This window comes from Miscanthus floridulus, chromosome 18 (assembly GCF_019320115.1).
Source record: "Miscanthus floridulus cultivar M001 chromosome 18, ASM1932011v1, whole genome shotgun sequence".
Lineage (NCBI taxonomy): Eukaryota > Viridiplantae > Streptophyta > Magnoliopsida > Poales > Poaceae > Miscanthus > Miscanthus floridulus.
In genome coordinates, this window is record NC_089597.1 from 133,443,208 (window position 1) to 133,515,296 (window position 72,089).

The 72,089-nt window shown below is 47.5% G+C and overlaps 1 protein-coding gene and 3 pseudogenes across 2 annotated transcripts; 2 read left to right on the forward strand and 2 right to left on the reverse strand.

Annotated features, from left to right (window-relative positions):
• Positions 1 to 14,984: 14,984 nt before the first annotated feature.
• On the forward strand, positions 14,985 to 28,033 carry LOC136524728 (uncharacterized; annotated as a pseudogene).
• A 253-nt stretch (positions 28,034 to 28,286) lies between these two features.
• LOC136524729 (uncharacterized) lies at positions 28,287 to 30,768 on the forward strand (annotated as a pseudogene).
• Positions 30,769 to 35,373: 4,605 nt separating this feature from the next.
• LOC136524730 (uncharacterized) lies at positions 35,374 to 40,747 on the reverse strand (annotated as a pseudogene).
• Positions 40,748 to 64,738: 23,991 nt separating this feature from the next.
• On the reverse strand, positions 64,739 to 66,972 carry LOC136521860 (thiosulfate sulfurtransferase 16, chloroplastic-like). Of its 2 annotated transcripts, none has more exons than XM_066515624.1 (7): positions 66,777 to 66,972; positions 66,433 to 66,678; positions 66,057 to 66,335; positions 65,615 to 65,688; positions 65,312 to 65,382; positions 65,147 to 65,200; positions 64,739 to 65,054 (listed from the first exon to the last, which is right to left on the reverse strand). In XM_066515624.1, exons 2-7 carry the CDS (start codon positions 66,495 to 66,497, stop codon positions 64,977 to 64,979), a joined length of 621 nt encoding a protein of 206 aa, XP_066371721.1. In that variant the 5' UTR covers positions 66,498 to 66,678; positions 66,777 to 66,972; the 3' UTR covers positions 64,739 to 64,976. The 2 variants fall into 2 exon arrangements, with proteins under 2 accessions (XP_066371721.1, XP_066371720.1); XM_066515623.1 differs by having other exon boundaries at positions 66,433 to 66,683.
• Between the last annotated feature and the right edge of the window lie 5,117 nt (positions 66,973 to 72,089).

A 72,089-nucleotide genomic window follows, 5' to 3' on the forward strand; every position in this document is an offset into this window, starting at 1 on the left:
AGGTCAAATACATCAAGCCTCATCATCAGGAGAAGGGAGAACAATGTTAAGATTATCTACTATTCTACTAGCTAAGTCTTCAACTTCAGTCTCCATCATCTCAATGGCATCAATGTATTCTTGACTATCAGCTTCCTCTGCTATCTTGGACAAAGGAGCCACTGGAGCAAGAACCCGGACCTAGGCCAGGACATTCTTGGTACACAGTTGAGCACACCTCTTCACAAACTCTTGGAAACGAGTCGGAATTCGAGGAATCAACTGAGCCCAAGATTGCCCATCATCCGCTGGAGTTCGGAGAACGTCGGCTACTGAACGAAAGGATTTCCACAAAGCTTTCTAGTTTTCAGTAGCCGTTGCCAACTTGCCAGACAAGTCTTTAATAGTTTTTTGGGCCTACACAAGATCTCTATCAGCTCCACGCCTAATCAACTTAGCAAGCGTGAGTTCCTCCTCAGCATGAGTAATTACCTCCTCAGCCTTGTTGTGACTTGTACGAACAAGAGTCTTCATTTCTTCAATGCCCTCCGAGAGCTTCTGCTTTTCAACCCGGAGAACTGGACAAGACAACAAACGACAAGTCAACAGAAAGGAAAATTTCAATGCAGAAGGAAAGAAAAAGAACCCGCAATACCGTTGCACTCCTTCTTCACGGCCTCCAAGTTCTTCACGGCCTCCGAATTCTTTTGAGCCTCCTGAAAAGCGGCATCCCTCTGCTTTTCGGTCTCAACAACCCGGACACGAAGAGATTTTTCCTCCTGATGCGTTTGACGCTCAGCCTCCATCTCGGCCCGAAGGAGGTCAAGATCAGCTTTCAGGGCGCTCACTTCGGAAGACAACTTTTTCACATTTTCAGACGAGAAAAAGAAGCCGGTATGATCATGAGAGAAGGACTGAGCAGAAAGAGACAAAGAAAAACAAAGCATAAGGACAGAAGAAAAGTGAACATCCAAAGAAGGAACGGTGGAAAAATTTACCAAGAGCTTTTCTCCAAAAGAAGTCACGAGGGACGATAAGCTTCCCCAAGCAGTAGTTAACTCCGATAGCCGATGAGTGGCATCAAACTGCTGCACCACATCATCAGCAAAAGGAGGACCACCGGAGGCAAGAGGAGAAGGAGAAGCCGGCCGAGGCGAAGAAGGCATGACCAGAGCAACCTCCCAGGAAGCTAAGGCCAATCCCTTAGAAGGACCCACCGCAATGGCCACGGTCACCTCCGGGGCAACCAAGTCAGTAGCGGCATCGTCGCCAGAAAGCCTTATCGCCCCCACAACCACTTCACTAACAGTGTGCTGTGAGTCCTGAGGCTCAGAACTCACAACAGAGGGCTGAGAAGAAGTCGACGGGGGGACAAGAGAAGACGAAGGCCTGAAAGTTGATAAAAGAACTCGCCAATGAGAACAAGAGAAAAAGAAGAACAGAAGCAAAGAGACGAAGCCAGAATCAACTCACCTAGCCACCTTCTTCTTCGCAAAACAAAAAGAGGACCTCACAGGGGGACCACGGTGGCAAAAACGTCCCCGCCACTTGGCGGTAGGAGCGGTATAGCCGGTACCAGAGCCCCGGAAGAACTCGACACTGGAGCTACGGAAGAACTTGGTACCGGAGCTACCGAAGAACTCAACACCGGAGCTACAGAAGAAACTGGCGCAGGAGCCTCAGAAGAACCCGATGTCCGATTACTATAAAAAGATCAAGACTAAAAGTCAAGACAAAGAGAAAGATTTCAATGGCGGGAGAATATGAAAACAACTCACCGCCGCATGATAAGGGGTACTTCATCATCCTCTTCCTCCTCGGTCTTGACCAAGGCCACCAGGGCACCCGCTGAAAAAAGAACAAAAGCACTCGGTTCAAGATAAAAACAAGAAAACAAAGGGACAGAGAGTATTAATATGCTCACCTAAGAGCATGCTAGCTACAACTGGAGTACCTGGACGAGTACTTGGCTTGCGAGACTTCTTGGAAGCAGGCAGACCAGATGAAGAACCATCCGTTTGTCCCCTCTTCGAGACGCTACGAGGACCTCGGGGGACTGGACGAGGAACATATTCTTCATATACATCAACAACTCCGGAAGAAACTCCAGGAAATGATGTGGTGATTTGGAACTTACTAATTACAGAAGCCCCAGCAAGATCCTCCCTAGTGCTCACCATGGCATGGAGGACATCAAGGGGGATTGGGTCAACAAAGTTGTGCCCCAATTCCTACAAAGAAGAGTAAAACAACCAGATGAGAAAGATTAAACAAAGGTGGAGACCACAAAGGAAATTCAAAAAGTACTCGAATAAAGAAAAACAACTCACAGCAGGAGGAGGGTTCTTAGCGCAATACTCAACAACAGCGTAAGGAACGACGTTCACCCCTTTCAGCATCTTCCGAAGACGCTCGAGCGCCTCCTCATCGGTCAACTCAAGGGCAGGGACCATACGAGAAGGATCCTCTACCCCAGAGTACTCAAAACCAAAGTTTTCTTGCTCCTTAAGAGGTTGGACTCAACGGTGAAGAAAACTGGAAATAATACCAAGGCTGGTCAAACCTTGCTGTTTCAGAGTACTTATCCTCTCAACAAGCGGCTTGATCGCCTGGTTCTCATAATCTGTCAAGAGTTTCTTTTCCCATCGATCGTTAACCGTGGGACCAGAAGAAGAATGAATGGAAAGAGGAGGAATCATGTTGGCAGAATAAAACCACATGGAACGCCAATCCTTCATAGAGTCAACTAAGTCATAATCAAAAAATTTAATTTTGAGACCCTGACGAAACTGAATCCCACACCCACCAAGAACAGAAGTGTCATCACGGCGGGGTTGTGGTTTTAGACGAAAGAAGAAACGGAAGAGGGAAAGAGAAGGGGGAATTCCAAGAAAGGTTTCGCAAAGATGAACAAAGATAGAAAGATGGAGGACAGCATTGGGGGTAAGATGGTTCAAAGTAACCCCAAAATAATTAAGGAATCGATGGAGGAAGGCAGAAGCGGGAAGGCAGAGTCCAGCATGGACAAAGGAGACAAAGAGGACGATCTCACCAGGACTGGGAGTAGGGACCCAATGCTCGCCTGGAGCTCTCTATTCAGCAAAATCCTTGCTCTAGATCAAGCCGTCGCTGACAAGCTCGCGAAGCTGCTCTTTGGTGGTCGTCGGAGCCGGCCAAACCTTCTGGGCAGCTCTCATGGCCACAAACTCTTGGTTCTCGATCAAAGAAAGGGATGACTCCTCGTCCACGAAGTTAGACTAGGACTTACTCACGGTTTTCTTCTTACCCATGTACTAACAGAGGCAAAAAAGCAACTAGGGGAAGAGAAAGTTTGGACGGCAGCGGCAATGGCGACGACGGATTTCTGAGAGCTAGGGTTTCAAGGCAAGAGAAGGGCAGTAAAGAAAAAGAAGATGAAGGGTATTTAAATAGATTTTACAATAATAAAAATGGCCCACCAGGCCCGTTAAAGCACCGTATGAGAACACAACGGTCCATTTACTGACGCAGCTAAAGTGACGGAGGGCACAAATCCACACAACAGTACAATTCAACGGGCAGATTTTAGACTTATCCATCCAGCACTACGGTGGAGTTATCAGATTACTGCAAAAAACAACCCGTCAGCCATGAAGAAAAGAAGGGCTACCTCACAAGGAACATAAGAACTCGGCTATTATGGAAAGAACTTGGTAATCTCATGAACGACAGGGATCACAATAGAAAAGTAAAGGACAACTCAGAAGACAAGATTCGTTCCATTACAAGCGACTTCAAAAATAGAAGATTACAAATCTTACAAGACCCAACGAACTCGGTACCACAAAAAGCAAAGTAGCAAAGAGGAACACGGACACGGCTAGGCTCTGGAATGACTACGTGTCCTAAATTGCTACTCGGAAGGACAAACCGCCATCAGTTACACTGTTTTCTTCAAAGGACGGACGCAGTGCATCCAAGGCGGAAATCAGCAGCACGGCAAGACAACCTGGAGTAGGGAAGGCCGGCAGGCATCTGTCTTCCCAAGACCGATGTGATGCTGGATATGGTGTTGATCTGCACCAGATAGTCTCAGGACATGCGACGAGGATCAACCCAGAACTGCCAGATGAAGGAACAAAGCTCACATCACAAGACTTCCTCCAACTACCGCCACGTACATCCTGGTACAATGCTGCTGCGGGATTAGCCTACCTCTAATCCCTATCACAAGACTTCCTCCAGCTACGACAAGACACACAGGAACTACAAAACACGCCCGGGGGCTGCTCTACTTCACAAACTACCATGTTCATGACCACGAAGGTTTCAACAGAATGTTCAATGGATGAAAACAAGCACTCCGGGAGGGTATTTATAGATCAAAGGAGCGGTGCACATGGACTAGGAGTACCAATGAAATAAGCCTAACAAAGGACATAGTGAAAAGATATGACTGAATAATGGAAGACTCAGGCGAGAGGGAACAATACTCGAAGATGAGCATATTCAGAAGAATATACCAACACAATACAACCCGTGAACAAAGGGCATTTACACTCAACCACCACCATACAACTACATCTGACAACAGCAGACTACCAGAGAATACGCCAAGACTCTGCATCTAAGTTCTTCCTAAACAAAACAACCCAGATATATGCTCGGGGGCTACAAAAGGAGAGGTATACAGTTCTATCGAACAACTCAGATTCAAGACCCTCCAACTTTTTATTCCAAATAGCAAGAGGCTCAGGGGCTACACTCAGTGAGTGCACTTTTTTCTTCAAAAAAGCGCATGTCACTCAGAACACTTCTTCAAGATAGATGACTTCAAGGCCACAAGATAAAAGAACCCGAACATAGCTATATCCGAGCTCTTCCTAACATAAAGAACCCGAACACAGCTAAATCAGAGCTCTCTTCAACAAGGAAGACGGGGAACCTTTCAATGTTGAATCAAGAAGATTTCAAGAAAAGACCCTCAAGCTTCTTGTGCCAAACAGCAAGAGGCTCGGGGGCTACATCCAAATGGGGGTACTTTTTTCTTCAAAAAGGTACACACCACGTGAAGATCTTACGAAGCGCTACACGGTTTCGCTCAAGAAAGCACTCGGACGACACTTGTTCCTGCTTGACAAGACTTGAAGGAACAAGACGAGGCTTCCAGAACTCAACCATGAAGTGCTCGGGGGCTTGTCGGTGTAGGACCCACGGGGTACCCCACAAGGAAGGGAGAAGAACTAGCCTGACTAGGATTCTTCCCCTGTAATCTTAGTAGTAGTATTATCCTATAATCCTATTAGGAACTCTCACTGTAAACCGACTAGGACTCTGGCCTCCTGACTATATAAAGGAGGGCAGGGCTCCTTGAATCGGGGGTTCAAGAGAACAATTGTACAACACAACACTTCATAATCAATCCAACACAAAGGCTAACGCCAACTGGACATAGGGCTATTACTCGATCAAGAACCAGGATAAATCGACTGTCTCTTGCGTTAACCGTCGAGTTCTACATACGCTGAAGCCTGAACAATACTGCCCCAGGTACCCCCGTGGCAGGCTATCGGTGATCAAACATCGACAAGAATGTCATTGAGTTTTGTGTTGACTTTATTCCCGACCTTGACCCGATTGGTGTTCCTAAATCGCGACACGAGGGGAGACTAAGTGGAAAGGGGACACTAGGGAAGAAAACATATATTGGTACACAGGACAATTATTTTAATAAAGCACACTACATAGTTCTGCAAAACTCCTCCTTGGTGGATCCGTATATCGAGACACATAAAGAGTTGCTTCGATCTGAGTTTCCAGGGAAGTCGGAACCTTGGATTACGCGTCAGCACATGGAAACTTTCAGTGACTAGTTGTGAAAAGAATGTCAGGGTGATGAGAGTATTGATGAGCAATTGTATTTGTTGGCTAGGTAGCCATCGTGGCATATCCTCACATACAAAGGGTATGAGACAAATGAGAATACATTTTACACAGTAGCCCAAGATAAAAGGAGCACCAACCAAAACAGTGGTGTCCGCATAGATGCCACCGACCCTAATGGAAATAAGCAAACATATTATGGCCGCATAGAGGAGATATGAGAACTAAACTATGCACCTACTTTTAAAGTACCTTTGTTCAAGTGCTAATGGGTAAAGGTGACTGGAGGCGGGGTAGCAGTCGACAACCAGTATGGAATGACAACCGTGGACCTCAACAATATTGGGTACAAAGATGAACCGTTCGTCCTTGCCAAGGATGTGAATCAGGTGTTCTATGTCAAGGACATGTCTACAAAACCGAAGAGAGGGAAAACAACAACGACCCAATCAATGAGCCAAAGCGCCACATAGTTCTTTCAGAGAAAAGAAACATCATCGGAATTGAAGACAAGTTAGACATATCAGAAGATTATAAAAAGGATGACCGAATTCCACCCTTCATAGTGAACAAAGACCCAAGCATCCAGCTAAATGATGAGGACACTCCATGGTTATGGTACGATCATAACCAAGGGATATACGTTAAGAAGAAGTTCACTACTGTGCCCGCTTGATATATATAGTGATGTTTAATAGTGTGTATTAGACGTATTATGTAATAATTGTGAATTCAGAGATGTTTATTAGGTGTTTCCTTTTTTTCTATGTTCAGATTAAATTTGTGTTTGATGGTGGGATTTCCATGTCGCACAAAGCAAAAAGCAAAAGCAATGCATCTGACGTGAAAAAATTAGTGAAATTTTTTTAGTCCCGGCTTGATATGGTGATGTATTAGACCTATTATGTAATAATCGTGACTTTAAATTTTTTTGTCGTGTTTTCATATTTTCTACGGTTGAAATGAATTTTCAACGTCAATAAGATGTGAAAATTAATTTCCTGTCGAAAAGCAATAGTTTTAATGATTTTAATTAAGTAGTACATTTTTGCATGGTGAAAATTATGATTATTATTTACACTATGTTAAATATTATTACGGTAAAACAAAAGAGTTTAGGTTACAGATTTTTCTTATGTACAATAATGCAAATCCAGGTCCAGGAATTCTTTTTGTATTTTTTTTGCTAATATTTTATTTACTAGGCAATTAACAACTCTCTACATATTTATATAAAAGAAATATATAAATAAGGAAAAACTTCTAGAAACCGGCGGGAAGCCAAACTGCAGCTCACCTTTACTCCCGGGTTGATCAACCACCCGGGACTAAAGATGGGCTGTGTTTTCGTGGCCCGCCAAAATTCCCTTTACTCCCAGGCTGTGGCTGCACCTAGGACTAAAGGTTAGACTTTTAGTCCCGGTTCTAACCATCACCCGGAACTAAAGGACTTTTAGTCCCGGGCTGTGGCTTCACCTAACCATCACCCGGAACTAAAGGACCTTTAGTCCCGGGCTGTGGCTTCACTTGGGACTAAAGGTCCCCCTATATAGCGCCTCCTCTCTTTCCCCCTCCATCATCTCTTGTTCTTCACTGAGAGCCACCGCGCCGCCACTTCTCCTCATCGCCTCCAGCACCACCTCCACACACACGCACCTCTCTCACTGTCTCCGCTGGTGGCCCAGCTCACGCCTCTCCCGTCCGAGCGCGATGCGTAGATCCAAATCCGCCACCGTCGTCCTCGCCCTCACCTAGATCTGATCTGGAACCACCTCCATCGTCGTCGTCGTCCACGCGCGCACCTACCTCCAGCACTGCCTCATCACGCGCATGCTTCGTCCCCAGCCCACATGGGCGTGCCTCCTCTCTCTGGCTAGCCGCTCGTCCCTCATCCTCGCCGAAGTGCCTCGTCCTTGTCATCACCGCCTCGTCATCACCTCACGCTCATCGTCTCCCTCGCTGGAGCGTGTCTTCCGCGTCTCATCATCTCTGATCGATGATCCAGCACTTCCTCGTCTCCGTGCCATCCTCACTGGATCTATGCTGTAGTATAGCATGTATGATTACTTTAACTGAAGGTTTTGTAGCTAACGCAAATGTCCTTCTAAATTCTGGTTCCTAGAGCATTGCTGGGTATGGTAGAGCGATGTTGACAAGACATTGACTAGTCTCCGGGCTTAGGTTTAGGTTTAGGTGCTTAATTTGTCTGATTACATGTGGGTATTTGGACTAGTTCTAGGGGGCCAAATTCATCCGATTACATGTCTGTGAAACTGCTTTCACTGCTGGCGTGGCTTCTTTGGCATTCCATTGTCGCCTTTGGCAAAATGTGAATTTGACGCCATTGTGTTTGCTGAGCTTGATCCAAATTACTGTTTGTCAAAATCTCATGGTGTGCCGCTGCAGTCTGATCATGGTAAACAGTGAAACTCGTGTATATAGTGTTCTAATTTGTTTTGAGAATCACCTAGCAATCGTGTGTTACAAATGACATGGCATCCTTGTCGCATGACTTGACAAGAATAGTTCTTAGTTCTAGAAACTAGAGTTTTCGACAAACTAGATTTCTTAGCGAAAATTGGATTTTCCGACGAACCAGATATCCTAGCTAAGATTGAATATTTCTAACTAGTTACCGTTTTAATGAGCTTGTAATGAATAAACTTCCGTTATCAGTTACTCAACAATTATGCATTATAAATGACATGTCATCCTTGTCGCTTTATAAACTTCCGTTATCAGTTACTCAACAACATGCCATCGTTGTTCACGCGTGCCGTATGTCAACATCCTCTCCTTCCTCGTCCTCACCGGAGTTGATGAGTATATAGTGTATATATGTGTGTGATATAATGATGATCATGTTGTACATGTATGTGAGTGATGATCAGTAAGTTGTGTGTGTAAGTGAGTGAGTAAGAGTGAGTGAGTGTGTGTGTGATGTGCATATTTTTTTTTGGCATAGAAAAAATAGAAAAATAGATAGAGCACATGACTCAGAGTGAGTTATGGTTTGGAGACTTGAATTTCGAGTGTAGTTATTTAATTAATTTTAAGCACATGACTCGATCCATTTTATAGATATATGGTTTTTATTTTTTTTATAGATATATCTAGTGGTGTAAAAGCTAGATGGCTGCCCTGAGGGACAACATGGATGAAGAAATCATGGATATTATCAACACCGGCACTCAATTTGCCGATGGTGACCAGCAGGATGTGGATGACGGGAGTCAATACCTGGCTCTTGAAAATAACCAAGAAAATATTGTGCAAGAAAATACTGGCGAGGTATATATATTTATATATATATATTTGAATATTATATATATATATTTGAATATCTATCATCTATTATGTGTACACATGATATTTATTTATTCTTTTTTATACGTAGCCCTCTGGATCGACGACCACAACGGCGAAAAGCAAAAATATTCGAGGCCCGAAAAAGCCATTGGAGGGGCGCTACATAATATCAAAATTCAATATCGAGACAAGCGAATCACTTGGTCCACATGCAAGGAAATTCGTGCAACACTGTGGATGCCTTGTAAGGGATAGACTTCCGATCAGTGCCCATGAATGGAAGCAAAAGATCAACGAGCCTCATGTTAGTTTTGTCTCTGATCTTGATAAGAATTTAATTTGGGATGATATCCTTCAACATTTCACGTTGCAAGCGGATGATTATGATGAAATCAATGATGATGAATTGAAGGAGCTAGTTCGAAAGTGGGCTATGAAGAAGATGGCCACACAATTCCAGACTTGGAAGAAATCCCTATACACGAAATACGTCAAGAAGAACCTAACGCCCAATTTTAATACTAGGGGCCCGCTCGCGAAGTTGAGGCCCTACTGGAATAATTTTGTACAGTACAAGACATCGGAAGAGGATGAGGAACGGGTGAGAAGGAACCAAGAGAATGCCCGACAGAAGGTATACCACCATGGCATGGGATCAGGTGGCTACGTGATTGCCATTCCCAATTGGGAAAAAATAGAAGCGGACATTTTTGCCAAGGGTATCACACCATAATCACTCAATTGGCCCAAACGCACGAAGAATTGGTTTTTCGCTCATGGGGGAAGACTGGACCTAGAGACTGGGAAGCTGGTTCATGGCCCAAAACTCGAAAGAGCAACACAAAGATTTTCTTATGCTCTACAAGCTAAAGCTATTGGTGTGTTCAGGCCCAATAAAGAGAAGGATGAACTGACATATGCCATCGGGACTACTGAACACAGTGGTCGAACGAGAGGTTTAGGACGGAACGTTTCTTGGGAGCATGGTTTCCCTAATGACAGAGATACCTACAGAAGCTGGCAGAGAAGGAAGGATGAGGAAGCAGCGTGGATCAGCAGGTTGGAGGAATATGTTCGTAAGTCACGGGAGGCGTTGCTTCAAGCACAGGAGCACAAAAAAGACATGCAAGCTAGAATGCAGGATGAAATCATAAAGCAAGTGTAAATAGCAATGAGTGCCAAAGGCAGGCATAAGATCTAGGAATCAACATTAATATTAGCCCCCTGATCAGTTGAAAAGCAGCTGTGCTTCTACGGAGTTGCCAAATCAAGATGACGCAATGCTACGTTTTCCCGTGGATGACATCACTGCACCGTTTACATCATGTGAGCTACATATTCCAAAAGGGAATGCCACAATCATGGTGGCTCTCGGTGTTTTTTCTCCTCTAGATCCTACCAAGACACCAAGAATTCATGGGGCAATAATACCACCTGGATATGTTAGCGTCTTAGTGGATAGAGTTAACAAAGGTTTTAGTGATATGGCTCTTGACATTCCAGGAGGTGATGGGGAGAAGACTCTAGGAGAAGCAGAGAAGACATTCATACTATGGCGCAAGTGCTACATCATTATTCCCGGGGTCTCTAGTCCACCACCGCTTCCTCAATTGCTAGACAATAGGTGCGGACAAAAGTGAGCGAAACAATTTTCTCACTAATTTTCTATTGACATGCATGATTAATAATAACAATTTCTTATACCTAATTATTCTTTTTTGTACTCACACAGCAAGGCCTCCGCCAACCTAAGTCCAATTATTCAATCTCCAGATCATCATAGTGCTCCGGGCAATGATTATGCAACGCCGCCACCGCCGCCACCTCCAAGGAGGTCTCCAATGGCTGCCCCGCCTCCCTTGGTGACCAAGAAGCAGCTAGCTCCTAAGAGGTCCGCCTCGCAAACGAAGCCGTTGGCCCACCAGTCGGCAAAGAAGAAAGCCTCCTCTAATTCAGTTATTCCCCAAAAACTATCTTACAAGAAAAGTAAAAAGGAATTAAATGCTGCAATACAAAAAGATTTTAACAGTTTCTTCGAAAAAGTAAGAAAACAACAAGAAGCGAGGGAGAACCTGGAGAAACCGTACTTCTACCTACCTCCAGATCTTCTAAGAAAGAAGGCGGACCAAAAAAAGGGGGAATCTCAAAAGACCCTGCCAAAATTGGACTACGACCGCTCTCTCACCAAGTCATTTGAGGCGGCGTAGAAAAAGACAAGAGCAGGAAAAGGTGTTGCACAACTCGGACAATAATAGCAACAACCAGTCCCCCCTCTTGTCATTCGTAATGAATATGGTTCAAACTTAGACTTACTGGACGTCAATTTTGAGGACCTGGCTCGGTTTTACGAGGATACTAGTTTAGACCTTGCCCAAGTGCTCGCTGAAGGACCATCTGCTCCGAAAGTGGATCCTTAGAAGAAATTTGAACATGGAAAGAGTCAATACAACCCTGAGGCCTTAGGTGAACTGGGTACGCAAATGTATCTGCTAAATAAGTGGTACATGACGGCGTGTGAACGGGGAGAGACCTTTGTTTCTGTCAGAGTTAGAAACCAACATTACTTCCGTGGCAACGACGTTATATATGTCGAGTTTTTAGAATTACATCAACTATGCCACCCGGACTCTCTCGACAAAAGTCTCATTAGCTGCTATTGTCTGTAAGTGTGATTATTTTCTACTATTAAAGTGTGTGTGTGTATATATATATATATATAAAGCTACATGTATATATATAAATTATATATCCTCACACTATATTTTTATATATGCAGATGAGATGATAGAACTCAGAAAGAGAAAGGATAATGATGTTGGTTTCGTTGATCCAAATGTCGTATTCAAACACTCTAATCCCCCGCCTCAATGGAAAGCTGAACTCGAGAAAAATCTCATGAGGTTCTTAGTGAACCAACAAAACAAGGACATACTCTTTCCCTACAACTTCAAGTGAGTGTTAAATAATCAATGTCGATCATATGGACATTTGTTCAATTATTTGCTTACTAGCTAAGCTATCTCCCATATATATATATGTTGACTCTAGTTAATGTCGATCATATTTGTGTATAAAAACATATGCATCAATCACTGGATATTGATGGTCATCGATATGACCAATAGTCGGTTGAGCATCTTAGACTCATTAAGAAAAGAGCAAACAGAGTACCAAGACATGATAGATATTATCCAAGGGTAATTTGGTCTCTCTAGCCACTATATATACCCTGATCTCTTAACTGCAACAATTATTAAAGGGCAAATTATTTTTTTATTTTATTAGGCGCAGTGTTTGGAAAAGTTTCATTGAGGAACACCACATGAAACATTGCAAAGCGCCACTGGATGTAATCGCACACAAAGTAAGTACTATATATATATATATAATTCAATTAACACCATGTATGCTTTCAATTCACTGGATCTTTTTTCTCGTAAAAGTGGATTCTGAGGCAAGAACAGGGGAACAACTACTGCGGATACTATGTTTGCGAGTTCATTATGGCGTACGCAAAAAGAACTCCTGAAGAGATCCCCAAAGTATGTTATATAAATATATTCATATATTCACAATTTCTTTTATTGCTCATATATATAAGTAATCACGTGACCAACACACACACACACACATATATATATATATATATATATATATATATATTAATACTTTTCCTTTAACTTTTATTGAAGACTCTATGGTTGAAGGAAAAAGTCATACGACGTGACCAACTGAAAGCAATTCAAGAGATCATAGCAGGATTTCTTAATTACTAGGTCTTAAACCCCGCCGGCGAGTTCTACAATGACGTGAACGAAACATGGAAGCCAAACCAGATAGAATGAATTTGTTATCCCAAGGATATGATAGAATATACAATGCAAGCTTTATTTGTTATATATATATATATACATATTATATGTACATAAAATAACGTACAATATATGTATATGCATGTAATATATACGTTAGTTTCATACTTTAGTTTCTACAAAATGTTCGAACATTATAAGCGTATAGAATACGTATATTATTAGCAGTGTAGAATGCGTATTCGAAAACCTATTCGAAAACCAAAACGAATCATCAATTGAAAATAGAAACAAAAAATAAAGAAAAAAAGAAAACCTTTAGTCCCGGTTGGTAATACCAATCGGGACTAAAGGGCCGGCCCACGTGGCCAGGCCGGGAGGCCTCTTTAGCCCCGGTTGGTATTACCAATCGGGACTAACCTTTAGTCCCGGGCGAGAAACCGGGACTAAAGGAGGGGCCCTTTAATCCCGCATTCGTGCTCCCGGTTGGGAAACCGGGACTGAAGGGGTTTCCCAACCGGGAGTACAGCTCGTTTGTGTACTAGTGGATGGGACGACGACTAAAATTTAGGAGGGGCAACCAAACACCCCCTTAATCAAGCTATGGTGAAATCTGAAATAAGAGGAGCCAAACTACATTGTAGGAGACTTTCAGTTTAAATAGATCACAGAAATCTGATATGGTGTAGTACCATGGGTCTATGAACAGTGTTCGTTTTGTCGATTCTGCCTGTTTATCAGTTGCAAGTATGAGCAAGTGTGTAACTGAGTTAGCACAACAAATATGAGTTAGAAAACATTGGTGGCTCAGAAAAACTTTAGATTTGTTCTGTTGCTCCTCCTATTCTCTGTATCTTCTCTGCCTGTAGTATATCTTCTTTGAAAGAATAAACAGATATTGCATTGTTCATGTCTTCAATTTATCATACTTCATAAGCTTCTTCTCTTCTGTTCTTTGTATGTACAAGGTCCCTGAAATCATTTGAGAGGTCTCAAGTTATAACATAACACAGACCATATATTTTAAGGTAAAAAATATGTATATTTAGGAGAGTGAGCCATTCTCTACCTTTGATTAGTTCCTTGTTTTGCTTCAAATCATCACATCCTCGCTAATGCAAAGGGTATGTTTCAACTTTCAACAGTTGGATCACCGTACCACAAGTTTGACACGGTAGCCCAATCACATGAAAAAACTTCCTAATTTCTAATTGGTTTCCATGTCTGACAATGTGCTGTTGAAAATTGGCAAGAATTTGTAGAAAGAGAACCAAAGTTAACAAAGAAACTGAGTGGTAAACTTCAGAACAGCGACAGAACATAGTAGACGAAAATGCCTACTAGCCTAGTGTTCATATTTCAGTTTTTTCAATAGGATCATTGCAGGAACACTTATGAACAAATATCTAGTTGGCATATGTGTAAACTTACTTTCTAGATTAGGATCTACTGCAGATACTATATACAGCAAAGGCCACTTTTTTTATTCTGATATTTTTGCACGCACATTGTGGCGAGGCTGGTACTAAAGTCCTATCCCAAAAAATGGTCTGTGATTTGTCTTTTCCTAACTCAAGTCTAAAAGTAGCAAAGATTATTGAGTATGGATTGTGTACTCTCATATTACCGAGACATCAGAAATCATATAAAATCAGTTTCACTTTACCTATAATTCTGTATCATTATTCAGCAGCATGGTAGTAATTCTCCACTAGCTTTTAAAAAAAAAGTAATTCTCCACTACAAGCTGCAGGCATTGCAGTTGCAGACTCACACAGAACAAATCAGAGTACCCAATACGATGAGTGCCTGCAAATTGTAACTCTTGATCACATGCCATCCTATCCCGAGCTTTACCTTTGCTTCCATTTGTTGTGTGGCAGAAAAAGGTGCTAACAATGTTAGCATATCATCTGATTGAAAGATACCACAATGTGGAATCAATCTATCAATATTCATTTATATACCTCAGGCATATCGTTGAATAAGTTGTGTGTAGCGTCTTGAGGAAGTGATCGTGGGCGCAGCATGGCGTGGGAAGGCCTAGGCTCACAGTGGGCATCGATCTGGGGGCTGGAGCCGATCTCTTCAGTGGCCAGCGGCCGACACTCTGCATGGCATCACGCGACATTGGAGACTGTGGCCTGCCACGGCGAAGTGCTGCCGCCAGGCACCAGGCACCCGTGGACGTGGCAGCTTGCCCGCGCGCCGGAGGTGACGAGTTGGCTCGATCCGACGGTTCACAGGTTAATGTGTGACGTGGATAATGTGCCCGCCTGCAGTTCGCCCCACAGATTCTGTTACAGAAATTCCAAGATAAAGAAACTTTGGTTTAGTCATCGATTTTCTGTAGTAATATCTTATGGATGATATGACATTAGCCATCATATGCTTGCACAAAAGAACAGCATTGGGTGCCAATGCCTTAGTGTGGCAGAAAGATTAGATTAGAGTATAGACTATGAGGGATGAACAAAGGGTGTTGGGTGGGGGAATCTATGTCACTGGTGGTTGGGCCCCACAACAATTCTCTGTTGGATTAAATGGACTTGATGTGGGTGAAGATTGTAATCTTGCATAAGTACATAGGTCAATTGAAGTTCTTTTCTTATACTGACACTAGTCATGTGGTATAAGCTTATCAGTTTTATTGCGTAACATTTTTTCTAACAAACTAATTGCATCTTTATGGGGAGTCCATGTGCTTGATCTTGCGTTTATTTTGTATTAGCGTCTTTACTATTTACTTGTCATAACTGGAATGTGTTGCATTACAGATGCGAAAGTTGCTTCGCTAGCTAATGGAAAGGATTCCAGCTGCCAACAGGATGGTAGTCCTCAAGGTCGCAAAAGGAGGAGATATTCTGGGCCAGACCTGCCAGAGGTATGTGGTAAAATGCAGATTATCAAAGTCCCATAAATTGGCCAAGGAAAATGATTCTGTATATTGGAACATGTTGAATAACTTTACTGACTATACATAAGTGTTTGTATGTAGTTGTCTGGGTGGGGAATCAAGAATAGGCAGAGAGGATAAAGGCCCCACATGTGGGCATAGGTCACAAATAGGTGAACTTATGCTGTCTAAGTAGAACCTACCAGCTGATAAATCTTATCTTTTATCTCTGCAATCTCCAATGGTCCTACTGCATTCATACTCTTGCTTTGTTCAAGCTATTACTGATACGACTCCCGAGCAGAACCACTCAAGTAGTCTGAAGACCTCTACACTTAGCCTGCACAACGCCTTCACCCTTCATTGTTATGGTACATCCACTCAAGCTCCTCTGCAACACACATTGTGCCTCTACTTCTATGCCCAGTCTGTGTTGCCCTATTGGCCTGTATCTAAGATCATCCTGTTCCCCCCATTGTTTCGGCCCCGGATGACAGGGACAACTTGTGTCTCTTCACTTGCACAATGATCTTTGGGTGGTATACTATTATGCAGACCTTTTTTTTTCAAAGCAACATAGTATTTACCAAGGTATATATATTGAGACTTTTCCCTGTGTCCCATTATAAAAGATCGTAATCCCCTGTGTGCCTCTGAAAAAATTCAGCGGTCTTCAGCGCCACTACTTCAACCTTTTCGTGTCCTCCATGCCACTTCCGTCAGTTTGGATGCTAACGCCGTCAAACTGCAGGTGTGAAAAGACGAAAATACCCTTAAGTTCAAATATGTTATTAATTTTTTTAGCATCTTAATGACTTCAAATGAAAAAACTCAAAACTAGAAAGTTGTAGATCTCGTCGAGATCTATAATTTTCATATAAAAATTATTTTCATTTAATTCCGCAAAAAAATATGATTTGATATGATTAATATATCTTAGAAAAATCATATTATTTTTTTTGCGAAATTAAATGAAAAAAAATTTATATGAAAATTATAGATCTCGACGAGATCTACAACTTTCTAGTTTTGAGTTTTTTTCATTTGAAGTCGTTAAGATGCTCAAAAAAATTAATAACATATTTGAACTTAAGGGTATTTTCGTCTTTTCACACCTGTAGTTTGACGGCGTTAGAGCCCAAACTGACGGAAGTGGTATGGATGACACGAAAAAGTTGGAGTAGTGGTGCTGAAGACCGCTGAATTTTTTCAAAGACACACAGGGGATTACGATCTTTTATAATGGCACACAGGGAAAAGTCTCATATATATTGCATCTTGCACTTTAGCTATAGAATCTTCTGGAGATTGTTGCACTTGTAGGGTGCTCAGGCTGTTTGAATATTCGGTGCACTCTTTTTATCTGATTTAAAATGTCCGTGTTTATTTCTGCTTGTTTGCTTCTCACGCCTTTTTCTAGCAAGCGCAAACAGATGCATCTTGGTTTGGACAAATATCACATAACCCAATATTGTTAATATCATGGGAAGGGATGTTTAAGGGAGGAGGATGGTGTAGATTGTAGTCATGCCATGTTGAACCCAATATTGTTAATATCATGGGAAGGGATGTTTAAGGGATGAGGATGGTGTAGGTGGTCATGCAATGTTGAACCCAATATTGTTAATATCATGGGAAGGGATGTTTAAGGGAGGATGATGATGTAGATTGTAGTCAGGCAATGTTGACATTGTTTTGGCCATTGACCCCACGGGGCAGGCGGTAGGAGAGTGGGAAGACAGATCGATGTATTGTTTTTCAGACATCGGTTTATATATTGCCGACATTCCCCAACAACCTTCCTATCCTCGTATCCAAGCTAAACCAATCTGCTAGACCAAATAGCTAGCCTAACTAAAGCCTAACAAATCTAAACAGCATACCAACTTCTGCCAAAACGAAGCTTAGGCCTGATCTTGGCCTGGAGATTCTCTGCACTGTCCAATCTAGGACACCTCTTGCGCTTTTTCATATTTTGATACTTCACATGACAGTTAACTGCTCATGCTTTAGGAATACACTTTGTAATTGCTAACCTTTACTCTTTGTAGAGACATTAATAGGCTGTTAGTGAAAATGATATAGTGACCTTTATACAATGATAAACCTACTTATCGCAGTGAATATAGTATTAGTACACTATTGATCTCTGCATTGCATTGACTATTGTGCAATCTAGCACAGTGCACCTATGGTTACATGTTACTCTCCTTTTTTGCCTTCTTGCTGTTTACAATTCAAACATAAACTTTTCCACACCTATATGCAGGACATATGGCGTCATATAGGTTTCCTGATGCCACTGCAAGATGCTGCCCGCGCTGCCTGTGTCTCTCGTGCCTTTCTAAGTTCCTGGAGGTGTCTCCCTGACATTACCATCAGCTGGAAAACACTAGGCTTGGATAAGAATTTTCATGGAAAGGATGAAATTGCAAAGGATTTCAACAGCATAGTTGACCAGATTCTGAAAAAACCGTTCAGGCATTGGCTTGAAGACTCTCAAGAAGTCAAGATAGTTTTCTGTGATTATAAAGCTGACACTTATTCTTATCTTAATAGGCTTGAGATTGCTACTACACCAGAGCTTGAAGAACTCACCCTAGATCTGTTTCCAAGAAAGGCGAAGTACAGTTTCCCGTGCTCCCTTTTATCTAATGGTAGAGGAAACTCTATTCAGCATCTAAAGCTTGTTTGGTGCGCCTTCAGTACCACAGTCAGGCTAGATTGCTTGAAAAACCTGACTAGTCTGCATCTGCGTGACGTGCATATTATATTACAGGGAATGAGCTAGGGTGCCTCTTCTCTAGTTCATCCGCTATGGAGCGATTGGAATTACATGGATGCCATAGGATAGTTTGCTTGGAGAAACCTTGCCTCCTACAGCGTCTCAGGTATCTCAGGGTGTTTGCATGTGGGAGGCTGAAAGTGATAGAGAGCAAAGCTCCAAATATATCCAGTTTTCATTTATCAGAATTCCAAGGAAAATTCTCACTTGGAGAATCATCGTTGCAACTGAAGGACATGATGTTGAGCATGAACTGCACTATCTCCTTTGCTCGTGCCAAGCTTCCATGCATCGTTCCAACTCTTAAATCTCTTTCCTTAGCTTCAGACTATGAGGTTTGTATTGAACGCTAAGGTGATTATAGGGTAGGTATGTGCTTATTAGAACTGTGGTTTTTATCTTGGAATCCGAGAAATCTTTTTGCAGGTGCCTAATACACCACTGGTGTCAAAAACATTCCTCCATCTCTAGTATTTGAGTATTACTCTTTCTGAAGGGGCATTTTCCCCATATTATGATTGTTTCTCTGCGGTTTCTTTTCTTGATGCTGCACCGTCCTTGGAGACTACTGTTGGGTGTAAGTCATTGTTAATCCTGGAATGGCATATAGTAACTATGGGGCCCAGACCACTAATTTCCCCATATTGGCTTTTCATCTTCAGGTAACACAATTACGGATGAAGCATGAGCCGTTTGTTGGAGAGCCTTCGCCTCAGAATCAGATCATGGGAACCCGCCACAGCAACCCTAAGAGTGTGAAGATCAGTGGTTTCTGCTCTGCAAAGAGCTTGGTTGAGCTAACATGCTATATTCTTGAGTATGCAACATCACTTGACTGCCTTACGTTGGACACCACTTGGGCTCGGCGTCAATGGAGGGAGGCCAGCACCGAGAGCACCCGCAGCCGCCGCCGCAGCGGGTGGTGGCGGGCGAGCACACTAGGCTCGGCGTCTACCACGACGTGCTGCGCCGCCTTAGGGACGCTGGCGCGCCCGAGGCACGGGCGCCGGACTTCGCCGACAGGCTCTGGGGGCACTTCCACCGCTTCAATGTCAGGTCTCGTTATCGGCTTCTGGAGACCCGACAGGGCGCCGAGCAGGCTGGCTCGTATGGCACAGTGGGCGCTACCTATCGGCCCCTGGAATGCCGATTTCTCTATCGGCAACAGTAGCACGCACGTGGAATGATGCCTGTACCTATCGTCCGCTGGAATGCCGATTGCGCTATCGGCAACAGTAGCACGCAGGTGTACCTTGTGGTCGTCTCCTGTCGGCAATTCAAACGACGATTGGCATCGAAATCTCCAATTTTATTATTACAGCTTCCAGATTTAAAATTAATAATTTAAATAATATCATTTCAAAAAATTCGAGAAGAAAGTCTACAGGAAGCATGCAAGCATTTATGTGGTGCGGTTGTAGTGGAATGACATCTTGGACAATGGGTGCTAGGTTCAATCCCTCTTACGCTCACCGTTCAGTGAATGTTTTTTTTTTGAGAAAGCAGCGGCTTCTTTTTTTTTTGGAGAAAGCAGCACGGTCCGCATCACGCGGGAAAGCTGCGGAGTAATTGCCGATGCGAGGAAAGGGTCCGAACAATCGGACCCTAGCAGCTCCCTATGTTTTTCTATTCTACGAACGAGTAAAAGGAATTGTTAGTGGTTTTTTTTTCATATCCAATAGTTTCTATAAAGGTCCTAAATCAGTTTATTAGGACTCAGTTTTTGGATATTGTTGGAGATACTCTATACGGAGTATATGCCACATATTTGTTGAGGCCTGCGTAGTGGCTCCTGATATGATACTAATAAATAATGGGCCGGGCTATGCTTCATCTGATTTTCTTCTCACGATGAAATCTTGGACTACCTGACCTAGAACGACCTAGAAACATTGAAAAAATGATTCATCAATTAGAGAAGTAACAAAACAAAATTTCACCTTATTTGCATTTTTTCGAAAAAAAGATCCACCCTATTTCATGAGTATTATACTCACGAACATTTCTTTTAGAAAAAAAGAAAACATTATTGAACTTTTGTTCGAATGCTCAGGGCTTTTGAGCAGTTTATAAATTAGTCATATTCCAGAACGTCTTGACTAGTTGACCCTCTACCTACACTAGCTAGGCTCCACCAACCAGGACTAAAGGTCCGCACCTACATATACCCGCTTCCACTGTCCCCAAGCCCGAGAAACACCGGCCAAATCTTGGTCTTTGCTTATTATTCATCCGTGTTGTTGCTTGGGGGAGAAAGTTCTTGCTCTCGGCCCACGATCGAGTCTCGACCGGTTACGATCCATGGTTTTTTCCTCGAAAAGAAAGGTAGAAGGCCCTCGGGACCGGTCGAACGGACCCGAGAACTAAATGGATTGATCGTCAAGGGTCTGGAGTCGGTCACCAGTTGACTGAAGCTGGATCCCCACGAACAGGATGCCGGGGCCCCACTTGGACCAGCCAGCTAACAACTCACTAAGCACCGTGGCTAGTCCATAGAGGAAAGTCACGGCACAGCTCACCCCACCAGTTACGGAAACCGTGGATGGGGTGATAATCACAAAGACAAGACGACCCTCGATCGGACCTTGGCTCCCTTTTATCTAATGGGAGAGGAAACTCGATTCAGCATCTAAAGCTTGTTTGGTGCGCCTTCAGTACCACAGTCAGTCTAGATTGCTTGAAAAACCTGACTAGTCTCCATCTGCGTGACGTGCATATTATATTACAGGGAATGAGCTAGGGTGCCTCTTCTCTAGTTCATCCGCTATGGAGCGATTGGAATTACATGGATGCCATAGGATAGTTTGCTTGGAGAAACCTTGCCTCCTACAGCGTCTCAGGTATCTCAGGGTGTTTGCATGTGGGAGGCTGAAAGTGATAGAGAGCAAAGCTCCAAATATATCCAGTTTTCATTTATCAGAATTCCAAGGAAAATTCTCACTTGGAGAATCATCGTTGCAACTGAAGGACATGATGTTGAGCATGAACTGCACTATCTCCTTTGCTCGTGCCAAGCTTCCATGCATCGTTCCAACTCTTAAATCTCTTTCCTTAGCTTCAGACTATGAGGTTTGTATTGAACGCTAAGGTGATTATAGGGTAGGTATGTGCTTATTAGAACTGTGGTTTTTATCTTGGAATCCGAGAAATCTTTTTGCAGGTGCCTAATACACCACTGGTGTCAAAAACATTCCTCCATCTCTAGTATTTGAGTATTACTCTTTCTGAAGGGGCATTTTCCCCATATTATGATTGTTTCTCTGCGGTTTCTTTTCTTGATGCTGCACCGTCCTTGGAGACTACTGTTGGGTGTAAGTCATTGTTAATCCTGGAATGGCATATAGTAACTATGGGGCCCAGACCACTAATTTCCCCATATTGGCTTTTCATCTTCAGGTAACACAATTACGGATGAAGCATGAGCCGTTTGTTGGAGAGCCTTCGCCTCAGAATCAGATCATGGGAACCCGCCACAGCAACCCTAAGAGTGTGAAGATCAGTGGTTTCTGCTCTGCAAAGAGCTTGGTTGAGCTAACATGCTATATTCTTGAGTATGCAACATCACTTGACTGCCTTACGTTGGACACCACTTGGGCTCGGCGTCAATGGAGGGAGGCCAGCACCGAGAGCACCCGCAGCCGCCGCCGCAGCGGGTGGTGGCGGGCGAGCACACTAGGCTCGGCGTCTACCACGACGTGCTGCGCCGCCTTAGGGACGCTGGCGCGCCCGAGGCACGGGCGCCGGACTTCGCCGACAGGCTCTGGGGGCACTTCCACCGCTTCAATGTCAGGTCTCGTTATCGGCTTCTGGAGACCCGACAGGGCGCCGAGCAGGCTGGCTCGTATGGCACAGTGGGCGCTACCTATCGGCCCCTGGAATGCCGATTTCTCTATCGGCAACAGTAGCACGCACGTGGAATGATGCCTGTACCTATCGTCCGCTGGAATGCCGATTGCGCTATCGGCAACAGTAGCACGCAGGTGTACCTTGTGGTCGTCTCCTGTCGGCAATTCAAACGACGATTGGCATCGAAATCTCCAATTTTATTATTACAGCTTCCAGATTTAAAATTAATAATTTAAATAATATCATTTCAAAAAATTCGAGAAGAAAGTCTACAGGAAGCATGCAAGCATTTATGTGGTGCGGTTGTAGTGGAATGACATCTTGGACAATGGGTGCTAGGTTCAATCCCTCTTACGCTCACCGTTCAGTGAATGTTTTTTTTTTGAGAAAGCAGCGGCTTCTTTTTTTTTTGGAGAAAGCAGCACGGTCCGCATCACGCGGGAAAGCTGCGGAGTAATTGCCGATGCGAGGAAAGGGTCCGAACAATCGGACCCTAGCAGCTCCCTATGTTTTTCTATTCTACGAACGAGTAAAAGGAATTGTTAGTGGTTTTTTTTTCATATCCAATAGTTTCTATAAAGGTCCTAAATCAGTTTATTAGGACTCAGTTTTTGGATATTGTTGGAGATACTCTATACGGAGTATATGCCACATATTTGTTGAGGCCTGCGTAGTGGCTCCTGATATGATACTAATAAATAATGGGCCGGGCTATGCTTCATCTGATTTTCTTCTCACGATGAAATCTTGGACTACCTGACCTAGAACGACCTAGAAACATTGAAAAAATGATTCATCAATTAGAGAAGTAACAAAACAAAATTTCACCTTATTTGCATTTTTTCGAAAAAAAGATCCACCCTATTTCATGAGTATTATACTCACGAACATTTCTTTTAGAAAAAAAGAAAACATTATTGAACTTTTGTTCGAATGCTCAGGGCTTTTGAGCAGTTTATAAATTAGTCATATTCCAGAACGTCTTGACTAGTTGACCCTCTACCTACACTAGCTAGGCTCCACCAACCAGGACTAAAGGTCCGCACCTACATATACCCGCTTCCACTGTCCCCAAGCCCGAGAAACACCGGCCAAATCTTGGTCTTTGCTTATTATTCATCCGTGTTGTTGCTTGGGGGAGAAAGTTCTTGCTCTCGGCCCACGATCGAGTCTCGACCGGTTACGATCCATGGTTTTTTCCTCGAAAAGAAAGGTAGAAGGCCCTCGGGACCGGTCGAACGGACCCGAGAACTAAATGGATTGATCGTCAAGGGTCTGGAGTCGGTCACCAGTTGACTGAAGCTGGATCCCCACGAACAGGATGCCGGGGGCCCCACTTGGACCAGCCAGCTAACAACTCACTAAGCACCGTGGCTAGTCCATAGAGGAAAGTCACGGCACAGCTCACCCCACCAGTTACGGAAACCGTGGATGGGGTGATAATCACAAAGACAAGACGACCCTCGACCGGACCTTGGCTCCCTTTTATCTAATGGGAGAGGAAACTCGATTCAGCATCTAAAGCTTGTTTGGTGCGCCTTCAGTACCACAGTCAGTCTAGATTGCTTGAAAAACCTGACTAGTCTCCATCTGCGTGACGTGCATATTATATTACAGGGAATGAGCTAGGGTGCCTCTTCTCTAGTTCATCCGCTATGGAGCGATTGGAATTACATGGATGCCATAGGATAGTTTGCTTGGAGAAACCTTGCCTCCTACAGCGTCTCAGGTATCTCAGGGTGTTTGCATGTGGGAGGCTGAAAGTGATAGAGAGCAAAGCTCCAAATATATCCAGTTTTCATTTATCAGAATTCCAAGGAAAATTCTCACTTGGAGAATCATCGTTGCAACTGAAGGACATGATGTTGAGCATGAACTGCACTATCTCCTTTGCTCGTGCCAAGCTTCCATGCATCGTTCCAACTCTTAAATCTCTTTCCTTAGCTTCAGACTATGAGGTTTGTATTGAACGCTAAGGTGATTATAGGGTAGGTATGTGCTTATTAGAACTGTGGTTTTTATCTTGGAATCCGAGAAATCTTTTTGCAGGTGCCTAATACACCACTGGTGTCAAAAACATTCCTCCATCTCTAGTATTTGAGTATTACTCTTTCTGAAGGGGCATTTTCCCCATATTATGATTGTTTCTCTGCGGTTTCTTTTCTTGATGCTGCACCGTCCTTGGAGACTACTGTTGGGTGTAAGTCATTGTTAATCCTGGAATGGCATATAGTAACTATGGGGCCCAGACCACTAATTTCCCCATATTGGCTTTTCATCTTCAGGTAACACAATTACGGATGAAGCATGAGCCGTTTGTTGGAGAGCCTTCGCCTCAGAATCAGATCATGGGAACCCGCCACAGCAACCCTAAGAGTGTGAAGATCAGTGGTTTCTGCTCTGCAAAGAGCTTGGTTGAGCTAACATGCTATATTCTTGAGTATGCAACATCACTTGACTGCCTTACGTTGGACACCACTTGGGCTCGGCGTCAATGGAGGGAGGCCAGCACCGAGAGCACCCGCAGCCGCCGCCGCAGCGGGTGGTGGCGGGCGAGCACACTAGGCTCGGCGTCTACCACGACGTGCTGCGCCGCCTTAGGGACGCTGGCGCGCCCGAGGCACGGGCGCCGGACTTCGCCGACAGGCTCTGGGGGCACTTCCACCGCTTCAATGTCAGGTCTCGTTATCGGCTTCTGGAGACCCGACAGGGCGCCGAGCAGGCTGGCTCGTATGGCACAGTGGGCGCTACCTATCGGCCCCTGGAATGCCGATTTCTCTATCGGCAACAGTAGCACGCACGTGGAATGATGCCTGTACCTATCGTCCGCTGGAATGCCGATTGCGCTATCGGCAACAGTAGCACGCAGGTGTACCTTGTGGTCGTCTCCTGTCGGCAATTCAAACGACGATTGGCATCGAAATCTCCAATTTTATTATTACAGCTTCCAGATTTAAAATTAATAATTTAAATAATATCATTTCAAAAAATTCGAGAAGAAAGTCTACAGGAAGCATGCAAGCATTTATGTGGTGCGGTTGTAGTGGAATGACATCTTGGACAATGGGTGCTAGGTTCAATCCCTCTTACGCTCACCGTTCAGTGAATGTTTTTTTTTTGAGAAAGCAGCGGCTTCTTTTTTTTTTGGAGAAAGCAGCACGGTCCGCATCACGCGGGAAAGCTGCGGAGTAATTGCCGATGCGAGGAAAGGGTCCGAACAATCGGACCCTAGCAGCTCCCTATGTTTTTCTATTCTACGAACGAGTAAAAGGAATTGTTAGTGGTTTTTTTTTCATATCCAATAGTTTCTATAAAGGTCCTAAATCAGTTTATTAGGACTCAGTTTTTGGATATTGTTGGAGATACTCTATACGGAGTATATGCCACATATTTGTTGAGGCCTGCGTAGTGGCTCCTGATATGATACTAATAAATAATGGGCCGGGCTATGCTTCATCTGATTTTCTTCTCACGATGAAATCTTGGACTACCTGACCTAGAACGACCTAGAAACATTGAAAAAATGATTCATCAATTAGAGAAGTAACAAAACAAAATTTCACCTTATTTGCATTTTTTCGAAAAAAAGATCCACCCTATTTCATGAGTATTATACTCACGAACATTTCTTTTAGAAAAAAAGAAAACATTATTGAACTTTTGTTCGAATGCTCAGGGCTTTTGAGCAGTTTATAAATTAGTCATATTCCAGAACGTCTTGACTAGTTGACCCTCTACCTACACTAGCTAGGCTCCACCAACCAGGACTAAAGGTCCGCACCTACATATACCCGCTTCCACTGTCCCCAAGCCCGAGAAACACCGGCCAAATCTTGGTCTTTGCTTATTATTCATCCGTGTTGTTGCTTGGGGGAGAAAGTTCTTGCTCTCGGCCCACGATCGAGTCTCGACCGGTTACGATCCATGGTTTTTTCCTCGAAAAGAAAGGTAGAAGGCCCTCGGGACCGGTCGAACGGACCCGAGAACTAAATGGATTGATCGTCAAGGGTCTGGAGTCGGTCACCAGTTGACTGAAGCTGGATCCCCACGAACAGGATGCCGGGGCCCCACTTGGACCAGCCAGCTAACAACTCACTAAGCACCGTGGCTAGTCCATAGAGGAAAGTCACGGCACAGCTCACCCCACCAGTTACGGAAACCGTGGATGGGGTGATAATCACAAAGACAAGACGACCCTCGACCGGACCTTGGCTCCCTTTTATCTAATGGGAGAGGAAACTCGATTCAGCATCTAAAGCTTGTTTGGTGCGCCTTCAGTACCACAGTCAGTCTAGATTGCTTGAAAAACCTGACTAGTCTCCATCTGCGTGACGTGCATATTATATTACAGGGAATGAGCTAGGGTGCCTCTTCTCTAGTTCATCCGCTATGGAGCGATTGGAATTACATGGATGCCATAGGATAGTTTGCTTGGAGAAACCTTGCCTCCTACAGCGTCTCAGGTATCTCAGGGTGTTTGCATGTGGGAGGCTGAAAGTGATAGAGAGCAAAGCTCCAAATATATCCAGTTTTCATTTATCAGAATTCCAAGGAAAATTCTCACTTGGAGAATCATCGTTGCAACTGAAGGACATGATGTTGAGCATGAACTGCACTATCTCCTTTGCTCGTGCCAAGCTTCCATGCATCGTTCCAACTCTTAAATCTCTTTCCTTAGCTTCAGACTATGAGGTTTGTATTGAACGCTAAGGTGATTATAGGGTAGGTATGTGCTTATTAGAACTGTGGTTTTTATCTTGGAATCCGAGAAATCTTTTTGCAGGTGCCTAATACACCACTGGTGTCAAAAACATTCCTCCATCTCTAGTATTTGAGTATTACTCTTTCTGAAGGGGCATTTTCCCCATATTATGATTGTTTCTCTGCGGTTTCTTTTCTTGATGCTGCACCGTCCTTGGAGACTACTGTTGGGTGTAAGTCATTGTTAATCCTGGAATGGCATATAGTAACTATGGGGCCCAGACCACTAATTTCCCCATATTGGCTTTTCATCTTCAGGTAACACAATTACGGATGAAGCATGAGCCGTTTGTTGGAGAGCCTTCGCCTCAGAATCAGATCATGGGAACCCGCCACAGCAACCCTAAGAGTGTGAAGATCAGTGGTTTCTGCTCTGCAAAGAGCTTGGTTGAGCTAACATGCTATATTCTTGAGTATGCAACATCACTTGACTGCCTTACGTTGGACACCACTTGGGCTCGGCGTCAATGGAGGGAGGCCAGCACCGAGAGCACCCGCAGCCGCCGCCGCAGCGGGTGGTGGCGGGCGAGCACACTAGGCTCGGCGTCTACCACGACGTGCTGCGCCGCCTTAGGGACGCTGGCGCGCCCGAGGCACGGGCGCCGGACTTCGCCGACAGGCTCTGGGGGCACTTCCACCGCTTCAATGTCAGGTCTCGTTATCGGCTTCTGGAGACCCGACAGGGCGCCGAGCAGGCTGGCTCGTATGGCACAGTGGGCGCTACCTATCGGCCCCTGGAATGCCGATTTCTGTATCGGCAACAGTAGCACGCACGTGGAATGATGCCTGTACCTATCGTCCGCTGGAATGCCGATTGCGCTATCGGCAACAGTAGCACGCAGGTGTACCTTGTGGTCGTCTCCTGTCGGCAATTCAAACGACGATTGGCATCGAAATCTCCAATTTTATTATTACAGCTTCCAGATTTAAAATTAATAATTTAAATAATATCATTTCAAAAAATTCGAGAAGAAAGTCTACAGGAAGCATGCAAGCATTTATGTGGTGCGGTTGTAGTGGAATGACATCTTGGACAATGGGTGCTAGGTTCAATCCCTCTTACGCTCACCGTTCAGTGAATGTTTTTTTTTTGAGAAAGCAGCGGCTTCTTTTTTTTTTGGAGAAAGCAGCACGGTCCGCATCACGCGGGAAAGCTGCGGAGTAATTGCCGATGCGAGGAAAGGGTCCGAACAATCGGACCCTAGCAGCTCCCTATGTTTTTCTATTCTACGAACGAGTAAAAGGAATTGTTAGTGGTTTTTTTTTCATATCCAATAGTTTCTATAAAGGTCCTAAATCAGTTTATTAGGACTCAGTTTTTGGATATTGTTGGAGATACTCTATACGGAGTATATGCCACATATTTGTTGAGGCCTGCGTAGTGGCTCCTGATATGATACTAATAAATAATGGGCCGGGCTATGCTTCATCTGATTTTCTTCTCACGATGAAATCTTGGACTACCTGACCTAGAACGACCTAGAAACATTGAAAAAATGATTCATCAATTAGAGAAGTAACAAAACAAAATTTCACCTTATTTGCATTTTTTCGAAAAAAAGATCCACCCTATTTCATGAGTATTATACTCACGAACATTTCTTTTAGAAAAAAAGAAAACATTATTGAACTTTTGTTCGAATGCTCAGGGCTTTTGAGCAGTTTATAAATTAGTCATATTCCAGAACGTCTTGACTAGTTGACCCTCTACCTACACTAGCTAGGCTCCACCAACCAGGACTAAAGGTCCGCACCTACATATACCCGCTTCCACTGTCCCCAAGCCCGAGAAACACCGGCCAAATCTTGGTCTTTGCTTATTATTCATCCGTGTTGTTGCTTGGGGGAGAAAGTTCTTGCTCTCGGCCCACGATCGAGTCTCGACCGGTTACGATCCATGGTTTTTTTCCTCGAAAAGAAAGGTAGAAGGCCCTCGGGACCGGTCGAACGGACCCGAGAACTAAATGGATTGATCGTCAAGGGTCTGGAGTCGGTCACCAGTTGACTGAAGCTGGATCCCCACGAACAGGATGCCGGGGCCCCACTTGGACCAGCCAGCTAACAACTCACTAAGCACCGTGGCTAGTCCATAGAGGAAAGTCACGGCACAGCTCACCCCACCAGTTACGGAAACCGTGGATGGGGTGATAATCACAAAGACAAGACGACCCTCGACCGGACCTTGGCTCCCTTTTATCTAATGGGAGAGGAAACTCGATTCAGCATCTAAAGCTTGTTTGGTGCGCCTTCAGTACCACAGTCAGTCTAGATTGCTTGAAAAACCTGACTAGTCTCCATCTGCGTGACGTGCATATTATATTACAGGGAATGAGCTAGGGTGCCTCTTCTCTAGTTCATCCGCTATGGAGCGATTGGAATTACATGGATGCCATAGGATAGTTTGCTTGGAGAAACCTTGCCTCCTACAGCGTCTCAGGTATCTCAGGGTGTTTGCATGTGGGAGGCTGAAAGTGATAGAGAGCAAAGCTCCAAATATATCCAGTTTTCATTTATCAGAATTCCAAGGAAAATTCTCACTTGGAGAATCATCGTTGCAACTGAAGGACATGATGTTGAGCATGAACTGCACTATCTCCTTTGCTCGTGCCAAGCTTCCATGCATCGTTCCAACTCTTAAATCTCTTTCCTTAGCTTCAGACTATGAGGTTTGTATTGAACGCTAAGGTGATTATAGGGTAGGTATGTGCTTATTAGAACTGTGGTTTTTATCTTGGAATCCGAGAAATCTTTTTGCAGGTGCCTAATACACCACTGGTGTCAAAAACATTCCTCCATCTCTAGTATTTGAGTATTACTCTTTCTGAAGGGGCATTTTCCCCATATTATGATTGTTTCTCTGCGGTTTCTTTTCTTGATGCTGCACCGTCCTTGGAGACTACTGTTGGGTGTAAGTCATTGTTAATCCTGGAATGGCATATAGTAACTATGGGGCCCAGACCACTAATTTCCCCATATTGGCTTTTCATCTTCAGGTAACACAATTACGGATGAAGCATGAGCCGTTTGTTGGAGAGCCTTCGCCTCAGAATCAGATCATGGGAACCCGCCACAGCAACCCTAAGAGTGTGAAGATCAGTGGTTTCTGCTCTGCAAAGAGCTTGGTTGAGCTAACATGCTATATTCTTGAGTATGCAACATCACTTGACTGCCTTACGTTGGACACCACTTGGGCTCGGCGTCAATGGAGGGAGGCCAGCACCGAGAGCACCCGCAGCCGCCGCCGCAGCGGGTGGTGGCGGGCGAGCACACTAGGCTCGGCGTCTACCACGACGTGCTGCGCCGCCTTAGGGACGCTGGCGCGCCCGAGGCACGGGCGCCGGACTTCGCCGACAGGCTCTGGGGGCACTTCCACCGCTTCAATGTCAGGTCTCGTTATCGGCTTCTGGAGACCCGACAGGGCGCCGAGCAGGCTGGCTCGTATGGCACAGTGGGCGCTACCTATCGGCCCCTGGAATGCCGATTTCTGTATCGGCAACAGTAGCACGCACGTGGAATGATGCCTGTACCTATCGTCCGCTGGAATGCCGATTGCGCTATCGGCAACAGTAGCACGCAGGTGTACCTTGTGGTCGTCTCCTGTCGGCAATTCAAACGACGATTGGCATCGAAATCTCCAATTTTATTATTACAGCTTCCAGATTTAAAACTTGCCGACATATTCACCAAGCTACTTGATGAGAAGAGGTTTTGCAAGCTAAGAAATGAATTGAACATACTTGACTTCTCCAATATGTGTTGATGCACCCCCATTATATGACATGCCTCTCCTTCGAGCAAAGCAAGGTAAACTTGATTGACATGTCATCCATTCATTACTAAGGACTTGTTTAGAGCATCTAGTCATTCCTATCATGTCCTAGGCTCATTCATGAAAATCAAATGAATTTGATGCTTATATGGTACCACTATTGCTTGTATGTTTGAAATGATCTAGTGGTAGCATATGACATGTTTGTGGGCTTGTAAACCTAGTGTTTGATTTAGAAAATGAGCTATAAGTGTTTAACTCAACATGGTACAAGATAACCCTTATTTGGAGGTGTGAAGAAGCTTGTTCTTGGATCAAACCGAGTTAAATATCTTTTGCAAGTAATCTAGATTGAACCAAAATTGAGAAAATGATCCTTATTTCACATGGTTTCACCCCAACCTATTCATAATTTAAGCTCACCTTTTGTGCTAATTGTTGACAAAGGGGGATAGAAACAAAGATGTGAGTGATAGGGGAGCATTGGACATAAGGGGAGAGATATGCTAAAGGAAAGGGACCAATTAAAATTTTGAGCACACAAATAGGGGGAGCAAGCTCATAAACTTGTATGATGCATTTGAATGAACATTTCATATATTTGCTCACATGGTACAAATTCCAAGTTTCAACATTCATGCTTGTGTGGTGTATGCTAGTTATAGGTTTGAATGATGAAATGAAAAACTAGCATGCATAGGCTAAAAGTAACTAGACTCATGCTCACATTATGAAAACTAGACCCTTGCTTTTAATGTTGATCTCATGGGGTATTCTAGTTTTAGTGTATGTCTAGTTACTAATGGTGCTAAGGATGGTATATTGGTGCACTCTGATTGGTATCACGCTTCAAAGGTCCATCTCTTATACCTTAGCATCATTTGGTAGAAATTGACTTCTATATTTCCTATCTAAGCATATGTGCAAGTTACAATCCAAACTCTTAGCACATATGTAGGGGGAGCAATTACTACCATATGGAGTTCATGAAACTTGCCTATACCCTTTACACATGGTAAATAAGCTTGGGCAAGCAACATGGATTCAAATGAACTTTAATTCATATCTTTGTATAAGGGTTGTCATCAATTACCAAAAAGGGGGAGATTGAAAGCTCTAGTTTGGTTTTGGTTAATTGATGAAACCCTAAGTGCTAACCTAGTTTATCAAGATGATTATGAGATAGGTAGCACTACTCCAAGTGATGAAGCAATGACGAAGATCATGACAATGGTGATAGCATGGTGATGATCAAATGCTTGAACTTGGAAAAGAATAAAGAGAAAAACAAAAGGCTCAAGGCAAAGGTATAAAATGTAGGAGCCATTTTATTTTAGTGATCAAGACACTTAGTGAGTGTGATCACATTTAGGATAGATAGCCGTACTATTAAGAGGAGTGTGACTCGTATCGAAATGCGGTTATCAAAGTGCCACTAGATGCTCTAACTCATTGCATATGCATTTAGGATCTAGTGGAGTGCTAACACCCTTGAAAATATTTGTGAAAATATGCTAACACATGTGCACAAGGTGTTTGCAGGGTTGAGATGGGTTTGGGTCCCTCTCTCCCTCCCGCCGAGCAAGCTCGGCAGGATTCGGCGCTTTTGGAAAAATGAAATATCTATTTTCTATTGCGCCGGATGCAAAATTCTTGGTGGTTGGCACATTTGAGCAAGGGTGAAGAAGTTAGAGTTAAAATGGAGTTGGTCGAAATGATGCTGGCGTCGGTCTACTGACCGGACGCTGGGTCACTCAGCGACCGGACGCTGAAAGGCTGCGTCCGGTCGAGCTGTCAGACGGCACAGTGGATAGGGTTGAGCACCGGACGCTGGTCTGCGTCCGGTCAAGGTGGACCGGACGCGTCCGGTCGAAAAAACATGCCTCGGGGAGCTTACTGGAAACGACCGGACGCTGGGGCTTCAGCGTCCGGTCAGTTTTGACCGGAGCGTCCGGTCAGCTTCGTAGCCGTTGAAATCTGACGAATAGCGTTTGAAGCTGGTGACGCGTGGCGTCCATCGAGCGACCGGACGCTGAGGGCCAGCGTCCGGTCGGTATGACCGGAGCGTCCGGTCAGAGCATGTTTTGCCCAGTGAAGGGGTACAACGGCTCTATTTGATGGGGGCTCTATTTATAGCCCCATGGCCGGCTCAAGGGATAACTCTTGCACATTTTCATTGACATAGCAACCTTGTGAGCTGAACCAAAGCCCTCCCACTCATCTCCATCATTGATCCATCATCATTGTGAGATTGGGAGAGAATCCAAGTGCATTGCTTGAGTGATTGCATCTAGTGGCACTTGGTATTCGTGTTGCGCTGCGGATTTCGCTTGTTTCTCTTGGTGGTTGCCACCACCTAGACGGTTGGAGCAGCGGTGAAGGATCGGCACGAGTTGGTGATTGTTCGTGGCCGCCTTCGGTGATTGTAAGGGGAGTTGTACCTTCCCCGGCGGAGCGCCGAAAGGTAACTCTAGTAAATTGCTCGTGTCATTGAGTTACCTCACTTGTGGGTCGGTTCTTGCGGTGTCCAATCGTGTGGACGAGGTTTGTGAAACACCTCTTAGCCGCCGAACCACCAAGTGTTGGTCGACACAACGGGGACGTAGCGTGTTGGCAAGCACGTGAACCTCGGGAGAAAATCGATTGTCTCTCTTCTTTGTCATTCTCCCGGTGATTGGCTATATATTCATCTTGTGATTGGTTCATCCCCTACACGTCGGTATAATCACTCTACTCACTCATTTACATTCTTGCAAACTAGTTGATACAAGCTCTTTAGTGTAATTAGAATTGAGAGCTTGCTTTATTATTTACATTCATCTAGTTGAGATCTTTAGAGTAGCAAGGTTGAGAGCTCTTAGTGAGTAATTACATAGCTAGTTTGTGTGCCTAAGTATTCATTGCAACTAGAATTGTTGGATAGGTGGCTTGCAACCCTTGTAGAGAGCTAGAGCAAGTTTGCATTACGCTATTTGTCATACTAATCAAATTGCTCTAGTTGATTTGTAGATTTTTAAATAGGCTATTCACCCCCCTCTAGCCATATTAGGACCTTTCACCGTGTCGGGGGACGCCGCTGCGCCGCGCACAGGGTGCGAGGAGCCTCGGCGGTCGCGACGAGGAGCGAGGGAGAGAGCGAGAGCGCAGAGAGGAGAGAGAGGAGGGGAGGAGGGGAGCTGCTGCCGCCTGCCATTTATTACACGAGAGAGAAAGAGGAAGGAGAGGACCACGGTGGAGCCAGCTCTGCAAAGCAAGCCAGGCCCCAGCGGCTCGCATGCGTGCCGACCACCATGAGTTAGGCACCGACCATGCACGCTGAGAATCTACCGTTCTCTGCTACGTGCCACCGTCCATTTGCATGCCGCCTATGATCAGAGGAAGTCGTACTTCATTTAATGCGTCCAGTTGCTTCATCTATCCACTGCGGAATACACGGATGAAGCCCGACTATGACGCACTTCATCTGAGTCGTGGAATCTCTATCGAACGCACCAGCTAAATAGAACGTACGTGGACACCCTGGGAGGCTGCCGATTCGGCGCGCCATATATCTTTAATTCGTCAGGCTCCAAAAATACATTTTGGGTCCATAAATAAAATATTTAATTTATGCATCACAGCTTCACAAGTCCATTTCCCCTTCATCTAGGATTCTAGTGATGGTGTAGAATGCTAATTATATATCCGTCACTAATGTGATATCTACTGCAAACCATCTCTAGCGAGCTTGTTAAATTAAATGATTCTTATAAATCATAAATGATCCGCTTTGTCTCTCTTCAAAATCATGTTGCCAACCCTAACCTTACTATTCTCCCTGACCTTACTATTCTTTTCCATTTCTTATAGTAGGTAGAAGATCTAGCCATGTCCCATGCAGATATGGAAAGCGGTAGACCTATTTGGTTCACACACAGGTTAGACATTCTGGTCCATATGTCATAGTTGTCAAACTTTTGTTACAATTGTAGTTTTGATTTTATTATTGTAAGTTAGGCACCAATATATCAAGCACTCCTTAAAATGAGGCACAATTATTAATTACTCTAAAGTTAGGGTATGTTTGATTGGTGCCTAATTTTAAGGTGTGTTTGATTGGTGCCTAATTCTAAAACAAGTTACTAGACGGCTTAAATTTCCCACCCATCGCCGTCTTGTAACTTGTTTTCTAATCTATATAACGATTTTGTAGTTCTATTAGTATAATGGTTTTGAAATTTGTAAGTCATGCAACCCAATTCCCAAATTTGAAATGATTCATTTGTCCAAGCGTCATATATTTATAATCAATGTGAGTATATTATACATTAATTTGAAAGACAAGAAGTCTACAATCTATGATCCACGAGCAGAGCCGGAGCTAGAGTAGACAGGTTTGGGGGGCCAAACGTTACTGGGTAATAGGCAGTCCATTCTCCCTCCATGAAGTGAATCCACCGGCGACATCGGTCACAGTCGTGAAACCCTGAAAATGGTTGCATGATACTGAGGATCATAAGATGATCATGCTTACAGCAGAGCTGAGTTCAGATGCTGCCATGAGAGAGATCTCCTGCCACTCTGACAACCCTGAAAACACAAGTGACAATTTCTTTTTTTTTTCAGAAATAGAAACAGAGTTGAGAGGGGAAAAATTAGAACTGCTATTTTTGTGATTAATCATTGGTTCATCATGTGTTCAGTAACCATACAACGATGATCCCATCGTCCTTCCCAAAGATACTCGCCACTTGCTCGAGGAAGCACTTGTTCTTCGTTGTTCCTATATATGGTTGATAGCAGGTAGAGAATTGCTCAGATGTAAACCAAAACAAAACATGGTAACACTACAGGCAGTAAAATTTCAGAAAACTTAGCATGCTAATGAGTTTTTGCTAGAACTTGGTGTCACACACACCACACACACGGCTGAAAGGACACTTGGTGCACAGTAAGGAGTCACTAACATAAAGCTGTGCCTGATGAGTATATATATATAGGACATTGGGACGATGGATATCCGGTGGTGTAGTTGGCAGACTTAGCAAAGTTATAAATATTGCCCATTCATGATTCATCTATGTGTGGTCTAGACCAGCAATCTGGAGATCAAGCGAACAAGCCTGCATCCGCGTTACAAGGTCAAGATGGTAAAGTTTGTAAGCTGAGTACTGCCCCTTGGCCAAGCCAAAGCGGCGCCTCAGTTTGCTGCTGCTTTGCTTTTAAACATGCAAGTTGACAGCGGTCTCATTCGCTTTTAATCTGTTCAGCATGAATGGTTCAGATCGTCTTCCTCTTAATGAAATACGTGCTAAGGCACATTTGCGAAAGATTAAAAAAACATGAATGAAACGTTCCTAATGGGCTTTGACAAGTGAGAACCATGAGTAGATGTCGACAGAATATCATCGGCAGTCCTCCGAGGGGTATCCCACGAAGATAGATTGATCGGCAGAGATACGTGTAATCAAGAACAAGAAGACAACAGAGACACAATAGTTAGACATGTTTGGGCCATTGGTGTGACGTAATACCCTACTCCTGTGGCCTATTGGATTATATTGGTTGTTGTACGATGTTGCATGTGATCAGATGCCTTAGGCTAGGCCTAGGATCTGTATGAGGATGTTGACTAGGGAATCTCTGCCCCTCCTTATATGCTCTAAAGGGGTAGGGTTACAAAGAAAGTATCATATTTGATATTATACAATGTCTTATTGTAGCCTTGCGGTGCACGCATCGATCTTGTGGGCTGTGCCACCTCTGATGGTGCAGACCATGTCTTGTCTTATGGATATCGAGGGTCATATCCCCCACAGCCAGTCCCCGAGCGCCTTGTATCCTTTGAGCAACTCTATCTTGAACAAGTTCGAGTACTTTGACGTGAAGCCGATCAGTTTAATCGGTGATCCGAGCGGTGGAAGTTGAAGCCGATCAGTTTAACTGGTGACCTGGATGGTGAAAGTCGAAGCCGGTCAGTTTAACTAGTGACCTGGACAGAGAAAGTCAATGGCGACCAGTTTAACTGGTTAGAATACCTCGGACTTAGCCAAGTAAGGCTTGCTAGAAGGATGCAAGGGGCTCAAGATAAAATTTAAAAATTCTTTCACTTAGGAGAAGTGTAGTCACTTAGACTCCGCCAATAAGGAGGGTAAATCAAGAAATAAGCACTACATTCACCGCCAGGTGAAGTGTAGCCACTTAGTCCCCGAGCCTGTTGGAAGATGAAGAATAAATCTTGTAGCAGTGTCAAATTAAAGAAGTCTGAACGCTTGCCGACATCATCTGACATGCGTGTATCAAGACCCCAGACTTGCTGCCTAAGATCAGCACCCTGATCCGAACAACATGGAATAGCTTGATAGCACACCGATGAGACGTAGCAAGATCCAACCACCAAGGGAGTCCCCAGCTTAGCTGGCGACACTTGCACGAAGAATCCGAGCACCGGGAAGTCCCTGGCTTAGCTGGTGACATTTGCATGAAGAATTCGAGCACCGAGGAGTCCCCAGCGTAGCTGGTGATGAAGCCCATGCGATGAGCAGTCCAACCAACTGGTCGCCGAGCAGGAGTGAGCGCCGAGCAGGGGTGAGCGCCGAGCAGTCCGACCAGTTGGTTGACAGTGAAGTCCGTCTGATAGGTGGTCCGACCACCAAGGGAGTCCTTAGCTTAGCTGGAGACGCTTGCACGAAGAATCCGAACACCGAGGAGTCCCCAGCGTAGCTGACGATGAAGCGACGAACAATCCGAACGCCGAGGAGTCCCCAGCTTAGCTGGTAAGCCCCTAGTATAGCTGACGATAAAGCATGAGCGACGAACAGTCCGGTCAACTGGTTGACGGTAAAGTAGAAGCGACCGGCGAACAGTCCAATCAACTAATCGGCGACGAAGTCCATGAACCTAGCGGTCCGACCAGTTGATCGGTGGAGAAGTCCGAGCACCAGGTGGTCCGACCACCTAGACGATGATCCTGCAATACAAATATGTAGAACGGGTAGTACATGATGTAAAATATATGAACTCCGGAGAAGAATTAGCAATGGTGATAAAATAGCGTATGCAGCTCGACGATCAGTTGGTGTGAACACTTAGTGTTATTATGAAAATATATTTATATTTAATATAAACCGCCCGACCAGTTAGTGTGTAGCTGAGTCTTCAGCCCTAGCTAGCCCGTTAACCATAACGTGGCGTGCGGGCCCCGTGTGCGTGTAGGAAGAACAAAGCATCGCTAAGGAGCCGTTGCCGACCACCTATAACGCAGATGACAGACACTCGTGCACGTGTAGGGAGAAGTCGGAGACATGACTGTCTCTGGGGACATCCGAGCGTCAACATGACAGTTCGGGGGTTCGCCTTAGACTTAGCGGTATGTCATCTTTAAGATGGTATACATGAAAGAAAATCGTTTGGTGAACAAACATAGAGAAAACAGCTCGGAGAAACATCATGGAGATATATGAAGGTTGGAGAATATTTAGAAAAATATTAAAGCGTGACTTAGCTTTAGACAGAATGTCTGGTCGACGGCGTATGGCGTTATCTGGTCGGCGTTGACGGCGAGCACCCGGCGGGCGGTGAGTTTTCAATCTCTTCTGTTCTCGATGGCGGCGAGGCCCCCGAAGATAGTTGCAACCACTTTATCGTGATCCTGGAAGGCGTTATTGTTGTCCCCAGGTGGTCGGCGAGCTTCTGGCCAGCTTGATCGATGGGTGCGATCAGATCGTCGTTGCCGACCAGCTTCCTCGAGTAGCGGGGCAGCTGGCGGCGAGCTGTTGGTGAAGGCGACCTCAGAGGTAGTTCCGAGATCGGATCTGCTGTTGCAGGGGCTGACATGGCCGGCGCAGAATCGATCTGCACCGGATCGATGATCTCTCCGTCTCCGTCAGCATTGATGACCCAGGAGATCGATCCGACCGTAAAGATCTGGGCGGGCTGTGGGAAGGACGAGGAGCATGCAAAACGTACCATCTTGTTCGTTATGGAAACAACACGCACACCCCTATCTGGCGCGCCAATTGTTGACAGAATATCGTCGGCAATCCTTCGAGGGGTGTCATACGAAGGTAGATTGATCGACAGAGATACGTGTAATCAAGAACAAGAAGGCAACAGAGACACAAGAGTTAGATATGTTCGGGCCGTCGGTGCGACGTAATACACTACTCTTGTGGCCTGTTGGATTGTATTGGTTATTGTACGATGTTGCGTGTGATCAGATGCCTTAGGCTAGGCCTAGGATCTGTATGGGGATGTCGACTAGGAAACCCCTGCCCCTCCTTATATACTTTAGAAGGGTAGGGTTATAAAAATATATATATTTAGTATTATATAATATTTTATTATAGCTTTGCGGTACACTATCGATCTTGTGGGTTGGACCACCTCTGAGTGTGCGGTCCATGCCTTGTCTTCTAGATACCGGGGGTCATATCCTCCACGGTAGACCGACAGGTTACCCTCATGGTCATGGGAATGATCACAAGAGCTGAACCGACACACGCTAGCTAATAATTAGAACAACGTTGTTAGAGGCTGGAATGGAATGCATTACCTGAGCCGGCTCTGAACAGGTAGGGGATGTTCACAGCTCTCTCCGGATGGCCGGCACTGACCTCAGATTCAGTTCTGCAGGAGCAGTAGTAGTAAACATGAAAGGCGAGACCACAACGAGGCGTTACGATTAAAATCAAATCGAACATGAGAACAAAAGTTGTTGGATTTAATCGTAGTTGTTGTTTACGGGCAGCAGATCTTTATACGGAGTGCTAATTAATTTGCTGTTCGATCAGTAGTATATATATCCTGCTGTCAATTGTCACCGTACTCTCTACTCTGACGGTGGCCAGTAGCGTGGCGTGTTTATACTACCTGACGTCGAGGTAGCGGTGGCCAGCCTGCTGCAGTTCGTACGCCACGCGCACCGGCACTGAACGTAGTCGCACCGCCGCCGCCGCCGCCGGCGCTGGTGACGGTGTGCCTGGGGAAAGAAACAGAAATCACCGGGAGTATCAGGGAATCCATCCATAGTCTATAATTAATAACATAATATAGTCTATAATTAATAACATAATATATGATCCGTCCACATGACAGGACACAACGTTGGCATGGCATGCAGTATGGATCATAGATAGATGTAGATCCGATCCCAAGGCCGGGCGTGGGATCGATTATTTGTATTTTCAGGAGTTGGAGGATGGGAATCTCGATCGATCGCCGGAGTCGGAGAAGACGATCAGAGAAGAGACAGTCAGACAGAGAGGGTGATGACGCACCTGACGTTTACAAGGGAGCCGCCGGCCGTCCCCTTCTTGGCACTCGCTGCGGCGTCGAACCGGCAGAGAGCAGCTCCTGCAGCGCTGTGCCGCCGCGGCATACATACGGATCGTCGCACAAACGCAAGGGTGAGCAGCAGGGGCAGTGACGTCGCCTTCAACCAATCCAGTACAACAAGAACGCGTGCATAGCCCGTAGCCTACCTGCTGGCAAGGGATCGGAGGGCGGCAGAGAAGGAGGCGCGGGCCAGGGTCGCTGCCATTGCTCGCTCGCCGCCGCCGGCCGGAGGCTCTGTTCCTTTTCGGTTCCTCTGATGCGTCTCTTGGGCGGATCGCAGAGAATCTGCAGTAAGACCGTCTCGAACTAGGAAATCATACGCACATCCAAATCCAAAATAAGTAGCAAGAGTCTTAAAATCAGGCTCCAATCTATTTTTGGTTCCCTGAGATGCACAATCTAAATATGGACATCATCTCTCTTGGAAACCTATACCGTGTTTAGTTGCCAGGCCAAATTCTAAAAAAGTGCTACATTACCATCACATCGAATCTTGCGATACGTACATGGAGCATTAAATGTAGGTGAAAAAAACTAATTACACAGTTTTGTTGGAAATCGCGAGACGAACGTTTTGAGCCTAATTAGACCATGATTGAACACTAATTGCCAAATAAAAACGAAAGTGCTACAGTAGCCCAAAATCCAAAATTCACCCAACTAAACACCCTCCTATTTGGAGAAAAGATTTTTTTTTTGGTCTTGTTATTGGATGTCGAATATGCATTGAACTTTTTACCTGTAGCGCTACCTAAAGGACGAATGAATTTTATATTTTGGGTGTTAGTGTTGGAGACAGGCGTCTCTCTCGGTTTTCAAATGGTAGCTAGACACTACTGGTAGACTTTTTAAAACACTCGTGTCTTTAGTTCAGACAATGATGTGATCCTTTGATCTTGCTTCAAGATTAGATTGGTACATCTTGTGTCAATTGAAACCATAATTATGTAATTGTTTTACTGTAGAAAGAAGAAGGTAAAAGCCCTATTTGGTACAGCTTATTTGGGAAGTGCTTTCCAGATAAGCTTCATAAATAAAGTAAAAGCGACGGTCAAAATAAGCTGGTCTAATCTAGCTTCTATTTTTTTATATAAATAAAAGCGGTGGAAATAAACGTGATCAGAATAAGCTGCTAAAAAAACGTAACGTTCGATGTTGATTTCAACGGCGACCGGATCAGCGGCCAGGAGGCTGTCACGCGGCTCCGTCAAATGGTCTCACGGCGGTGCCCTTAGGGCAGAGTCTGCGCGCGCATGGGCTAAGACGAAGCGGCGGTGCGGCTCCCTTTCTGTTCCGGCGGCGAGCTCGGGCAGGACCACCAGGGCCAAGGCGAGATCGTCGTCGACTTAAGGGTAGGTATTCTTATGCTTTGGATTGGGGATTGCTCGGGATTTTGGGGAATTATTGTTGCTAGGGTTCGGATTTGGGATAAACATGGGCTTAGGGTTCTATTTGATTCGATTTCCCCTTGTGAGTTCTTACCCTGAAATGGATCCAGGGTCCTATGGGAGCTTAGATGCCTGATGCTAGTCCTGCCTTGATCCGTACTGTGCTCTATAGGTTTAGCAAATTGCATCATATCCATGCTGTCACTTTTGTTAAGTAATTTGCTGCCTGAACTTGATCAGGTAGAAGGTAGTCATCATATCCACGCACACGCGTTGCCCGGGGCTACGACCAATGACCAAGCTGGGGCACAAGTGCATCAGACGCCTTGCCTCCGCACGAGCATAGCTCAGCATGAGCAGGTATGGTACCCCCTCCTTCTCCTTTTTCTGATAACTCCATGTGTATATAGTAGAATGAACGATTGATTTGATGGGGAATGCTTTGGATCAGCACATATCTGGAATTGTAATGTGTAAAATTTGACTAGGGTTTCGTAAAATTTTACTAGGGATTCAGCTTATCAGGCTAATTGGAAAGCACCAAAAATACTTAGATAGTCTACTAGATGTCGATTGAATGTAGTAGGCAGAACATTTTGTGGATTGTCTGTTGTGCCTTATAGCTTGATTAATTTGGTGGATCACAGAATATGTTTTTGAACCAAGTTTCAGATGAACAAACGATACTGTTTTTGCTGTATACACAACTGTATCATGTACTATTTTAGCGCAGCCTGAAGTTTATCAGTTGTTGAATTGTTCCATACTTATCTAGTCTAGTTTGTTGAATGACAAGTGCAATCGGCTGCAGAACCAAGTACTCGCAAGTTGCAACTCAGTAGTGCAGTAAGTAGTTAATGAATTAGATGAAGCTAGTTACAAGGTGTCCATGCTAGCTCATGCATGATTTGAGTAATCAGTTGCCTCACATTCTTTGTTTTTATTTTTTCCTTGCTTTTCGGTTAATTAGCATGGCATTCTACTTGCTATCAGTTTTGGTTTACGTCACATAATAATTAAGTTACATTAACACTTCTAGGGAGACTGCAAGTGCGGCATCACAACAGCAAGTGCGGGGCTGGCGAATCCCGTTGGCAAGTGCAGCACCAAAGCACTGCAACTGCAGGGTACTAATGTGAGTGGCTTATCTGTTCAGCAATATCAGTAATGTTAGTGGCTTATCTCTGTTCAGCAATACCAGTTCGATAGGAAAGGCATTTTAGTGCAACTTTGCAGTTTCAGCAACACTATGTTCTTTTTTGATGGGTTTCTCTACTGTTTTTTCAGCAGCAACAGCTCGAGCTTGGCTTTTTCTATTGTGGACGACAACAGTAGCTAGCAGCTGTTCAGCGACAAGTGTAGCAACAACAAGGTATTAAATTGCGTGGCTTGAATTCTCAGGTGAAAAGTGCAGCTGCTAGTTTATCTCTTTAGGCTCTGTACATCACTAGCATAAGCAATAATGATATAGTACTAGTTATTAGTTAGAGGCCCTATGCATCGACCCTATGTATGGATCTGCACATTCTTTTCTGATTGATGGATGAATTTATCTGTTTACTTGCGAATTTAGTTATACAATACTTGTTGCTATTGTTACTATTCCATTTCACTTTTGATTGCTTTCTTTGAACTAATTGCGATTAATACCAGAGAGAGGTGATGTCCATATGTATGTGCCCTGTACTATAGATCATGCAGAGCATTTTTTTTGTTTTTATAATAAGTATATCACTGCCGGTTTTAACCTACAACTGCCATATTGAACTGGAAGCTTGATCAATGAGTGAGTCATCTAGGGGGGCTGTGGGTTGCAAATGACACGGACGCTATACTTGCTTGTTCAGAATACAAAAATTACCTATTTAAGAAGACATTATTACCTAATGAATGACACTTAAATTGCTTAAGAAAATGCAGCTTCTTGCGGCCGACTACTGCTATTTTGGCTGCAAAAGTAAACTAGACTATACTGTAGGTATAACTGCAATAAGCTGCAGCCACAACCAAATAATTGTAGCCGAGCAGGCTGATTACCCATATTTTCTTCATGTGAGTTTCTGATTTCTAAGCATACATGGAAACACTGGATGTCGTACATGATTGAGCTAGTTGCCCTTTGTTGTGTTCTCATATTGTAGGCATTTTAACTGTAATGTTTTTGCTTCCTGCTATATACAAATTGTCGGGTACCGTAGAACCAGGTACCCCGAGCAAACATCAAAAGGGTCACTTAAATCCCATCAAAAAGCAAGGCTAGAAGCTAAGCCGTAGGCTCCTCACCGGCCACGTCCGAACCTACCAGGCTTACTGCCCCGCCTCGAGCCTCGCACAGGAGGTCTCGGCGTCCTGACGCAATCTCCGCCTCGCGCGAGGCTTTTCACGGAAGGCCTCGGCAAGGAGTGCAATCTCCACCTCGCGCGAGGCCTCTCATGGAAGGCCTCGGCAAAGAGTGCAATCTCCGCCTCGCGCGAGGCCTCTCACGGAAGGCCTCGGCAAGGAGTGCAATCTCCACCTCGCGCGAGGCCTCTCACGGAAGGCATCGGCAAGGAGTCCGATCTCCGTCTCACGCGAGGCCTCATTCTCCGTATCGCTCGAGGCCGGTTTGTCCTTAGCCCGTCACCCCCCGCCTCGACCAACCCTCCCGACAGCACGTCATGTCCCATTAATACGTCAACCACTCCCGCAATCTCAGCTAGACAATGGCTCGACACCGTAGAATGGCCGACGGGACATGGGGTCGCATCACCACCATACCAGCTAGGACAGGGCACGGCAGGGATTACCGATCACTGTATCCTGACGCTGTGCACATGATCAGCGCCCGCACCACACTGTGCCCCGCGATCCCCGCCTCGAAAACAACACGACGTGGGCAGCCTGGCCCGGGTCATCACCATCTTCAAACCAGCACCTCGGATCAATCGCTCTCTCCGGGCCTCAGCACAATGCACCAGGGTCTCGGCTATCTCGGGATTCGTGTCCGCCGAGACCCCTCCACGGCGGTGCAGCCTTGGCACCAACCGAGCCTCGGCCTCATGCACAGTCAGTCCACAGCGGCTCGCACGTTCGTCGCCACACCCACTCCGAGGCAGTCCTGGAGCTCCCATGACGCACAGGATCGGATGTGACCACCACGCCGCTCTAGTGCTCCAAGGACAGACCACTCTGACGACCACGCCGCCACAGGAGCAGGCCACAGGGCTCGGCCATGCCACCCCTGTTGGCACGACGCCGAATAGTTAGCACAATGTACTGTCCTTGTCCTCCCTTCAACTATAAAAGGAGAGGACTTAGGCCATTTAGAGGGGGGAGAACTCACGGAGAAGAACACCCTGTAACACACACACACACACGTCCCAGCCACCTGAGAGCAACGTCTCAAGCAGCCCACACGACACCTTACCGAGACCTGGAACTAGCTCTCTCTCTCTCACCTTGCTTGTAACCCCCTACTACAAGCACTTTGGTGCAAGGAATACAAGATCGATCTCTCAGACTAGACGTAGGGCATCGATTGCCTGAACCAGTATAAACCTTGTGTCTCTTTGCATCACCATCCGGGATTAGGGGCATGCAGTCCAAATTCACTAGTCGGTTGAGGACTCCCCCGGTCCGAAACACCGACAGTTGGCACGCCAGGTAGGGGCCTCTGCGTGTCAATTTCGTCATCTCAGAAAGTTCTAGATGGCAGACCCCGTATGACCATTGCATCTCGGCACGGTGGTTTGGTTTGGGAGCCTAGAGTTCATGTCTCTAGGGCATGAGTACGACATGGTACTTCTCACTCCTCGAGCCCCACCAACCAACGATGAAGTCACGCACCAGCAGCCCAGGCGCAAGCGGCGCCCGGGCGGCCGCTCTCGCCGCGCTCGCCAGGCACAACGCGAGCAAGATCACCCCGACACTATGTGAATCTAGGGCGACACGCCGCTCCCCGCCGATATCCTACGACCAGCTATTGGCGCAAGGTCCTTGGTCGGGGACCTGTCTAGCCTAAGCTTGGACAAGGGAAAAACACCGGTGGTACGCGGCGACGCCCAGTCATCAAGCTCTGCTCCACCACCCCCTGAGAACCCAACTCTGGCGGAGCAGAGCCCGACGGCGGCACCATCCCCATACCCCTTTGGGTTGAGAAATGCCGCCGCCTCTTATGCTTACGCTTACACTGCCGCTCACGAGGATGCCTTGGGACGCCGCCAGCGCTTCGCTCTTGACCTGGACGCCCACACCGACTCCTTGGAGGAGGACGAGGCGTGGCCCGGAATGGATTTCTCTGGACTCCACGACCCTGGAGCTATGCGCTGTTTCCTGGCCGCAAGCGACTACTGCTTCAGCTACTCCGACTTCGACGACGAGGGCACCTATGACCCTACTCGCGAGTGTTTTCACGTCGGGCTTGGGATGCCGAGGGCGGGCGAGGAGGACGAGGGGGCGGGCAGCCGTTCCCCGCTTCGCCCAGGTATAGGCGCCGCCACACCTCCGCGCATTGTCCTGCCGACCGCACGAAACGAGAACCCCGCTCTTGCGCGACCTCAACGCCCAGACCTGGAACAACTCCGTGAGCTCCAGGCCAAGGTCGAACAAGACTGACTTCTTCTACAGCAGCTTCGAGACTCTCTCAAATAGGAGCAGCGAGGTCGCAGCGAAGGCGGAGGAGCCCGACGGAGGGCCCGCGATGTGCATCACCACATCCACGACGACGATGGGAGTGAGCAACCCCCAGTCTTCAATCGCGCTAGCCAAAATGTCGTGGCTGCGGCAATGCTGGTCTGTGCAATGCCCGAGCCTTCTACCATGGAGGGGCGGCGAGTCCGCGGTGAGCTCTGAGATCTCCTAGAGACCACCGCGGTACAGCAGGCCGAAAGTTCCGCCTCCCGACGGCACGGGGGCGCCTCGAACTTGCCCGCAGCACCACCTCGGCAGGATAGGGAAGCCTCGGTTCGTCCCAAGCCCGCTCGAGCACCGATAGCCCACAGAGTCCCCATGCTTCTCGACCACCTCGGCAATCGACGTGAGGTGTAGGGAGACCATGAGGTGGTCAGCAGGCGACGATGCCACGACGAGGGGCCCGCTCGGGGTTACCACCCGCACCGAGGCGGCTGCTATGATAGCGAGGAGGACCGCAGTCCTTCTCCTGAACTGCCAGGCCCTTGGGTCTTCAGCAGGGCCATCTGCACTGCTCTTTTCCCGGCTCGGTTTCGGCAACCAGCCAATCTCGCGAAGTATAGCGGCGAGACCAACCCCAAACTCTGGCTTGCCGATTACCGCCTGGCCTGCCAGCTAGGTGGCGCGGATGATGACCTGCTCATCATCCGTAACCTCCCCTTACTCTTGTTAGACTCAGCGCGAGCCTGGCTCGAGCACCTTCCTCCTTCACAAATCCACGACTGGCGCGACTTGGTTAGAATCTTCGTCAGGAACTTCCAAGGCACATACGTGCGCCCTGGGAACTCTTGGGATCTTAAAAACTGTCGCCAGAAACCAGACGAGTCTCTCCGAGACTTCATTCGGCGCTTCTCCAAATAGTGCACCGAGTTGCCCAGCGTCGGCGACTCAAAGATCATCTAGGCTTTCCTCTCCGGCACCACCTGCCGAGACTTGGTTCGAGAGTTAGGTCAGAACGTGCCGCGCTTAGCTGCCGCGCTCCTCGACATCGCCACCAACTTTGCCTCGGGTGAGGAGGCTGTTGGAGCCATCTTCCCCGACAGCGATGCCAAGGGTAAGCAGAGGGATGAGGCCCCCAAGGCCTCGACCTCCCGCCTCCCCAAGAGAAAGAAGAAGGGGCGCCTGGGGAAGCAGGAGGTCCTGGGGGCCGATCTGGTCGTGGCCGTAGAATGCAAGAATCCCCGAGGCCTCAAAGGCCCTAGGCCTTTCGACGACATGCTTAAGAAACCCTGCCCTTACCACCAAGGCCCAGTCAAGCACGCCCTCAAGGATTGCTCCATGCTACGGTGTTACTACGCCAGGCTCGGGCCCCCCGACGACGACGCCAAGCAGAAGGGCACCGGCGGCCGGGACGATGACAAGGACGATGGGTTCCCCGAGGTACACAACGTCTTCATGATCTTCGGTGGACCCTCGGCGTGCCTTACGGCGCAGCAGCGAAAGAGGGAACGCCGAGAGGTCTTCTCGGTCAAGGTGGCCACTCCCCGGTACCTCGACTGGTCTCGAGAGGTGATCACCTTTGATCGAGACGACCACCCCGACCATGTTCCGAATCCCGGGCAGTACCCACTTGTTGTCGACCCCATCATCGGCAACACCTGACTCTCCAAGGTGCTGATGGACGGAGGCAGCAGCCTCAATATCCTATACACCAACACCCTGGAGCTCTTGGAGATCGACCGATCGATGCTCCGAGGCGACGTCGCACCCTTCCACGACATCGTGCCAGGGAAACACACGCGACCCCTCCAACTACTGCAAGGAAGTCCTTACCTTCGAGGTGGTCGGATTCGGAGGAACCTACCACGCCATCTTGGGGCGGCCGTGCTACGCCAAGTTCATGGCAGTTCCCAATTATACCTACCTCAAGCTCAAGATGCCAGGCCCTAGCGATATTATCACGATTGAGTTCATGTATGAACATGCATATGACTGTGACATCGAGTGTGTCGAGTACGCTGAGGCCCTCGCCGAGGCTGAGACCCTCATCGCCAACCTCGACCAACTCAGTGGCGAGGCGCCTGACTCCAAGCGTCATGTAGGGACGTTCGAGCCCGCGGAGGCCATCAAGCTCATCCCGGTCAACCCCGCCTGCCCCAACGACCGGGCGCTGAGGATCAGCGCCACCCTCGATATCAAATAGGAAGCCGTGCTCGTCGACTTCCTCCGTGCAAATGCCGACATATTCGCATGGAGTCCCTCGGACATGTCGGGCATACCGAGGGAGGTCGCCGAGCACGCCTTGGACATCCGGGCCGGCTCTAGACCGGTGAAGCAACGCCTGCGCTGCTTCGACGAGGAAAAGCGTAGGGCCATCGGTGAGGAGGTGCAGAAACTCTTGACGGCCGGGTTCATCAAAGAAGTGTCCCACCCAGAGTGGTTGGCTAACCCTGTGTTAGTCAAGAAGAAAAGTGGGAAATGGAGGATGTGTGTAGACTACACCGGTTTGAACAAAGCCAGTCCAAAAGTCCCCTTTCCATTACCCCGAATCGATCAAATCGTTGATTCCACTGCAGGGTGTGAGACCCTGTCTTTCCTTGATGCGTATTCTGGTTACCATCAAATCAAGATGAAGGAGTCCGATCAGCTTGCAACTTCTTTTATCACACCATTCGGCATGTACTGCTACGTGACTATGCCTTTCGGCCTCAGAAACGCAGGGGCCACATACCAGCGGTGCATGACCTAGGTCTTTGGTGACCAAATTGGGCGGACCGTCAAGGCCTATGTGGACGACATCGTGGTAAAAACCAGAAAGGCCGAGAACCTCGTTGACGACTTGAGGATAGCCTTCAGATGCCTTAGAGAGAAGGGCATCAAGCTCAATCCCGAGAAATGTGTATTCGGGGTCCCCAGAGGCATGCTCTTGGGATTCATAGTCTCAGAACGCGGCATCGAAGCCAACCTAGAGAAGGTCTCGGCCATAACCAGCATGGGACCAATCAGAGACCTCAAGGGTGTACAGAGGGTTATGGGATGTCTTGCGGCCCTGAGCCACTTCATCTCGCGCCTCGGCGAAAAGGGTCTGCCTCTGTACCGACTCTTGAGAAAATCCAAGCGTTTTTCTTGGACCCCCGAGGCCGAAGAAGCCCTCGACAGACTCGAAGTGCTGCTCACGAATCCTCCTGTCCTAGTACCCCCGACCAGGGACGAGGCCCTCTTACTCTACGTCGCCGCAACGACCCAAGTGGTCAGCGCTGTCGTAGTAGTAGAGAGGCAGGAAGAGGGGCATGCTCTGCCCACCCAATGACCTGTTTATTTCATCAGCGAGGTGCTCTCCGAGACCAAAGCACGCTACCCCCACATCCAGAAGCTGGTCTACGCTGTAGTCCTGGCCCGGCGCAAACTGCGTCACTACTTTGAGTCTCACCCAGTGACTGTGGTATCATCTTTCCCCCTGGGGGAGATAGTTCATAACCAGGAGGCCTTAGGTAGGATAGCCAAGTGGGCCGTCGAGCTTATGGGGGAAACCTTGACTTTTGCGCCTCGAAAAGCGATCAAGTCTCAGGTCTTGGCCGATTTCGTGGCTGAGTGGATAGACACCTAACTACCACCTGCTCAAATTCAGACGGAGTGCTAGACCATGTACTTCGATGGATCCCTGATGAAGACCGGGGCAGGCGCGGGTCTGCTCTTCATCTCGCCCCTTAGAGTACACATGCGCTATATGGTGCAGCTCCACTTCGCCGCCTCCAACAATGTGGCTGAGTACAAGGCCCTCATCAACGGCTTACAAGTCGCCATCGAACTTGGGGCACGACGTCTCGACGTCCGAGGCGACTCACAGCTCGTCGTAGATCATGATGAAGGAGTCAAATTGCCTCGACCCCAAAATGGAGGCTTACTGCAAGTTGGTACATCGCCTAGAAGACAAGTTCGACGGTCTCGAACTAAACCACATCGCGCGGAAGTACAACGAGGCCACCGACGAGCTGGCAAAGATGGCCTCGGCACAGGCCCTGGTCCCCCCGAACGTCTTTGCCAGAGACCTCCACAAACCTTCCATTAACTACACCTTGGTAACAGAGGAGGGCCCACCTGTGGAAACCACGGCGAAGCTCGACGCCCCCTTTGCTGCCGAGACCCCCTCGACCGAGCCCAAGGTCATGGAAGTCAACACCGAGCCTCCGCAGACTGATCAGGACGTGGATTGGCGAATCCCGTTCCTCGATTGGCTTGATCGGGGGGAGCTTCCTAGCGACAGGACTGAAGCACGATGGCTTGCGTGCCGAGCCAAGACCTACCGCCTCTACAATGATGAATTGTATAGGCGAAGTCCCTCAGGTGTCCTCCAACAATGTATCACTGCCGAGGCGGGTCGAGCCCTGCTTTGGGACTTGCACGCAGGCGCCTGCGGGCACCATGCGGCGCCTCGGACGCTCATAGGAAATGCTTTCCGCCAAGGGTTTTGCTGGCCGACGGCGGTCGCCGACGCCACCAAGCTAGTACGCTCATGCGAAGGATGTCAGTACTATGCTCGACAAACACATCTCCCGGCCCTAGCCCTCCAAACCATCCCCATCACGTGGTCGTTTGCCGTATGGGGGCTCGACATGGTCGGGCCTCTGCAAAAGGCCCCTGGAGGCTACACCCATCTACTGGTATCAATCGACAAGTTCTCCAAATGGATCGAGGCTCGTCCGATCAATCGAATCAAATCCGAGCAGGCAGTGCTGTTCTTCACTGACATTATCCACAGATTTGGGGTCCCCAACACCATCATCACCGATAATGGGACACAGTTCACCGGCAAAAAGTTCCTGACGTTTTGCGATGACCACCATATCCGTGTGGCCTGGTCGGCCGTAGGACACCCAAGGACCAACGGCCAAGTAGAGCATGCCAATGGCATGATCCTACAAGGCCTCAAGCTAAGGATTCACAACCGGTTGAAAAAGTTTGGCAAGAAATGGCTTGCCAAACTCCCATCGGTCATCTAGAGCCTGAGGAACACTCTAAGCCGAGCCACGGGGTTCACGCCTTTCTTCCTGGTCTATGGGGCCGAGGCCATCCTCCCCACTGACTTGGAATATGGTTCCCCGAGGCTACAAGCCTATAACAAACAAAGTAACCGCACCACCCGAGAGGACGCCCTCGATCAACTGGAGGAAGCCCGAGACGTCGCGCTACTACACTCGACCAAATACCAGCAGAGCCTACGACGCTATCAGGCCCGACATGTCCGAAGGCAAAACTTGAAGGTAGGTGACCTGGTATTGAGGCTAGCACAGAGCAACAAGGGCCGCCACAAGCTAACCCCGCCATGGGAAGGGCCGTACATCATCGCCCAAGTACTGAAGCCTGGGACCTACAAGTTGGCCAACGAGAAGGGCGAAATCTTCACCAACGCTTGGAACATAGAACAGCTACGTCACTTTTATCCCTAAATTTCCAAGCATTGTATATGTTGTTTCTCGGAATACAATTAAAAAGCGTTCTTTAGTTGGTCTAATTTTTCGGGAAACCCCCCGAGCCCATCGTGGGTCTCGGCAATACAATAACACGGCAAGGGAGACTTGGCTCTGCCTCGGCAGAACCAAGCCTCCCTTGGGGGCTTGGTTGGGGGACTCCCCCTAGGTCCCACGCATCATTCTTCAGTCGTTTTTTGAAAAAATTTCTACGCCAAGACTCTAGCATGCTCTGACGAATCGGTTGTAAAAACCCCTCGGGCCAAAGTCTGTTTCCTAAGCAAGAGGCCGGTAGAGTCGTGAGACGGCCTATGCCTCTGGGCTATGGCACTCCCTCACTACCTCTTGCCCAAGGGACGGCTTAGGCCCCAAGGAGGTGTTTTGCAAACGAAATCTGATCAGGAGCAACAGAGGGCAGAGGCTCGGAAACATGAGAAAAACAACTAAGAAACACAAATACTTTAAAAAGAAAGGCCTTGACGGCCACAAGCGTTATGATATAAAAATAATTCCCACTCTATTTTTACATGGCCCTTGGGGCCCAGGTCAAGGCTCAGGGCCTTCAGCACCGGCAGATGGTAGGGGAGGAACCACCTCCTCTTCGAAGAGCGTCGCCAGCGCCGTGCCAGGGCCTTCCGCCGCCTCCATCAGCTTCATGACCGCCGCGTCATCCTCCTCCTCATCATTAGGCAGGACATACCCATCACTGATGGCCGGGAGGTTGACGCCAACGTAGTGAGAAGAGATGACGGCCAACGCGCGCTTGACACCCGTGTGCAGTGCTCCTCGGAGCCGCTCGTGCATCTGGCTGCTCAGCGCGATCAAACGGCTCCCTAGGGAGCTACCTGACTGAACCCCTTCAACCTCCAAGGCCTCGCAGGTGGAAAGAGCGGCACGTTTCAGCGCCTCGTGCTCCCCGATCTCGGTCTCGAGCACCATCTGCACCGCGCTGGAAGCCTCGGCTGCCCGAGTAACCTCCGCCTCTGACTATGCACCACGGAGAACAGAATAAGGTTGAGCGAGGGAAAAAACAACCTAAATTAGGAGCGGAAGCCCACGGAACTCACCCTTGGCCTTCAGCTCCCAGCGTTGGGTCTCGACCTGACAGGCCTCGGGTTTCTCCTTCCAGCGCAGGGCCTCGGCCCGGGAAGCCTCGGCCTCCACCTTCAAGTGCTGGGCCTCGACCTGAGAAGCCTCGGCCGCCCTGGAAGCTTCACTCCCCAGCTCTGCGTCACACAAGGGAGTTAGGAAGCGAACATAAGGAAAAGAAAACAAAATGAGGGGACTAAAACTCACCCTCGACCGTCCTCCTCCAAACCACAGCCTCGGTTCGTGAGGCCTCAGCTGCAGCAAGGGCCTCATCCAAGGCACCTTTCGTCAGCTGGTGCGCATTCTATTCTGCCCCTAGCTGCCCCGCAACAACGATGGCCGAGGCCGTGGCTTCAACGGCCCGAGCCCTGAAGGCATCCTAATCACTGGCCGCGTGGGCGAGCTCCTCCTCCAATTCCTTGACTCGCGCCACTAGAGGGGCAAGCTACTCCTGGGCCGTGGCCGCCTCGACCTTCACGTCGGCACAACGAAGGCGGAGGTCCTCCACCTCCACGCTCCGCGCCGCTAGGAGCTCGTTGGCACCCGCAAGCAGGCCCTTTTGCCGCTGGAGCTGGTCCTAGACGTCCCTCTCCCGCCGGAGAAAGACTGACTTCCCAAGGGACCGGGTCTTGAGCTCCTGGGGAAGCAGAACAGGGGTCATTGATTGCAACAAAACTCAAGAAAAAGGCAACGTCGCACAAGAAAAGAAAACGCGAACCTGGGCGACTCCGGACAGTTCGTCGGCCACCACGGATAGCGTCGTCCGTAGCGACCGTTCTGCTAGCTGGTGGTATTGCTCGAAGGTGCCCCAGCGCCTGCCCTTGGCTGCGTCCTCAAGGGCGAACAGAGGCTCCCCCTTAGGGTCGTTCCGGCTCCGCCACAGTACCCACGGGTGATCCCACCTGCGAGGCTCGGGTCGCGCCCGCACGAGGGCCGAGCTTCCCTCGCCCAAGATCGGAGCTGGCTATTCCACGGCACCGGTCTCCTCGGCATCAACCACCTCCCGCGCCCAGGAAGTATCATCGGAGGAGATCGGATAGACCTCCGCCTCCCGGGCGCTCTCTCGCAACAACGGCGGGCCCTGAACCAAGGGCGCCACCGAGGCCTCCGTCGCCTTCATCTCCGCCTCCTGGACAGACGGCCTTGCCGCCATCACGTCGGCCTTGGTGATCTCGGGGGCTCCGGCCTCCGCAATTATGGCCTCGACGGTCTCGGGGGCTCCGGCCTCCGCCATCATGGCCTCGGTGGTCATGGAGACACCAACCGCGGCCACTATGGTCTCTACGGTCTTGGGCGCCCCAGCCTCCGTCGCCTTAGCCTCGGAGACCCCGGGGGCCTCGACAAACAAGGGCACGCCGGCCCCATCTGACTTGTGAGCCTCACCCTCGTGGGGCGGAAGCACTCCCTCCTCCGTCTGCGTAGGGGTCGCCTCGGTGGCCCCTCCTTGGGAGGCTGGCTCCTTCGGGTCGGCCCTCGCCGATGCCACGCCACGTTGTATAGCGGCTTGTGCCTCCGCCACCCAGTGGGCGGAGGAGCCGGGGCTCGCCTTGAGCGCCTTAAGGGGCGCCAAGGGAAGCTCGTCCGCAGGCCGCTTCCGACTAAGGAAAAATAACCTACAAGGTCAGCACGAGACCAAAAGGCGAACGGAAGGCACTACAACCCCACCAAAAATACACCTACCTTGAACGGGGCAGCAACCGCTTTGCCATGGCAACCCTCATCCGCAAAGGCGGTGGCGGCGGCAGAGGCATCGCCTTCGTGTCCATCGGCGCCGGCCGGTCCTCAAAGGACCCCGGTGCCCCGTCGGTCCTCTGCGGGGGCGGTTGCGTCGCCTCCGCTGCCACTTATTCCACCATCGCCGTCGAGCCCACCAGGCTGACGGCGCGTTTGCCCAACGCCCGCGCCCCGGGCGTGTCGGCCTCGGCCATGGAGCGGGCAATCGCCGACCCCAGGTCCGCTTCTCCTCCTCCTCCTAGGAGTGCCAGGCTGCTTGCCAACGCCCCGGGCGCCACCTCCACTATGTCGGGGAGATGGTCCAGATGACCTCGCCCCACCTCGCCCTCATCATCCCCGTCCAAGGCCTTCGTCGACAGCGACGGCGACGGGGATTCCTCCAACGGGAGACCATCCTTCCTTTGTTGATGGCGGTGCTTATCTAGCTCCTCGCGCATGAGGATTTGCTTTGTGCGCTTCGCCGCCTTGGCGTCTTTCCGTTTTTTCTGCGCGTCGGCGTGCGCGCGGTTGATCGCCCGCCACCTCACGTCCTCGGGAACGGGAGGCGGAGAGGAACGCACGTCCCTCATCCCCTGCAGGAACGACAGACGCGCATAAGGGAACAAGGGGTAAGGGGAGACTGAGGAGGCTCGGAGGCTACAGCGGCACACGACTTACCAGCGAGAGGAACCCCCGCGATGGCCACATCGCGATAGGGGTCAAGTTGCCGCCCCTTAGCTTCGCCTCTACCGTCTCCCCCACCCGATGAAGAATTTCCTCGTCGGAAAGGGTGGAGGAGGACATCCGGATGCCCTCAATGGGCTCACTCGGCTTCATCTCGAACAGCCGCCACCATCGTCGAGCCATCAGCGGCAGCACCCTCCGGTGGTGGAAGGCGGCCACGACCACAGCCACGGTAAGACCATGGCCCCGCAGCCTCGCCAACCCCTCTAGAAGTGGCTGTAGCTTGGGCTAGTCATCCTTCGAGACGCCGTACTTCCATCTCTCCGGGCAGCTCCCCACAATCCACCTAGTGTAGGGGGGAAGTCCTCCATCGTCGTTACGAAGGTAGAACCAGCTCGTGTACCATCGGCGGTTGGAGGACACGAGCTGGGCCAGGATGTAGAGGTGCTGGCGGTCCTGGCGCACTTGGAGAGTCAGCCGCCGGCCCTTGTCGCCTTCCTCGTACCCGACGTGCCCGTTGGCTTGGTGGTGTGCCCCGCCCGGAATAAATGGAGCCACAACTCCCAATGGGGAGCAATCTCCAGGTACCCCTCGCAGACGGCAACAAAGATAGCCGCCTGAGCGATGGAGTTAGGATTGAAGTTGTGGAGCTCCACGCCGTAGTAGTGCGGGAGCACCCACATGAACTGATCCACTGGGACGCTGAGGCCACGCTCGTGAAAGGAGACGAAGCTCACGACGTAGCTGTCGCGAGGCCTCGGCTTCGGCTCACCGTACGGAGCAATCCACTCCGGCCTGGTGGGGTCCGTCACCGAACGAAGGAGTCCACCATCGACGAGCGACTGGAGTGTCTCCACGGTAACATCGGAAGGATCCCAGGGGTCCGCCTCGACAACGACGATGTCGCCGGCCATGAGTGCGATGGAGGGATCGGATGCGGCGGTGAGTTTTTCTCTCTCTCCCACGCTCTCGCTTTTTTCTCGCTTTCTCCCTAGGCTCGCTCTTCTCCCTTCTTCCCAGCACCCGCTGCTCTAGCGATGGCTCGATGGAGGCAGAGCTAATGCAGGCAAGGTAAGGTGAGGAGGGGCGAGACTCTTTGAGTATTTATGCAGCAGGAAGGCGAAACGAACGGGTGACGAAATCGGGGAAGTTTCCCCCCGATCCGGCGCAGTTAACCACGAGCCGATTTCGCTGGCCCACGCGCCCACGTCTTTCTCATTAAATGCGGGAACAGTTACGTCCCATCCACCACGTCACGCTCGGCCACTATGGCAGCAGGCGTCGTTTCACCTCCCCAGGAAACCGCCTCAAAAGGCGCGCCACCCGTTGCCGAGCCAATGGGGAAGATATTCCCCCTGGCCTATTCCTTTCATATGAAGGAACCAGGCTCCGAGCCTATTACGGTCCAGGGGTTCAAAGGCTGGACCCCAAGGGGTTTCGACAGCCGCCCCAGGATAACAGAGTCAGGGACAACCGCAGATGAGCCTATACGGGGCTGAGGCCCAAGCAAGCGAAACGCTTGGGACGCCCAAAGTCGTGTCCGAGACCGACAGGAAGGTCTCTGAATGGGATCCCACCGTAGGGAGGCACCGAGCCACCAAGGCCCAGCGAACGGCCTCGGCACCCACTAGAGAAACCCTCTGGTACTCTTTGAGTGTGTCTCTAGACCGCTAGCCATCCCCCAGCGAACGGGGCACGGGCCTCCACTCGGACTTACCCGATAACAGCTCACCGGAAGTGCCACCGCTCGTGCCCACCGAGGGTAGCAAGGCACATTCCACCCCTCCTTCCGAGCGAAAAGGAAGCATGAGGGTTGTACAAAAATTCAGGGGAACCCCCGACGGCCTTCTCGCTCTATGTAGAGGCTAAGGGGCTCTTCCTGCAACCTTGCCGAGACCCAGCGACCCCGGCTCGCACTTGAAGGGGCTCGGCAAAACAAACCCTCCTTCTGAGCGAAAAGGAAGCGCGAGGGTTGTATAAAAAGACAGGGGAGCTCCTGACGGCCCTCTCGCAGAGGCTAGGGGGCTCTTCCTGCAGATATGCCGAGGCCCCGTGACCCAGGCTCGCACCCAAAGGGGCCTCGGCAAACAAACCCTCACGCGCGAGGGGCATATAAAAAGCCAGGGAAGCTCCCGACGGCCCTCTCGCTCTGTGCAGATGCTAGGGGCTCTTCCTGCAACCATGCCGAGACCCAGCGGCTCTGGCTCACACCCGAATGGGCTCGGCAAACAAACCCTCCGTCCGAACGAAAAGGACATGAGAGAGTCGAATAAAAAAGCCAGGGGACCCCTGATCGCCCTCGTGCTCCGGGCGGAGGCTCGGGGGCTCTTCCTGCACCCAAGACAAAGACAAATGATCTAAGTCCGCGCTAGAAGTTTCGTTACAAATACGATAAAGGGCACCGAGCCCATTACGGTCCAGGGGTTCGAAGGCTGGGCCCCCAAAGGTTTCGACAGCCGCCCCAGGGCAACAGAGTCAGGGACGACTTCGGGGCAAGCCTACAAATGGCCGAGGCCCGAGTGAACAATCACTCGGGGCATCCTAAGTCGTGTCCGAGACCGGTAGGGAAGTCTCCGAATGGGATTCCACCGTAGGGAGGCACCGAGCCACCGAGGCCCAGCGAACGGCCTCGGCACCCACTAGAGAAACCCTTCGGTACTCTTGGAGTGTGTCTCTGGACTACTAGCCATCCCCTAGCGAACGGGGCATGGGCCTCCACTCGAACTCACCCGATAACAGCTCACTGGAAGTGTCCATGCTCGTGCCCATCGAGGGTAGCCTGGCACATTCCACCCCTCCTTCCGAGCGAAAAGAAAGCATGAGGGTCATACCAAAAGTTAGGGGGACCCCTGACGGACCCCTCGCTCCATGCAAAGGCTAGAGGGCTTTTCCTGCAACCTCGCCAAGACCCCCGCAACCCGAACTTGCACTTGTGGGCTCAGCAAATACGATAAAAACTCCTCACTCAAAACACGAAAACAAAAAAGCCCCTGGAGGAGTAACTCCACTCCTCCAGGGCCTCGGGGGCTACACCCGGCGGGTGCGCTCGCGCGCACCCACTGAAACCTCAAGAAACAAAACCCAATTCCTATGGGAGCGGCTATAAACCAAGCCTCGGCAAACCCCCAGGAGAGTGCACACACTCCTCCGGGGGCTCGGGGGCTACTGTCGGGTACCGTAGAACCGGGTACCCCGAGCAAACATCAAAAGGGTCACTTAAATCCCATCAAAAAGCAAGGCTAGAAGCCAAGCCGTAGGCTCCTCACCGGCCACGTCCGAACCTACCAGGCTTACCGCCCCGCCTCGAGCCTCGCACAGGAGGTCTCGGCGTCCTGACGCAATCTCCGCCTCACGCAAGGCTTTTCACGGAAGGCCTCGGCAAGGAGTGCAATCTCCGCCTCACGCGAGGCCTCTCACGGAAGGCCTCGGCAAGGAGTGCAATCTCCGCCTCGCGCGAGGCCTCTTACGGAAGGCCTCGGCAAGGAGTCCGATCTCCGTCTCGCGCGAGGCCTCATTCTTCGTATCACTCGAGGTCGGTTTGTCCTTAGCCCGTCACCCCCGCCTCGACCGACCCTCCCGACAGCACGTCATGTCCCATTAATACGTCAACCACTCCCGTAATCTTAGCCGGACGATGGCTCGACACCGCAGAATGGCCAACGAGACATGGGGTCACATCACCACCATACCAGCTAGGACAGGGCACGGCAGGGATTACCGGTCACTGTATCCTGACGCTGTGCACACGATCAGCGCTTGCACCACACTGTGCCCCGCGATCCCCGCCTCGAAAACAACACGACGTGGGCGGCCTGGCCCAGGTCATCACCATCTTCAAACCAGCACCCCGGATCAATTGCTCTCTCCGAGCCTCAGCACTATGCACCAGGGTCTCGGCTATCTCAGGATTCGTGTCCGCTGAGACCCCTCCACGGTGGTGCAGCCTCAGCACCAACCGAGCCTCGGCCTCGTGCACAATCAGTCCACAGCGGCTCGCACGTTCACCGCCACACCCACTCCGAGGCAGTCCTGGAGCTCCCATGACGCATAGGATCGGATGTGACCACCACGCCGCCCCAGTGCTCCAAGGACAGACCACTCCGACGACCACGCCGCCACAGGAGCAGGCCACAGGGCTCGGCCATGCCGCCCCTGTTGGCACGACGCCGTATAGTTAGCACAATGTACTGTCCTTGTCCTCCCTTCAACTATAAAAGAAGAGGACTTAGGCCATTTAGAGGGGGGGAGAACTCACGGAGAAGAACACCCTGTAACACACACACACACACACGTCCCAGCCGCCTAAGAGCAACGTCTCAAGCAGCCCACATGACACCTCGCCGAGATCTAGAACTAGCTCTCTCTCTCTCTCACCTTGCTTGTAACCCCCTACTACAAGCACTTCGGTGTAAGGAATACAAGATCGATCTCTCAGACTGGACGTAGGGCATCGATTGCCTGAACCAGTATAAACCTTGTGTCTCTTTGCATCACCATCTAGGATTAGGGGCACGCAGTCCAAATTCACTAGTCGGTTGAGGACCCCCGGTCCGAAACATCGACACAAATGTAATGCCATCAGCTCTTTTTTGTGCATGCATTTATAGGGATAGTTCTTCATACAATGCCTAGAGGGCAGAGGTTTCCTGGAGTGTGTGCGCCAGCATCCAATGGCGGCAACGAGGTATGATCACACACACACATAAAAGAGAAACATAACCATTTTCTTAGGCAAATTAAGTGTCATTTGTTAGGCAATTTAATTGTCATTTGTTAGGCAACAATGTGCTCCTAAGTAGGCAATTTAGCCTTTTGTTGCAAATCTGGAGGTAGCTCATTCAGATCTATATTTTTGACACCTATATGATGATTCCTTGCATGCAATTTAGCCTTTTGTTTACATGTATTTCTTTATAGGAATAGTCGTCTGTTTGTCTGTGCCGGGCTTCATCAATCGAACATCAGTGGTATGCCCTTGGGCTTTATCAATTGAACAAGATCATTCCTATGCAGCCTGTGTTTCATTCCAACTGTTCGGAATGGATAATCATTGTCCTCGGCACCTCCTCCTTTGCCAGATGCTGGGCAAAGCTAAGGCGGGTGGAGCCACATTTCGGGTGGAGCTGCAGCTGCAAGCGGTGGGGTGATCTCTACCAACGAGCATCAACATCCATGGTCTAGCGAAAAGGCGGTTGATAGCACGCGAAGGTGAGCAATCCGGTGTCACCTTTTTTTTCCTAGCAGACCCATGTTAGCACCTTTGTATTTTCTTTTTGGCAATTTAATTGAGGGCCTGGTGCAAGCGGTAGAGTCTTGCCGCCTGTGACCGGAAGGTCTCGGGTTCGAGTCGCGGTCTCCTCGCATTGCACAGGTGAGGGTAAGGCTTGCCACTGACACCCTTCCCCAGACCCCGCACAGAGCGGGAGCTCTCTACACTGGGTACGCCATTTTTTAGAGAAAAATTCTTATTTGACCCTGGTTTAAAGTTGTCTTTCTTCCTTGACCCTGAAACAAAATTTCTTACCTATTTGGCCTCACTTGAAGTTTCGTTTTCTAATTTGACCTTACCGTCATCTCCTGCCTCTAACACCGTTAAGTGGCACATGAAATGACCAAACTGCTCCTGAGGTATTATGAGAAACCAAAGGTCACCCAGGCAGCATAACAACATAATTTTGAGCACTTTGAATCCAATTTTCATTTTGGTTTCTCATAATGTCTCAGGGGCAGTTTGGTCATTTCATGTGCCACTTAACGGTGTTAGAGGCGGGGGATGACGGTAAGGCCAGATTAGAAAACGAAACTTCGAGTGAGGCCAAATAGGTAAGAAATTTTGTTTCAGGACCAAGGAAGAAAGACAACTTTAAACCAGAGCCAAATAAGAAATTGCCCCTTTTTTTAAGTGCCATTTGTTAGGCAACAATGTGCCCCTAAATAGGTAATTTAGCCTTTCCTTACTAGTCAAAAATGCCATCCGACTAGGACTACTAATCTGTGATTAGTTGCATTTTAGTTGGACGACTTGATAATAGTGGCAATGAATCAGGGGTGGGGGTGCGGGTGGGGCTGTGGAATGCAAATGAACATAGACACTATACTTGCTTTTTCAGAATACATAAATTGCCTATTTAGGAAGACATTGTTGCCTAAGGAATGACACTTAATTTGCTAGTACATTTTTCTTATCATGCAGTCCTAATCATGTGTTTATATATTGAACCATGTGCTACTTCTGATTAAAATTACATGTTTTGATTACGCAGCTGTGTAGTTCTCTTTGCCTCTAAAAATGAAGTTTCTCTAAATGATCTGTGTTTTTTGTTTTCAGATTTTGCACGAAGAGAAGCAATTTTGCTTTTTTGGATCAGAGTTGAATGATGTTTTTTTTTGCTCTAGTTTCATGTGCAGTGCTGTGGCACATTATAAAACCTAATTTGCATATCAGGTTGATAAAATTTGTATAAACAGAAGATATGTGATCTGTATTTGTGCAGTTTTCATATAATTTTGTTGCTACATTTTTCTGTTGCACTATCGGAAAATCTTACATGGCCAGCTCGGTAGTAGACACCGCATCTCTCCCGTGGCAGCCCAGTGCACGTGCAAAAAGCAGCGGCAACAGTTTCTGCCAGAAAAGGAAAGACAATAGTATATTGTTGTGGGGGTAGCCAAAAATGGAGCGGAACGCCTATATTACAGCCGGCCGTAATATAGCTGCATCTAAGAAGAAATGTTCGTTGTTACGGAACTACTAGTGCTCAGACGTCATGGACATATTAGAAATTAGAGTTCACCGAACGAGCACGTGGTCGTAGGATGGACGTTCTCATAGCATTGTGATTGGCAAGTACCCATAAACTCACTCGTCGCGCTCCTCCCTCTCCCGCCGCTGACAGACACCACGGGTCACCTCCTTTCCTCCTCGGTTCAACAGCTAGCGCGTTTTGTGAAGCTGTGGGCTCCCACCCTAGCACAACGTAGGCATGGAGAAGCTGAATACCGAATATATAGAGAGAAAAAAAAGAAAGTACTTGCAACATGTAGAATCATCTCCTCGAACATCACAAATTACCCGGTGCAACATCACAAAAATCAACCTGCAACATCCACAAGTCAGCCTACGAAACATCTCAAATACCCACGTGCAACATCGAGCATTCATCTATTGCAACATCACAAAACCCACTCTACACCGAGTCTGCCATAAAACATGCAACATTGAAGATCCACTGTGGCAACATATCACTTAAACAACTGCAACATAAACCTCGGATGAACCGTCCGACGGAATTACCGTTATTGTTAATTGACTATGTGTCATTTAGATCATAATTTTGTGTCTTACAATAGAAAGAATTGTTTATTGTTAATTTTCTTTGTGTGAATTTTGATCGTTAGATCTTCATGTGATGGCTCAGAGCAGTTGCCTGAACGGATGGTATTTTTCAGGCATCTAAAAAATACCAAATCCTTTTTTTTTTAAAATAAAATACTGTACTTCAGCAAGCGCTATACTATTGTATAGGTATGGTCCGTATGGATATGTACATACATTTGAACCTCGTCTAAATTCAAATAGGTAAATAGTATAATTTAAGTAGCATCACATTATGCGTGATACTACAAGTAGTACCACTAAATTTTTAATTGTGGTTTATATGTTTCAATATTCCAACCGTGAAGAGGTATAATACATGTTTTTTTTTTAAAAAAAACTTTATTTATGCTTATTCAGAACTTCTGGAAACATGAATTGATGTCGATATTGAATCATTACCCTCCTATTTGAGACTTCCTCCATGTTATAATTTGAGTTGCATGAGTGCAAATTACAAGGTATTAAGGGAATTAAACTTTATTAGTACTTGTTCTTTTATGTACTATGGGGTGTTTGGGACTGCTCCACAAACTCTGCTTCTCAAACTCCACTGTGGAGCAGCTCCATAAAAACCTAGAGTTTGTGGAGCACATCTTTAGGTGCTCTCACAATTCCACCCTTTTTCCTCGAACAGAGTGCGTGGAGCTGAAACTGTTTGGCTAAAAAATATGGAGCTAAGCTGAAAAATGTGGAGCGAAGCAGTCCCAAACTCCCCTATATATCTAGTACAAATTGGAAACACCAGTACGTGCGTTGTTTAGTAAACAATAAATATTGATTAATTAATGGCTAGGATCTATATTGTACCTTTTATATACCTGAAAAGGCTCTAAAACCATGTATTTCTAAGACTTTACATAGGCAACCCCACCTTAAAGTATTTGATTGTTCGTAGCTACAAAAAAATCTTGGATCTAGAGATGGGGTATGTTAAAAGTATTTTGATGAATCATTTTTTCCTGCTCCTTATTGGAATTTAGTTTTCTGTTAACCTACCTCGTCAAACCTTATAAAGCCTTCTAGGGTTATTTGTCCGACAACTCTTCTGTATACAATGATATCAGCAAAATCTCATGCTAGGTCATTAAAGAAATATGTATTACTTTCGTCCCAAAAGGATTGCAAGCCTACAGCCTGTTCGTTTGGCTGTGGCTTGTCATAAACGATCGTAAATTTCCAGTCGGAACAGTATTTTTCTCTCACACAAACCAGCCAGCAGTACTTCTTCACGAACCAGCAACGATACGAACCAGCCAACTGAACAGGCTGCTAGTCTTTTACTACCTTCATCCCCTAAACAAAGCATTTTAGGTTTAGCAAACCGTCTTAATTTTGACTAAGTTATAGAAAATAACACAAACATATATGACTCCAAAAAACTATACTACGAAAATATAATGTAATACAGATATAAATTACACCTATTTAATAAGATAAATAGCAATACTAATTTTATATAAATTTGGTCAACTTTAAGATAGTTTGACTATGCTAAAACAGTATACCTTGTTGAATACAGACAATACTTGTTTAAACAGTTTACTTTTTGAATACAGACAGTACTTGTTTAAACAATTTATAGTTCGGTGACTTTTTAAAAAGGTATTAATATTTATAACTCTAAATAGATATTTTTTTTAAAATTATTCCGTTTTGACTTAGCGCTATGCTAGAGTTGTATCATTAGGTGTCAAACATTGATTGGCACACATTGATTGACGTAATATAATATCTGTGATGATCAAACATTGTGCTTCTGGAACTTCACTTTATTTAAAGCCGATGTTTCGCTCGCATTTTGGGACGTTCCACATTATATTGGTAAAGTTTTTCCTTGAGGAGATTGACATGTTAGATGCTACTGTCAACTTCACGGACTCATATGTTGGTTATCAACTTATAATCTGCTCAGATGGAGATGCGTTTTTTCTTGCAAATTTTAATTAAAAAAAGAAGTATGTTTTTTTATAAGGAAAAAAAGAAGTATGTTAAACTTCTTTTGGTATTGCTAAGCATTTTGTAAGACAATATGGTTCTGAGTCTCCTTAGGAATGGCTGGCTGAATACGTGAAAATGTAGAAATTGGCACATCCAGTTTTTCGTTTAAAAAAAACAGGTAATAATGTAAAAAAACCCTATTTGTTGTGCTGCTACTCTGCTTTACTCTACATGCTCCATTTTCCAGCACTCTTATTCCAGAACTATGGAAGACATCAGACATATGTACAATCCTGGAGCAGAACAGGCTTTGACAGAACGCTGTGCTACTAGCTCCGACAACATGCATGATGCTGCCGAGGCAAGCTCAGATCGATCATTGGATTGTGGTAGGCAGCTCATTCTCCCTCCAAGTCGAGAATCCACCAGCGATGTCGGTCACAGAAGTGAAGCCCTGAAAAATATGGCCGCAATGGTTGGATTGCCATGAATTGCAGAAAGCCAAGAGCTAATTTGTAAGGAGGAGATGATGGAGATGGAGCTTACAGCAGAGCAGAGTTCAGTCGCCGCCATCAGAGACCTCTTGCCGCTTTGGCAGCCCTGGGAAGGAACAACAGGCGAGATTAATTTCCACTGAGTGTTAAGGAACCGACTCAAATGAGAGTATAATCTCTGAAATTTAGATTCATTCAGCAAACGTAGTTTACGTACAACGATGATCTCGTCGTCCTTTCCGAAGACCCTTGACACTTGCTCAAGAAAGTGAGTGTTTTTTGTCATTCCTGCACGTGCGTGACACAGAAAGTTCAGAAACATTCAGAACCGAACCAGCGCAAAGAATACACGTTGCTCAGCTTTGATGACGATACACGCAGCTGATGGAGACGAAGATGCTCACAAATCACAGAGTTGAACTGAAGTAGATAGCTCGAACGGGACAAGACATAACAGAACAGAGGAAGCAACGGCGGTGACAGAACAATGCTTTTGGGTTTTTGGCAGGCAGGCATTTACCTGAGCCGGTTTTGTTCATGTAGGGGATGTTAACGGCTCCTTCCGGGTGGCCAGCGCTGAACTCGCCCTCCGTTCTACATACATACAGGATGGAAGCATCATCACATCAGATGAAAACAAGGAAATTAGAACGGGAACCACGAGCCTGCAAGAATTCTGATTTCTGAATCCCAGTTGAGCTAGCTAACATCAATCTTTTGCTCTCTGAATCTCTCAGTGAACTGGGAATGAAGTGGTGAATTGAACACACATTTCGATTCAGCAGCTAGCACTGAGATAGAATGAGGTGCCCAAGCCCACCAGGCCACCAGGGAGAGGCTAACTACTGAATCACAGAACACAACTGAATGAACTGTAAAAAAAAATGTGTGCTCTCAACTACCATCAGATTCAGAACCCGACAGGTGAAACAGGGAGCGTGGCTGTGCTGTGCCGTCCGTACCTGACGTCGAGGTAGCGGTGTCCGGCCTGCTGCAGCTCGTAGGCGACGCGCACCGGCACGGACCGCGGCACCGAGGACGGGGACGGCACCGCCTCGGTGCCGCCGACGCCGGCGCACCTGACGCTAACGCTAACGCTAACGAGACGAGGCCCCGTCCACGTCTTGGTGTTGGTGTTGGCTTTGGCGGCGGGCGCGTGCACGTGCGCAGCCCTGGCCGTGGCCGCGAACCGAGCAGGAGCAGGAGCTCGCGCGGCGACACCGACGCTGCCGCGCCACAGGCTGCGAACGAACGGAGCGGAGCATGCATGCGGTTAGCTAACACGCGCGATGACGGTGAACATGCAGAGGGCGGTGAAGTGTGCTCTGTGCATGGTACCTGGTGCCGTTAGCAGGGAGCGGCTGGGCGAGGAGGAGGGAGACGCCGCTGGCCGAGGTCGCCATTGCTGCCTAGGTAGCTGCCCTCTCGGTCTTTGTCGCTTTCCGTGCTTTCTTCCTCCTCTCGGCTCTCGGCTCTCGAGCTCACCGTCCGCGTCTTGTCTTGTCTGCAGCAGCCTGCAGCTGCAGGACTCACTGGACAGGAAAGTTTAAGCACTCTGCTACGACGTTACGCACAATACTGTAGCTGTTCTGCGTCATTGGCATGGGGATCCAAAGTAATACTCAGTATATATAGTACACTGGGATAGAAGAAGTTTGCTTAATTACTTAATCCGAACCAACCTTGACCACGTGATTTGCACTTTCACTTGGCTTGCGGCAAGAACAAGAGTCTTTACTGTGTTTGCATCTGCATAATCACATCAATTTCTCCTTTTCCTTCTATGTTAACTAATATTGTTAATTGCGATTGGTTACTGGTTGGTGATTTTGAGGCTTCCTTCAGCTCCTGTCATGTGCTATCATTGCGACATTTGGGGAGGGAGGGAGGGAGGGAAGGAGAGAGTTGGCTGTTGGTAGGAACAAGGACCAAGGCTAGACCAGGGTGTCAGTGACTCGCCAGGGGAGGGAGGGAGGGAGCAGGACGAATACGATATGGATGGGCGGGATGCGAAATGGATAACACTCGGTGTGGTGTGGACGTGTGTGGTGTGCGGCGGCGGCAGCTGATGACGAAGCGACAACGAACAAAGCTATCCGCAAACACATGAGCCTTACCAGAAGGTAGAGGGTCAGTCTGAGATTTGCTCTTGTTTTTCCTTTCCGGATAAGGAGGAGGAGATCATTTCCCTCCGCCACGGAGATTTCTCTTTTTTTTAAAAAAAAAAGTTTTATTCTAATCTCAATATAAGTTATGCACTTAATCAAAATGTATTACTAATTAAGTCTCTGGCTTATGAAAGCTGGCACATAAAGAGTTCACAAGAAGTGACAACAAAAAAAATCTATGCGGTAAGCCTGCTCGAAGACGGTCGTCTATGTTTAGTGAAGATCTCCATCGCTGCTGCCGTAGAATATGACTTACCCACTTTAACATTGGTTGACCGTGTTTCTTTTGTAAGATGGATCTGAAATGTGTTTAATAAATGAGAAGATGGTATCTTTTTGTCGAATAAAAACTAAATCATTTCATCTCAACGAATAGACCAGATAATTATGCTTGCTTCCACACAAACTTGAGAACGCAAGTTATGAATTATGATATACTTGTTGAAGCTAAGGACACAAAAAAAAAATAGCAGGACTTGTTGGTGGGCATAAACCAAAAGCAATTTCAAACACCCTCCAAACAAAGTGTGCTACAGGACAATAGAAAAAAGTTGTTGAGTAGTTTCTTTGGGTGTTGCAAAACCACAACTCTTGTAACTTCTGCTACATGGTCCGAACGATCAACATTGACTAATTGTAATAGATAACGATAGCCACTAATAGCAAATAAGCACTAAAATGAGTTCATAAAAATTCAAACGATTTCGGGCTAGGCACCATAAGATAGAGCATGATTTTAGAAAAAACAAATGGACTAGTTTCATAATTTTTTGAGGTAAAACAAATTTTCTAAGGTTTAGCCAGATTTTGGGATTTTAAATTGCATTATTTTTTTCATGTAAAATATTTTGTTAATTTTTTAAAAAATATTTATATTTTTTGTTTAGGTTTTTAAAAATATTTGTAGTCTGATTTACCTCTATAAACTTTTAACTTAGTCTGGTTTACCTATTTTTGATGTGGCGGCATATCAGCAAAATCGCCATCAAAATCATCCATGATGTAAAAATAAATGGTTTTAAAATTTGAGATGGTAAAAAAACTGATTTTGTAATTTAGGATGAAAAAACAAAATCAAACGACAGCAATGGAGGTAGATTGAACTTTTTCCACGACACGATGACAAGTTGACAGGACAACCGTGCGAACCAGGTCGTAGGATTACTTAGGGGGTGTTTGGTTTGGGTTGCTAAACTTTAGTCTCTCCTAAATGGTTTAGTCCCATTTAGTCACTCCAGAGTTGGTAGAGAGGACTAAAGCCCTTTTAATCTCATTTAATCATAATGTTTTGATAAAAACTGACTAAATTGGACTAAATGAGACTAAATTTTGGAGCTCTTAGCTGAACCAAGCACCCCTTTACTGGGCCAACAAAAGCAAAAGATTGTGCTCCATTAGACCCAATGCAGTTTTCAAACTTTTTTTGGCATATTTGGCGACCCAATACAGTTTTCAAACTTTTTTTTTTGCATATTTGGCGGTTAATTGCTCGTACCCTCTCATATACTAGTGGGCCACTGCGACTTTCGATGGTTGTCTCACTTTAATTACTACTGTAAATCCTCACTACCTTATTAGCTCACAACATTTTTGTTAGTTAGAGGCAACAATACTTGATTGACACTAATTATTCAGCTTATTGGTTGGTTAGAGTCCATACATTCTGTGTGAATAAGTTAAATCTACTTTTAACTTTTACCAAAATTATAGTAAATTTCCCCGTATTATGTTGACTCAAGAATTGTTCTTCGGACGACCCCAGCAGATAAGTCAATAGAATTTATTCAATAGTGATAGGATGACGATGTCCATCCATCCGGACGCGCTGTCTAAAAAAACCCCGCCTCGCACGCCACGCCACCACTGAAGCACCTCTCACCGCGCGCAACCCATGCGATGCCGCCGCCCCGACTCCATCTCACATGGCTCCTCCCTCCCCCTCGCTGCTCCGCCCATGTCCAGCCCGACCCCCTTCCCCTCATCACCACCTTCAAACCTCTACGTCGAATGGAAGAAGAAGGGCGGAAAATGCATGTTCCAAGCCTATATTTCAAGTGTTTTAGATGCTTCATAGGTATGTTGCAATTGTTTTATATGGATGTTGCAAAAGTAAATCTGGATGTTGCATTTGTTGTAATGGTTGTACACGTATGTTGTAAAGGTCTGTTCCCAATGTTTCATCTGTGTTTTCGGACGTATATTGCAAGTGTGTTTTATCTAGGTGTTGCATATGTTTCACATATACTCCCTCCGTTTCATCAGGATATAAGACATGCACATATTTCAAAAATTAAAGTATTATCTTTGACCAATAATTAGCCTAATAATATAAAAATTTTATAGTACAATAGTTAATTTGTGTTTACAAATGCTTTCTAATGATACTTTTGTTGTTGCCATAAATTATATATACTAGTATAAATTAACAGCTTAAGTATGATCTTGAAGACTGCACCAAGTCAAATCATGCAATGGCTACACACGTGTAGCTATCTTGAGATGGAAGGAGTATGTTGCAAATATTTCATTCGGGTGTTGCATATGTTTCACACATATATTGCAAGTGTTTCATCTAGATATTGCATATGTTTATGCAATGGCTACACACGTGTTTTCCTAGAGTTTCAGACGTATGTTGTAAGTGTTTCAACTGTTTCAGACGTATGTTGCAAGTGTTTCGTATATATAGATGTTGTAAAAGTAGATCTGGTGTTGCACATGTTGAAGTGGGACCCATCTACCGCATCCTCTTAGCAACCATGTTCGATTGCGCCAGTCATTGAACTCTGGAAGTCCACACCCCCACCTCATGTCCTAGCTTCAGCGGTGAGCTCCCTGATCCTCCTATGTTGTTGGGAGCTTTGGAAACACCAACACGATGTCGTGTTTCGGAGCTTGGCACCTGATCAAAATTGGCTCATAGCCGCCTATAGAGAGGCAGTCAGGCTCTGGAGCTGTCGCCTACCAAGGAAGCATGTTGTGCTAGCAGTTTGTTGGAGCTCGATCTTGAATATGTAATCCACCCCTCATCCTCTCTCTGAACTCTTTGTAATTGGATTGGCACCATGTAACACCTCTGGTGTTACGAGCTCGCTTAGCACCTAGATTAAGGCCTAAGAGAATTTATCAAGGCAGGTTTCTCGGGTGTTAGAGTTAAAACTCGCATTAAGGTGCTAATGAAAATCCTGACAAGGAAATAGACGGGTAGATTTAATCGTTTGGCACGAAAAATAATTTTTTATAAACAAAAATAAAATATAACTTGTAATTGGTACTTAAATAAAATTTGAGGTGCAAGTTTAGTAGATGAAAATGCAACCGTTGATTTGGTAAATAGAAGTTGTTCCATGGTATTTCTGATGGCTCAAAAATCGAATTAGAAATTAAAATTTGCCCTTTTCGTTGAAAAGGCAAAAATTCAAAGTTGTGTTGAAAGTACACTTTTTGGCGATTTTTAAAATGCAAAATAGTTAAATAACGCCCTGATGTTTTGGTTCTATTGTTTGGTATAAAGTGTGTGCTATGTCATGAAATGGTTGTTGGTGAAGTTTGGTGAAGTTTAGACAGTTTAAAAACTCAACCAAAAGTGCTTAGGGATGTTAGTTCTAACTGAAACCTTGAATTCTTTTAAGTATGAAATGATAGTAGACAATGCCATATGGCATTCGATTTCCTATAAAAATGGTTAAGCACTACATCTATGTTTCCGCACGATCGGTTGCAATTAGGTGTATACTAGGACGTGGTGCAGGTCGTGGTTACGTTAGAGTTACGATGCTCACGCAAAAATTGACCGAACCTCGCTAGAACGCATTGAACCGTGTCGTTGGTGCTATGTTTGTGAACCGGCACCTGTAGCGAGCGATCTCTGCCGCTCACCTCAACTACCTCACCCCGGCCGCTCTCGACCGTTCATTCCACCTACCCGAGCTACTGCTGCCGCGTACTGCCTTCTTCCTCCCTCTGCTCTGCCTCTACTTGCTGGCGTCTGCTTTCCCTCTACTTTCCTCTGCTTGTCTCTACCGAGCCGAGCACCCGCTATGTCTACGCTGCCGTCTTCTGGCTCCTCGTGTGCGCTCGCGAGCCCCACGGCCTCGGGCTGGACCTGCTGCTCCACGGCACTGCCCTCCCTAGCGCCTCCTCCTCCGTCGTCCATGCCGGACACCCCTGCTACTGATGCTAGCCGCGGGGCTCTGCCTCCATGACCCGCCCGGCTGAAGGTCCACCGGTGATGGCTCCCCACCGCGCTCTGCCGCTGCGAAGTCCCTGGCCGCGCGCCATCGCCGTGAGTTCGCGTGGACCTTGCGCGTCTCTCCGTCGACCCTCATCGGCCATCGCGCCCCTCAGTGCTGCCCTCCTGTGCTCCTCCCCTGGCCCCGCCGTAGCAGCAACCGCGGGCGCCCATGGCCAGGCTTTAGCGGGCCCTCCCCGGCATGGCTGAGCACTCCCTCGCTTCCACGTGGGCCCTGGACCGCCCCCGCACCAACACCTCACCGCCGGCGTGACCTCACCGTAGAGCCGTCCGGTCGCCATGCCGCACCACCACAGCACGTCGCCCTGCTGCTGTGGGCCACCTCATCCCGTGCTGTTGGCACCCATGGATGCGGGTTGGCCCCACGCACCCCGCGACCGGCCACCCTGTGCGCCATCCCCTGCTCGGGCTCTCCAGGAACTGGGCAAAATAAGAATAGAAAAAAGGTAAGGGCTTAGGTGCAATAGTATTGACTCACATGAATAGTGTATGCTAAACTGTGAATAGGTTTGGTAAAACTGTAGGGTGCTTTCGGCAAAAGTGGCGCCCCCCCTCTAGGCCTTGGCCGCGTGGGC

What these genes read in the sequence shown, in the direction of transcription:
- LOC136521860 (XM_066515624.1), bottom strand. Translation starts at nt 66,497, where the DNA reads ATGGCGACCTCGGCCAGCGGCGTCTCCCTCCTCCTCGCCCAGCCGCTC. An exon ending in CATGAACAAAACCGGCTCAG is followed by an intron (nt 65,383 to 65,614) that starts GTAAATGCCTGC and finishes ACGCACGTGCAG; the next exon opens with GAATGACAAAAAACACTCAC. An exon ending in AGGACGACGAGATCATCGTT is followed by an intron (nt 65,201 to 65,311) that starts GTACGTAAACTA and finishes GTTCCTTCCCAG; the next exon opens with GGCTGCCAAAGCGGCAAGAG.